The sequence below is a fragment of the Anomaloglossus baeobatrachus genome, unplaced genomic scaffold, assembly GCF_048569485.1.
Source record: "Anomaloglossus baeobatrachus isolate aAnoBae1 unplaced genomic scaffold, aAnoBae1.hap1 Scaffold_58, whole genome shotgun sequence".
NCBI lineage: Eukaryota > Metazoa > Chordata > Amphibia > Anura > Aromobatidae > Anomaloglossus > Anomaloglossus baeobatrachus.
Window position 1 is genome coordinate 786,129 of NW_027444942.1, and position 62,851 is coordinate 848,979.

Sequence of the window (62,851 nt, forward strand, 5' to 3'; positions counted from 1 at the left end):
CCTGGCGATTACCTTTCTTGCCGCATACAGCAGCCTAGCAATGACAATTTTCATAGTATTTTCCACCCCAAGCTCCTCAACATATCCCAATAGGCAGATCACTGGTTCCCTGGGGAGAACACACCCATATGTTCTTCCTATCTTGTGGATAACCTTAGTCCAAAAGGAGACCAGTCTCGGACAAGACCACATCATGTGAAAAATACCTGCGTCAGATCCCTGACACCTTGGACACTCCGAATTCCTTTTCAACCCCATTTTAAACATCAGTAAGGGAGACCTATATACCCGGTGAATCACGTATAGGTGAGACAGTCTGGCCGGTTCGCTCATGGAAAGTTTAGGGACATACGCCAGGATACTCTCCCACACCTCCTCCGTTATCGGCCCAACTTCCTCCTCCCATTTAGATTTAATTTTAATTGGGTATTCTAACAGAAAGGTATGTAGTATATCTTTATACGTGCCAGAAATGATCCCTTTAGTGCTTCCTCCGCCCTTACACACATACTCCAGTACCAGGTCAGTCTGTATGGCCACACTTTGTTTAGCCGCTTGGGCTGCAATCGCATGTTTTAATTGTCTGTAGTGGAGCCAGCCGGACGCCGGTAACTGAAACTCACTCTGTAACTGCGGGAACGATTTCACAATTCCTCCGTCCAATATCTGATGCATGTATATTACACCCTTGCGTCTCCACTCCTCAATATTCCCCATTATCTGAATCTCCGGGAGATTACTGTTATCCCAGATAGGTGTAAACTTGGTTAACCGGGTCACCCCTCTCACCCTTTTCAGCCTATCCCAGGTCTTATTTATAAGTGCCATTGTAGGAGATGTTCTACCCAGGAGCCCCACCGCACCATCCTCTAGTCCCATTACCAATGGACTTCTACCCACTATGTATTCCAGTACTTCTTTAATGCCCCCATCTTTCTCTCGATCAGACCAACCCCTGAGGTGTTGACATTGCGCCGCTATATAATACAATTCCGGATTTGGGATTGCTAGACCCCCCTCATCCTTCGGCCTTTGTAAAGTCTCTAATCGCACCCTAGGCTGCTTTTTACCCCACACCAGGTCCCTAAACAGCGAGTTTATCCCTTTAAATCTTTCCCTTGAAATACAAACAGGGGCATTGTGCAGTATGTATAGGAGTTTAGGCATTACTACCATCTTTAGTAAATTAACCCTTCCAACAACTGACAAATGTAGCTTGTTCCAGGCATCCACCTTGGTTCTCAATTTTTTAAGGAGCGGCCATAAGTTCACCTGTATGTATTTTTCTACTGGCAGAGATATCTGGATACCTAGATATTTAAATTCGTCCACATTCTTCAATTTGTTAGCCCCAGTATCCTCATTTGTCCAGGCTACTTCCCCATCCACCTTAAAGAGGCTCGATTTAGACCAATTAATGGTCAGTCCCGAAACTTCTCCAAATTTCTCTATTATCTGCATGGCATGATCCAATGAGGCTGATGGATCCCCCAAGAAAAGTAATAAGTCGTCAGCATAAAGAGCTATTTTCTCCTCTAAATGCCCATACTTAAATCCATGGATCTCCTTTGTTTTCCTAATGGCCGCCGCCAGAGGCTCTATTGCAATAGCAAATAGGAGCGGCGATAGTGGGCAGCCCTGTCTCGTTCCCCGGTGCAACTCAAACGCTGAGGAGGTCATACCGTTAACTCTAACTTTAGCAGTAGGCCTATTATACAACAGCTGCACCCACTTTACAAACCGTGGGCCAAAACCCATATGCTGCAACACTTTCCACAGATACCCCCACTCAACACTATCGAACGCTTTCTGGGCATCTAACGAAGCGATCACCCTCCGGCCAGGGTTGTCAGGCGGCAACTGTAGATTAAGGTACAATCTCCTGATATTAGCAGCTGTCGACCTATTGGCCATGAACCCTGATTGGTCCATATGGATTAGGTTAGATATAACTCCAGTCAGCCGGTTTGACAACACCTTAGCCAGAAGCTTCACGTCCGCTGTTAATAACGAGATGGGTCTATATGAGTCTGGAAGCCTCGGATTTTTATCCTCCTTAGGAATTACTACTATTATTGCTTCTCTCATAGATTCAGGCAATACACCTTCCCCCTCCGCCACCTCAAAGACTTTCAATAGTTTGGGTAATAGGATTTCTTCTAACTGTTTATAAATTTCAACTGGTAGCCCGTCTGCTCCCGGTGCCTTGTCATTGCTCATGCCATGCAGAGCGCCCTCCAGTTCATCAATAGTAATAGGTGACTCCAGTTTATCTCTATCCGCCACAGACAACACCGGAAGCTCACCTCGCTCAAGAAATGAGTCCACCTCTTCCACCCTCATCTCTCCGCTAGAAGAATATAGCGTGCGATAGAAATCTTTAAAGACCCCAAGGATCGCCTCAACCTCAGTGACCTGTGTCCCCTCCACCGTGTCCATACCATGCACAAATGAACTACTCCTTTGAGCCGCAGCTATGACCGATAATAGATGACCAACTTTTTCCCCCTCCTCATAAAAATGCAATTTTTGGAATGCCTGCTTCCTTACCGCCTTCTCCCAAGAGCATCTTATTAACCTGTTCATGCGCCTGCCTAAGATTTTGCTTCGCGTCCGTAGTAGTACTCCGGATTGCTTCCAGCTCTGCCTTATCTAAGGCCTCCAGCCTATCTTTCTCATCCTGCCTCGTCTGTGTTTTACGTTTACAGATATCCCTGAACAGGAGCCCCCTGAGGTATGCCTTCATCGCATCCCATACCACCAGCGGACCAGTGCTACCCTCGTTGTGGATAAAGAAATCCCCAAGATCCCGTTCTATATTCCCCATATTAATATGACGGATCCATGTTGGATGAAGCTTCCACTCTCCCCTCCTTCCCCCTGTCAGGGTTCCCCGTCGTATGGACACTAGAATTGGGCTATGATCTGAAATCACTCTTGTCAGATATTGCCCGTCACTTATCATTGCATCCATCAGATCACTAGCTAGAGCCATGTCAATGCGGGACAGAGTGTTATGTGAAGCCGAATAACAAGAGAAGCAGGATACCCTCCCATTCCTCACTCGCCAGGCATCCACCATTCCAAGTTCCCCAATAAGAGTGCCAAACGAAGTCATACAACTATCCTGAATACCTGGAGGTCTACTACTCCTATCCCAGTACAGGTCTATCACATTATTGAAGTCCCCCACCAGTAAAAAAGGGATTACTCCCCCCTTCTCAGAGAACTCCCTTATCTCCCTTAGTTTGGTGCACTTATATGGAGGTGGTATATATATTGCAGCTATACACATGAGTCTGCCAAATATTTTACACTTGACGGCCACACACTGTCCCTCTTTATCCACATACACTTCTATCTCTTCATATTGCACAGAGTTATGGATCAGCAGTGATACACCCCTTGCATAGTTGGAAAAGGTGGAGTGATAGGCCTTCTGCACCCATCTCCTATTTAAAACATGTGTTGTCTCCTTTGTTAGATGCGTTTCTAGTAGACATATTACTGACGGGTTCTGGTCTTGAACATATTTAATTATTGCCGCTCTCCTAGACCTATCTGATAACCCTCTAATATTCCAACTCAACACCTTAATTCTATCCCCCATTATCCCACCCAGTAAAGCCATCAAACCTTGTAGTATCTCCCCATGCTGCCTCTACCCTACCCCTTTCCCCCCTCCCCCCCTGCTCCCCTCCCCTCCTACTCCCCACCACTTCCTGTTTTCGAGTACTCCCGTGAAGCATCGGGTTTTCCAAACCTGGTCCATAATCCCTACTAAATTCCCCCCTACCTCCCTCGCCTTCCCCTCTTAGACACATTTTAAAACTCGTCCCTTTTCCAACAATTCTCCACTCCCCCCCTTTCTATGTATAATCATATTCCACTCAACCAATATAACAGTAAAATGGCGAACAGTAATTAAACTGGAATCTCAAATTGTAAATATCCCCACCACGCCAAATTAGGCAGTCCCCATGTCCTGCGAAGCTCACATCAAACCCTTCGCATTCCCCCTGCATACTACCTCAATCCCAAAGGGAAGGAGAAAAAAAAAAAAAACAACAAGAAGGGTCCCCTGTAAGCTCCTAAGGATGTTGTAGAGCCTCAGCCGGCCTTCTCCAACACACTGCAGATTCAGACAGTCAGCTCATTCCTTCAAACGGATCCGCTTTTCGTTTGCGTCCAACCACTGCATGGCTTCCTCTGGAGTTGTAAAAAAGTGCACCCGCTCCAACGCCGTCACTCTTAGCTTTGCCGGGAACATCATTGAGTATTGCACCCCCATCTCTCGCAGGCGCCTCTTTACTCCTGTAAAAGTCATACGTAGCTTTTGAACAGAAATGGAGTAGTCCGGGTATATGGAAATTCTCTGGCCGTCAATCATAAGATCCTCCATGTCTCTTGCCTTTCGCAGTATAGTGTCCCTGTCTCTGTAGTTGAGGAGCTTGGCTAGCATAGTGCGAGGGCCCCTGCCTGCTGGTTGTGGCTGCATCGGGACTCTGTGTGCATGTTCCACGGCATAGAGCTTGGATAAGACATTAGCACCCATTTTCCCCCTGAGCCAGTCTTCTACATATTCAGTGGGGTTTCTTCCTTCCGCTTTCTCAGGGATGCCGACAATTCGGATGTTATTTCTTCTAGAGCGGTTCTCTAAATCATCATTTTTTGCCGTGATTTCAGCTATCTGCTGTGCAAATGTTTTTTCAGACTTTTGTAGTTTTATAATATGATCCTCCGTTATCCCCACTCTCTCCTCTACAGCCGTTGTTCTCAGGTCTGCTTTCTTGAGGTCTTTCTTAATGTCAGCAACCTCTGCCTGTAGTCCCTTAACTTGCTTCGTCAGGGAAGTCAGAGCCTCTTTACAAAAAGACACCACTGCAAAAATGTCCTTTAAAGTGGGGTTTTCTGGAGCCTGGTCTGCACTATGTGCTTCCTCTACTTCTCCTGTCTTATCTTGCTGCTGTTCACCATCCCCCATCTCATCAGAGCTGGCATTGTCTTCACCCTCCTCACCTCTGTTATCTGTATGCTGATGTGATTTCTCTGAAGTCCGGGCAAATTTCTCCAGCCTTTCCACGACCTGCATCCTCTCCTGACAGGCTGCATTCACTTTCTCAGCTTCCTGCCTTATCATGGCACCATCCTGAGAGCTGGGGACTTTCCCGCCTCCATTATCTTTTTGCCTGTGACGGACCATGGCACCTCTCTGCATCCACCAGACTCACTCCAGATAAGTCCTCACCACCTTATCTTCCTGACAGCCGGCTGAGGCAGTGATAACAGCGGTATTCAGGGATTTATCAAGGGAGTTTGCAGGAGAGCTCCACAAACACGTCTCTTCACATTGCCGTCCAGGCCACGCCCCCCAGCATCAGCCTTTTCTGTCCCCAGCATCAGCCTCTCTCCTCCCAGCCTACCCCAGCCTCAGCCTCCCCCAGCATCAGCCTCTCTCCTCCCAGCATCAGCCTCTCTCTTCCCAGCATCAGCCTCTCTACTCCCAGCCTACCCCAGCCTCAGCCTCCCCCAGCATCAGCCTCTCTCCTCCCAGCATCAGCCTCTCTCCTCCCAGCATCAGCCTCTCTCCTCCCAGCCTACCCCAGCCTCCCCCAGCCTCTCTCCTCCCAGCATAGCCTTTTCGGTCCCCAGCATCAGCCTCTCTCCTCCCAGCCTACCCCAGCCTCAGCCTCCCCCAGCATCAGCCTCTCTTCTCTCAGCCTCCCCATCCCAACCTTCCCCAGGATCAGCCTCTCTCCTCCCAGCCTCCTCCAGCACGCCATGCTCCTCTGCCGACACTCACAGATCTGATGTCATACACTCCCACACACACACACACCCGATCGCATACACTCACGCACACACACATTGACGATATTGCACATATGCGCTCATACTCACAACATCCGGAGATACTACATGCTTCTGGCCATGTGATCCTCCGGCAGGTCCTGGAAGCTCACAGCACAGTATCGCCGCCGAGAAGCAAGCGATATCCCAGGATGTTGTGAGTATGTGGATGCGATGTGATGTGTGTGTGAGGTGTGTGTGAGAGTGAGTGTGATCTGATGTGTGTGTGTGTGTATGTGTGTGTGTGTGCTGTTATGTGTGTGCGTGTGTGTATGTTCCGCCGCTGCAGGACCTTGATGCGCTGGTAACTATGCTACCATGGTTACCAGCGTATCTCGTCCCCCGCTCGCACGGGAGCCCACACCAGCATACGCCGGCCAGCCCCAGCAATGCGAGGGTATGTGTCGGCTGGTTTGGCGGCGTACGCTGATGTGGGCTCCCAAGGGTACAGTACTCATCTGGTAGTCGTGGCTCCGTGACCATGTCGGTTCGGGGAATGCGTGGGGGGGGCGGGGCCAGAGCTAGCGTGCATTGCGTGAGGGGGGCGGGGCGTGGCCGAGTTGCCAATGCCTGCAGGGTGCCGGGGCAAGAGGCCAATCTGTGGGGGGGCGGAGCCTGGGCGAGCGGCCGGCCAATCCGTGTGGGGGTGCAGCCTGGGCGAGCGGCCAATCCGTGCGGGGGGGCGGGGTCATGGCGAGCCCAGCGGCCAATCAGCTTTGTGTCACCGTAAGGACACAATTTTGGAGCAAGACAGACAGACAGACAGACAGACAGATAGACAGACAGAATAAGGCAATTATATATATATAGATATATACAGTACGTGTATGTGTGAGCTAATATATACTGTCAAGGGGGAGGGCTTTCTGTTGCCTGGAGATTTATCAAGCTTCCAATAGCAACCAATCACAGCTTAGCTTCTATTTTGCTACAGTTAATTAATCTGAGCTCTGATTGGTTAATATAGGCAACAAAGGACATTCTCAGTATGTGTGAGGTCATAGGATGTTAAATCTGTGTGGAATATCTGTGGTGTTGAAATATATGTTGTGAAATGCTTCTATTAGCTTAGTTTTTGCCTTTTAATAATTACATTTCTATCTATTAGTTTTGTGGTTTTTGTGTGCAGAATAAATTTTTGTTAATACATTCTATTTTGTTAACTGCAGTTATTCACCCGGGCGAAGTCGGGTAGTACAGCTAGTATATATATATATATATATGTAATATATATATATTATACATATATATATATTACATACATATATATATATTACATATATATATATATATTACATATATATATATATATATATATATTACATATATATATATATTACATATATATATATATATATATTACATATATATGTATATTACATATATATATATATTACATATATATATATATTACATATATATATATTACATATATATATATTACATATATATATATATATATAAATATATATATATGTAAATATATATATATATGTAATATATATATATATATGTAATATATATATATATATGTAATATATATATATATATGTTATATATATATATATATATATATATATATATATATATATATATATATATATATATATATATATATATAATATATATACATACATACATACACATAGCTTGTCCAAGCTTATCCCTCTATGTGTCACTATATGAATTGACACATTGGGCTCAGAATGTGGGGTGTGCATATTGCAGACGAGTGGTCACATGACCATTCATTCTGACTGTTGACAACTCACTGTCTGCTGCATGTGATGTGAGGATTCACTTATCTGCACTGTGAAGCGCCATGCAATAAATAGTGCGATAATAATAAATAATAGTACTTTGCAATAAAATATAGTTACTGCTGATTTTTGTGAAAAACCTTGACCACTATTTTTTCCTTGGGCTACATGACATTTTGGTTATGCTGTCAAACATCGCAGCATGCCCATGTCACTACTAGCATGATGCAGGTCCGTGAGGTCGCTTTCATTTCTGCACTGGTAATAGCCCCATAGACATAGACAGGGTAAGAGACAGACACAAAGAGACAGACACAAAGAGACAGACTGACAGGGAAAGAGACAGACACAGGGAAACAGACAGACAGGGAAAGAAAGGGAAAGAGACAGACAGGGTTAGACCCGCAACACACATCCGTGTAATTTGTACGTGTGCGGTACGTATTTGCATGTACCGGAGACACGTACACACGGAGACCCATGTTATTCAATGGTAGATGGCACACGTACGTAAAAATCACACGGAACGTGTGTCCGTGTCATAAGTACGTGTGTGCGCTTTTCAACACGGACGACATGTCCGTTTTTGGCCGGCAACACGCAGGCACAGACCCGCTTTAGTCTATGGGTCCGTGCCTGCACGGACCGCACACGGAGTATGTCCGTGTCCGTGTTCAGCACGTATCGTCCGTGTCCGTATTTCATCACAAAATCTGAAACACTTGTTACCAATCTATCAGGTCAATTGTAGGCCATTAATTCTGGCGCCAAACATACATTTCCTGTCCATTTGCACGCCAGACAGCAGCTGGGCACCTGTCCTCTCACTGCAGGGGAACTTTGAGCACAAAGAACAACACAGGTACTGAGCATGGCGCCCAGAATCGATACAGAGAGGCTGGAGAAGTGGAGAGGCATCCAGAGCTGTGGGACACACGTGTTGATGGCTATCATGACAGGTTAATGGTGGAACGAGCATGGATGGCTGTGGCAGAGATAGTCTACCCTAGGAATGGATGGTCTCAATGTACCCCTGGAAAGAAAAATAGATATGGTGAGTACACATATTTACATTGCTTCTGTCTTTACCTACATGTGCACATTCTGTAGGCAGAGTATAATCATATTTGTATTGTTTATTGGGCCTGACTCATTTTGAGATACACTGGAGAGGAAAGACAGACAGTGGGATGGCATCACCCACGGGGATCTCCTAGGTACACTGCGTTACGTGGCAAGAACAAGAAAAAGACGTACCTAAAAAATGGGATCACCACTTATGAAGTATTATTAAGAATCATCAATGTTTTATTGTCAATAGAACACACATAAAACACATAGTGAAAGTGAAAAAATACCGATAAACGAATACACATAGACAAATACGGACATCTAAAATCAATTAAAAGCACTAATGCACTTGAGAGATACCCACATTGAAAAATGTATATTCTTGGTCCAATGCCAATAGGCTGTAGTCAATATTGAACAAACCCTGAAATACCCCTATATTTGTGCCACAAGGAGAGGACTTTCCACAAAATAGAATAGCAGCTTATGCCGAGGATCCCACAGGTACTCAAATGAAATTAACTGGCTGGCCCATGGCAAAGTGAGCAGCAGAAAATAAATGAACAAGATCAAAAATTGTACAGTTCACAAATTCACAAAGACCTGAGCAAGACACCTAGCAGGCATTTCAAACAGGTTTTAGATAATCAAGCAAGCGGGCTAAAGTAATAAAGAAAAGCCCAGAGAGCAACTAAGGAAAATCCCTCAGGATGACATACCAAAACCTCAAGGAGGGTGCAGCAAAAAATGCTAAAAAACCGTCCGGGGCAGGGCAAGGAAGGGTGGTGGACCAGATATGGGTGGCCCCACGCGTATCGCTACCTCTTGGTAGCTTTCTCAAGGGCAGACATTAACCTGCAGGGGAACTTTGAGCACAGAGAACAACACAGGTACTGAGCATGGCACCCAGAATCGATATAGAGAGGCTGATTGGAGAAGTGGAGAGGCATCCAGAGCTGTGGGACACACGTGTTGATGGCTATCATGACAGGTTAATGGTGGAACGAGCATGGATGGCTGTGGCAGAGATAGTCTACCCTAGGAATGGATGGTCTCAATGTACCCCTGGAAAGAAAAATAGATATGGTGAGTACACATATTTGCATTGCTTCTGTCTTTACCTACATGTGCACATTCTGTAGGCAGAGTATAATCATATTTGTATTGTTTATTGGGCCTGACTCATTTTGAGCTACACTGGAGACTCACAAACAGGAGAGTGTAGTTCTCTGCACTTTTGAAGTATTCATTGCAATTTACTAGTAATGTCAGCATGTGTGTATATATGGGCTGCAAAGCATTTTATGCATGTACAAATGGCATTTCATGGTGGGGAAGCCACTATTAAACATGTTTGGGGGTTTTTTTGGTTACCATTTCTGTGCATTTTCTATTGCAAATGTGCTGTGATTTGTCTATATTTTTGGATTTGTATTTCTATGTTTGGGTTATTATGCAAGTCTCCTTGGTGTCACCATGTCTGGAATGGTAACAGTAATTTGTAGTGTGTAATGGAAAATATATGTGGAACATATGGCACTTCATGGGTTTGTAGATATTTTATTTCATGGCTTTCTGTAGGTTTTTTATTGTTTGAACAATTATAAGGAGATGAATGATGAATAAGTGGTTGAAGATGTTTACTGCTGAACTTGTTTTTTCTCCCATGCTTATTGTGTTAGTATGTCACTAGATGAGTGTAATGGGTTGTTGTTGTCATACACATGGATGTGTGTTCCTATTTCATACAATTGATGCAATCCAAGACTAATGTCTAATTTTTTTACATCTACAATTGTTTGAATTAGTGACCTTAATTTACATTTTTTAATGTTTTTTAACAGTGGATCTTGTCAAACGGCGATGGCGCTCAGCCCGTGACCAGTTCCGCAGAGAGTATAACCCTGTGGCCACCACAGCTGCCGCTGCAAAAAAGAAAAAATATGTCCATTATGAAAAACTGAGCTTCCTTATGCCCATTTTGGAAGTACCAAAGTAAGTTTCAAGCATTACATCACATGGTGGTTTTATTTAAAAGGCACACAGTAATGGGTTTTTTTTTTCTCATCAAAGTACAGAGGATAACCTGGAAGATAGTGAGGAAGCCCAGTCAGCAGTATTAACAGCGACCTCTGCTTCTGAGATGGAGCCTACCTCATATCAACCACCAACAATCCCCAACACCATCCAGCCAGACGCAGAAGAAATGTCCTCTGATTTGGGTTTGGGCACAAGTCAATCCACTAATGAAATTGCAGGCCAGTCTACAGGGAAACAAAGTGGCCCTTCACCAGTTCTTGCAGACAGTAGTCCACAGCAACATGCAGGCACACTGCCAAGAATATCAACTAATACCATGCGCACAGTAGCACAATCTATCCGTGGTCGCAGACATAGGTGTTATGAAGATTTACGTTCCCTGCCAGATATCATTGATACCAGACTAATACACATGATGAATTCACTGATACCAGAGAGTGATGGAGAGAGATTTTGCCGCTCCCTTTATCCCTCTCTTGCATTGGTTCATGCTGATAGGCAGGACAGATTGAGGGCGTCCTTAATAACACTAATATCTGCTACCCAACGTGAGCCAGAACCCATTTATTGTTTTGAAGTGATAGAACAATGGAGAGCCAATCCACGTGGCCCACACACAAACACAACTCAACAAACTGTGGAAACCCAAACAGAAGAACATTTCTCTAATTTTCAACTTAATCCTGTAGTGCAACAAACACATATACAGTGTCCATCTTCTTCTATGGTAACTGATGTACAAATTAGGCCAACAGTTGTCCCACACCAAACAAGTACATTAATGACACAAAGGCCATCTCAACAGCCAACATTTGTCCCACAAGTAGCCCAACAAACACCAATGCAAACCTCTTTTAACTATCCTAGTATTGTTAGTAATGTTCATAGACTACCTCAAATGTTTCAACAACCAACAGCCTACCATGTTCCTAATAATCCACAACAACAGTACTTTCAACAACAGACTTACCCAACTAACTTCACATACACATATACTCAGCCTCTTTCAACACATCAATATGTACCACCTACACTTGGGCTCCCATCTGCTCAAACAACTGCCTCATTATTTGTTCCTAGTACAACAACTGTTACTAGTGGAAACACTGATCAGTCACTCACTACATCTAGTGTTGTGCAGCAAACATATTCTGTAGATGTCAATGCAATGGAGCTTACACAGGAAAACATCAGTAGCCTAGAGGATTTAGTTGAATCATAGTGTGATATTGTATGTATTATTTTACATTTTGGTATGTTTTCTAGGGTTTTGCTGGTCGGAAAACATATCAAAATGTAACACATTACTTACACTATATGCATGGGGTCATATTTGTGTTTTCATTTACCAAAAAAAAATAGCAATTACTCTATCACTTCAAAAACAATACCTGCCTGTTAGAATGATGCCTTGCTCTGGACATGTTGTTTGGACCATCCATTAGAATTAACTGGGTTTAGGGATAAGATGCACACACATAAACTACTACACTAACATGCAGACACCTTTATTATTAAAAATCCAGCCACTATGCAGTGTCTGCATATGGTCTGGTCCCATACTTGTATTCCAATAGTGCGTGACATTATTGCATAATAAAGTATGGTGTTTTGTATGGGCTAAAGTCCCTGACAAAATTGTATATTAAAAAAAAATACAGGGTGTTTTGCAAAAGAGAACATACACACATAGGTAAAATAATAATTCTGGACTAAGTTTTTCATAACAAATTTGTCATAATTTTATTAGTCATGTACATTCAGTAGTATTTTTTTAAGAATAACAAAAAATCCTGATGTCATAACAATATAGTTATATCACAAAAGCTTATGGGGACCACAAACACAACCAACCTACCAAAAAACCACAAATTATACCTATGTACAGTCATTTTCTCTTTTGTATTACATATGTGTTTGTGCTTATGTAATCAAGTGTTGACAAACTTTCTTCATGTCAAAATTATACATGACTATGGCTATTTAAACTAAAAAAATCTTTAAACTGATTCCTCACTTGTAGACCAGAAGTGGACACAGTGGTTCTGACACTACCATTCTCTACAAATGGTGCATTTAAAGCAGGCAACTCCTCAATATCTTCGTCATTGCTTTCATGTAATCTACAGTAATTATGGAACACTACTGTCGATTTAATGACAGCCTTGACGGTGGTTGGTTGGAGTTGTATTGTGGTTTGATAAATGCGCCATCTTGAGGCCAAAATGCCAAAGGAACGTTCTACATAGCAACATGCTGTGGCCAATTTGTTATTAAATAGGGCTTTTGATCTGTCCAGCCCCCTTCTGGGATATGGACGCATCAAATGCCTTGACAATGCAAACCCCTGATCTGCAACCATTACAAAAGGGACAATTGGGCCATTAGTACCAGGCAATGGTCTTGGTGCAGGCAAACTTAAACTATCAGACATTAATCGTCTTGCTAAACGTGAACTTCTGAAAATGCGTGCATCTGATGCACTGCCATAGGCACCAATATCCGCAAATAAAAAGCAATAGTTTGTATCTACCATGGCCAAAATAACTACAGAAAAAAACTTATGATAATTAAAATATCTTGATGCAGAGTTCGGTGGTTTCTTCACTCTAATGTGTTTTCCGTCAATGGCACCAATACAATTAGGAAAAGCTGTTTTCTCCCAAAATTCATCTGCAATGTGCATCCATCCCTGTGTTGAAGGCAGCTGCATGACATGATGCCTAAGGGTCTCCCAAAGCACAGTGCAGGTATGTGTGAGGGCCAGGGAGGACTGGTAGGCCCAGGAGGTGGATCCACTGGACCGAGCACCCCACCTGGAGGGCAGGGTACACGGTAGCTGGAGCACTAACGTGGCAGGAACGGGTGCAGGTATCAGGAAGCAAAGACAGGACCAGGTCACTAAGGTCACAGCGTACTTTAAGGCAGGAATAGGAAACAGGAACAAAGCCCTGAGCACCTAGCTCACAAGACAAGGCATAGAAACACAAGCGATGATCAGGTCCCGCCCACATGGAGAGGCCAGTCTTATATACTCAGCACAGCCTCGGGTCATTTCCTGTTGCAGCAGTGCTGGGGCTATAAGACCAGGTGAGTGGGCACGGCCCGGTCCTATACAGAACATTAGTCAGAATCAGACTCCTGAGACCAGGAACAGGACTCAGGGGAGCAAGAGCAGGTGCGGCAGCCATGACCGGTGGACACGTGGACTGGATCAGTGAGTAAGGAGTGGTGCTGGGACACGGGGAGCGTGACAGTATGCAGGATAATCTTGCCAATTGTGGACCTTCCCAATAAGAATTCGAAGTGCAGACTGCTGATGGATTGCCCAGTTGCTAGGTAACTGAAATAGAATAAAAACATGACATTACTTTGACTATTCATGTAATTTATATTTCAAAACACATATTTGTAACATCCAATGACTGGCGAGATACTGTGTATGTTTTGTTATAATTTCTTTGGTTGGGAAAAGCATATGTGATCTTTACTTTCCATATTGGAAAATTATCTAATTTTGTGTTTAATAAACAAGTTTGTTTGAATTAAGCCTCTTGTTTCTTTAATCTTGGTAAATATAGAATGGAAGAAGTGACTTCTCAGTTTTTAATTTGATTTTGCAATGTGGTTAAGTGATCAAAATAAGGTTTCCACAAATTCGATATTTTTAAATTTAAATATATCTACAAAATGATGCTTTAGCAAGTTAACATGTATTTCAAAATGACAGATAAGGCATGAGTATACATGTCAACACCTACCGTAAAGTCACCAACAGTCGTTCCTCAGGGGAGATGCTGAGGCGCATAGAAGTGTCCTGATGCTTCAAACGTTGGTACACAAGTCCAAGGATGTTGTCAAATGAATTAATGGTGAGATGGCAGTAGGCTTGGAATTTAGGTGGATATTTCCGCATTTCCCCATATAAAATATTAAAATGCCCATGTGTTTTCCTGAGTTTCACAAGGGGGTGAATCCACATCCTTCTCTCCAGTGGTGGCTCTTCTTCAATCACATGTCGCCTAACCCCAAATCTCCTAGATATCAACCAGAGCAAATACATGGTTGCTTCATTGGAGAGAGACATTTTGGAGTGTGTCTCATGTGAGAAAGAGCTTTGAAGCCATGTTTTTTAAGGTTATTTAAGCAAACTAAACAAATTGGGTAGTTAATTGACCAATTTAGCACACCAGGAGCACATTATGAAGGGCTAACAAGGTTATTTGTGTGAAAATACGTATAAAAAACGGACGGCACACGGACTGCACACGTATGTATTTCATGACAATACGGACATTCCACACGGCTCGCATACGCCATCACACGGATGCCATACGTACCGGAGAAACGCCCCACAAATACGGAACACGGACCCGAAAAACGACCGTGTCATACAGACTTTTTTTGCGGAAGTGTGTTTTAGGCCTAAGAGACAGACAAAGACAGGTAAAGAGACAGACAAAGAGACAGACACAGGGAAAGAGACAGACAGGGAAAGAGAGGGAAAGAGACAGACAGGGAAAGAGAGGGAAAGAGACAGACAGGGAAAGAGACGGACAGACAAAGAGAGAGAATGGGAGAGAAACAGAGAGACAGTTACTATCCCGGGCGTTAATACATTCTATTTTGTTAACAACAGTTATTAACCCGGGCAAGGCAGCTAGTGTGTATATATATATATATATATATATATATATATATATATATATATATATATATATATATATATATATATATATATATATATATATTGAAATAAAGGTTGTAGACCAGCTCACCTGTCTGAGCTCAAGCCCCGGCGTCCTTGTTCTCCTTATTGCACGGACCCAAAGTGGGAGACTTCCAAGATATGTAGAACAAGCTGAAGAAGGATCCAGCAAGGCAGAATGACTCCAAAGGGCAACAAAAGTTTTTCTTTTTTTCTCTGACTTTATTAACTAAGAATAAAACATTCCAGAGCTCTTGACAAGTTGTTAAGTGCAAGGTATATGCAGTATGGACTACGCGTTTCGGCGGACGCAGCCGCCTTCTTCACGGTCCCAAGACAAAGAGTTTTGTCTTGGGACCGTGAAGAAGGCGGCTGCGTCCGCCGAAACGCGTAGTCCATACTGCATATACCTTGCACTTAACCATTTGTCAAGAGCTCTGGAATGTTTTATTCTTAGTTAATAAAGTCAGAGAAAAAAAGAAAAACTTTTGTTGCCCTTTGGAGTCACTCTGCCTTGCTGGATCCTTCTTCAGCTTGTTCTACTTATATATATATATATATATATATATAGTGCAGACCAAAGGTTTGGACACACCTTCTCATTCAAAGAGGTTTTTTTTACTTTCAGGAGTCTGAAAATTGTAGATTCAGATTGAAGGCAACAAAACTATGAATTGGAACATGTGGAATGAAATACTTAAAAAGTGTGAAACAACTGAAAATATGTCTTATATTCTAGGTTCTTCAAAGTAGCCACCTTTTGCTTTGATTACTGCTTTGCGCACTCTTGGCATTCTCTTGATGAGCTTCAAAAGGTAGTCACCGGAAATGGTCTTCCAACAGTCTTGAAGAAGTTCCCAGAGATGATTGGCACTTGTTGGCTCTTTTGCCTTCACGCTGCGGTCCAGCTCACCCCAAACCATCTCGATTGGGTTCAGGCCTGGTGACTGTGGAGACCAGGTCATCTGATGTAGCATCCCATCACTCTGCTTCTTAGTCAAATAGCCCTCACACAGCCTGGAGGTGTGTTTGGGGTCATTGTCCTGTTCAAAAATAAATGATGGTCCAACTAAATGCAAACCGGATGGAACAGCTGGTATTGTCAGGCTGGGGAGACCCCTAGTTATTGGGCAGCCCCCCTGCCTAAAAATAGCAGCCTGCAGCCGCTCAGGATTGTCACATCTATTAGATGTGACAATCCCAGCACCTTACCTGGCTCTTCCTGATTGCTCTGGGGCAGTGTCAATCGGGCTAATAAGGGGTTAATCACAGCCCACAGCTGCCACTAAGCCAGATATTATTAATCGGCAGGGTCTATGAGACCCCCCATTAGTAATCTGTAAGTGACAGTAAATAAACATAAACACGAAGAAAAAACATTTATTTGTAATTAAATACATCACCCTCATAAGCCTCTTTATTAGGCTACATTCACATGACTGCCCCGTTTTTGCTGTGTTTTTTCACTGACGCATCTGAATGGCATCCTTTCCGTTCCGTATACTGTCCGTGTGTCATCCACGTGCCTTCCTTTTTTTTTGCGTACTGGAAGCAGCTAGATAGATAAATAGATGGATAGATAGATATAGATAGAGGGATAGAGAAACAGAGAGATAGCTAGAGGGATGGATGAATGATGATGAATGAATGAAGGGATAGAGGGATAGATAGATAAAGACATATAATGTCCCACTCCCCTACATTTTGTAATCTTGCACCCTTTAGTGCCTTTCATGTGGCACCAAAAGGTGTTTAGCCTTGTATTTAGCCAAAAAAAAAATAAATTTAAAAAACGATGTGGGGTCCCCCCCTATCTTTTCTTGCCCGCTCAGTTAAAGCAGACAACGGCAGTCTGCAGACCACAGCTGGCAGCTTCACCTTGGCTGGTAATCCAAAACAGAGGGCACCCCACGCTGTTATTTTAAATTAAATAATTTAAAAAAGAAAAAAACGTGGGATCTCCCCAAATGGGACCACCAGCCAAGGTAAAGCGGACAGCTATGGTCTGATATTCTCAGACTAGGGAGGTCCACCGTTATTGGACACTCCCCAGCCTAAAAATAGCAGGCTACAGCCGCCCCAGAAGTGGCGCATCCATTAGATGTGCCAATCCTGGCGTTTCGCTCTGGCTCATCCCGTTGCCCTTGTGCGGTGGCAAACGGGGTAATATATGGAGTTGATACCAGCTGTGTAATGTTACCTGGCATCAAGCCCTGGGGTTAGTGATGTCATGACGTCTATCAGATACCCCACATTACTAACCCAATCAGTAATAATTAAAAAAAACAACAAAAAAAAATGTTATTTGAAAAAAACACTCCCCAACACATTGCGCTTTCTAATAAATTGGTGAAAGAGGGAATCAAATTTGGTCCGGCGTAATTCAATAAGGGGGTCCCACGACGATCCATACTCATTGTCCCAGTCAATGAAGAACAGTACGTTCCCCATTGGCTGGGAGAGCAGTGCAGTGCATGCTCCCTCTTCCCTCCTCTCGTGCTCTCTCTCCCCCCTGCTCTTTCCCACATTCTCGTGCTCTCTCTTCACCTGTGCTCTCTGTCCCACATTCCTGTGCTCTTTCTTCCTCCCCTGTGTTGTCTCCCACACTACCGTTCAGCTCTCTTCCCCCTGTGATCTCTTTCCCCCCGTGCTCTCTTCCCCCCCCCCACGCAGGTTTTAAACTGAAATAATCGCCCGGCGGCCGTCTTTTGAGAGCCATCAGCTGATCACCTGGATTTTGAGAGCGTGCAGCTGACCGCCCTGCTTTTGAGAGCGATCAGCTGAAAAGCCGGCCGATCAGCTTATCGCTCTCCAAAGCCAGCCACCGGCTTACCAGAGCGATCAGCTGATAGAGAAAGAGAACGATCAGCTGATCGCTCTGAAAAGCCGGCCGCCAGGCGATCAGACACTGAATCGGCTGGAATATCATGTCACACGAAACCGGGCACAGGAGGCGGGGGATGGAGACTACGGAGTGTGTGGGAGGGGGCGGGTACTCATCGCACTATACCTGCCCACCAAGCAGCAGGGCTGCAACATGCTGTTCACTGATTTGCATTTCAACATGGTCCTGCCCCTGTTGACATGAAATGACCGGAAGCAGCAAAATTGCGGCAGGAGTGGTCACATGACCGCTCTGAGCTGGGGGAGAGGGGGCTGACAGCAGGGCAGATAAGTAGTCACTATCTACTTACCTGCCCTAATGTAGCCCAATAGGGAAATAATAAAAAAAAAAAGCAAAATAAGCTGGATAACACCTTTAACAAGTCAGCACAAGTGTGGCTAATAGCATGTGATTGCGGAATTAGTGGTGCATGCGCAGGTCACCGAGACCAAGCGGCGGAAGGAAAGGCAACGCCGCCGTATGCGGCACTTGCGCGGGAGATAGGACATGTCAACATGGCTCCCGGGCATGCGCACACTGCCTAGCACAGAATTTCCGTGATTCCGATTTTAGGGTGTCTCTTATGTTGGCCCCACATTGGGCGCCAATTGTTAGGGTTAATTATTACAAAGGTTCATGTGTTGCCTGCTGCATGACCTAATTAATAAGGATCAGGTGAAAAATAACATCAGACACACACAGTCGGATGTTCATCTTTCCTCGATTAGTGGTCGGCCCAAAAACAGAGAGATTTATTCCAAGTATATGCACTTATATAAACTAGGAAAAGGGGCATGGTCAGCTCTACAGTGGACATGCCTGGATATGTCCATTTGGTCAGTGGGTTGAACAATGTGTTAGTCCATGGGCTGATTCGAGGGCGTCATCGTAAGTGGGTCTATGACATCATCGGGCAGATCCATGGTGATGATGATGGGCGGGTATATGATGTCATCGAGCGGATCTATGGTGACGATCAGGGCCGGCCTTAGGCTAAATGGCGCCCTGTGCCAAATTACCCTTTGGTGCCCCCAAACCATGTCACAGGCGACGTGCAGCCAATCAGCAGCTGGTTTACTCTCGCATCCTTTAGATAAAACTGACATCCAGAGGAAGTCATGAAACAGCAGCAGCTCTCATTTCTTCTGGATTACAGTTTTGAAAGAGGGCTAGTGAAGCAGCCGCTGATTGGCTGCAGATCACAAGACCCCGGTGCCCGGTTGAATTGCTTTTCTGCTGCATTTGTTTTTTTTCATGTACTGTAAAATGACAAAAAAAACTCGCCCTAAGCATACTGCAATTTAGTTATTTAAAAAAAATAAAAATCATTTGCAAAAAACATCCTGAAAGTCTATATGTATGCGCCGTTGTTACTGGCTTCATTTCTGGTGTCTATGCAATGACGGTATTCTGTGTCCTTTAAGTATATAGATTGAGTGGCTTCTTCCAATTTTAGACACCCCACGAATGAGAAGGTTACTTCTTTTAACCGTTTCATGGCTTTTGCAGCCTACAGTAGCTAAAATAACTAACCAAAGACGGAACATGCGCACAGCAAAATCATTTTGAAATTGCTGTGCATCATGTCCCTTTGCTATGGTGTATGTGCAGCGCTTTTTTAGGCAGGTACTCCCTGTTGCTCACACACTTTACCTGTTGCGCACAGAAACATATCCGTTTTTTCCAGCATCATTGATGTCCCACAGACCACACTATGGTGTGATCCGTGAAACATGTACCAGAAAAACACGGACATTGAAAATAAAGTGATTTTTACATTCAACTTCTCCAGTTGTCTACGGCCTCTGCTGGCTGCTGCTTCCTGCCCGACTAATTACTGTCATACATATTCATTTATGCATGGCACAGCCGACCCGGAAGTACTTGCAGAGGGGAGACACAGCGGCGACCAGATGCAGCAGAGCCGGAGAGTTCAGCACCACGGACAGCAGGATGGGGGGCAGGTGAGTTTATCTCCATGTGCTATCATGTATCACAGATCACGGATTGCACATTGACAACCCACGTGTGCTGTGAATCACGGTACACAGAGGGACACATGTGCTTTTAACGTCTGTTTTTCACTGACATGCAAAACAGGCCTAACATTTTAAATCTTAGCATACAGTTAGGTCCAGAAATATTTGGACAGTGACACAAGTTTTGTTATTTTAGCTGTTTACAAAAACATGTTCAGAAATACAATTATATATATAATATGGGCTGAAAGTGCACACTCCCAGCTGCAATATGAGAGTTTTCACATCCAAATCGGAGAAAGGGTTTAGGAATCATAGCTCTGTAATGCATAGCCTCCTCTTTTTCAAGGGACCAAAAGTAATTGGACAAGGGACTCTAAGGGCTGCAATTAACTCTGAAGGCGTCTCCCTCGTTAACCTGTAATCAATGAAGTAGTTAAAAGGTCTGGGGTTGATTACAGGTGTGTGGTTTTGCATTTGGAAGCTGTTGCTGTGACCAGACAACATGCGGTCTAAGGAACTGTCAATTGAGGTGAAGCAGAACATCCTGAGGCTGAAAAAAAAAGAAAAAATCCATCAGAGAGATAGCAGACATGCTTGGAGTAGCAAAATCAACAGTCGGGTACATTCTGAGAAAAAAGGAATTGACTGGTGAGCTTGGGAACTCAAAAAGGCCTGGGCGTCCACGGATGACAACAGTGGTGGATGATCGCCGCATACTTTCTTTGGTGATGAAGAACCCTTTAACAACATCAACTGAAGTCCAGAACACTCTCAGTGAAGTAGGTGTATCTGTCTCTAAGTCACCAGTAAAGAGAAGACTCCATGAAAGTAAATACAAAGGATTCACATCTAGATGCAAACCATTCATCAATTCCAAAAATAGACAGGCCAGAGTTAAATTTGCTGAAAAACACCTCATGAAGCCAGCTCAGTTCTGGAAAAGTATTCTATGGACAGATGAGACAAAGATCAACCTGTACCAGAATGATGGGAAGAAAAAAGTTTGGAGAAGAAAGGGAACGGCACATGATCCAAGGCACACCACATCCTCTGTAAAACATGGTGGAGGCAACGTGATGGCATGGGCATGCATGGCTTTCAATGGCACTGGGTCACTTGTGTTTATTGATGACATAACAGCAGACAAGAGTAGCCGGATGAATTCTGAAGTGTACCGGGATATACTTTCAGCCCAGATTCAGCCAAATGCCGCAAAGTTGATCGGACGGCGCTTCATAGTACAGATGGACAATGACCCCAAGCATACAGCCAAAGCTACCCAGGAGTTCATGAGTGCAAAAAAGTGGAACATTCTGCAATGGCCAAGTCAATCACCAGATCTTAACCCAATTGAGCATGCATTTCACTTGCTCAAATCCAGACTTAAGACGGAAAGACCCACAAACAAGCAAGACCTAAAGGCTGCGGCTGTAAAGGCCTGGCAAAGCATTAAGAAGGAGGAAACCCAGCGTTTGGTGATGTCCATGGGTTCCAGACTTAAGGCAGTGATTGCCTCCAAAGGATTCGCAACAAAATATTGAAAATAAAAATATTTTGTTTGGGTTTGGTTTATTTGTCCAATTACTTTTGACCTCCTAAAATGTGGAGTGTTTGTAAAGAAATGTGACAATTCCTACAATTTCTATCAGATATTTTTGTTCAAACCTTCAAATTAAAGGTTACAATCTGCACTTGAATTCTGTTGAAGAGGTTTCATTTCAAATCCAATGTGGTGGCATGCAGAGCCCAACTCGCCAAAATTGTGTCACTGTCCAAAGATTTCTGGACCTAACTGTATGTCAGAACGGATGCAGTCAGTAATCTCTGGTGACGTAGCAAAAGCCTGCTGACAGATTCTCTTTGTTGGTGCTGTTACAGTGATACCAGATTTATAATGTTCAGCTTCTATCACACAGTAAATATGCTGTTTTTTCGTCGCCATATTGTGAGAACTGTAACTTTTTTCTTTTGGCAGCGAACAGGGCTGTGTGGAAGCTTATTTTTTGTGCAATAAGCTGAAGGATTTTTGGTACTATTATGGGGTACATACCAGTTCTCTATTGCTATTTGTTCAGATTTTTGAGGGAAAACCAGCGATTCGCTTATTCTTTTAAATTTTTTGCTCAGTTCACCGTGCGATAAAAGTGATGACTGATTTATTCTTCGGGTCAGAACGATTACATTATACCAGATTTATACAATTTTTTATACTTTGCGATGTTTGCACACTAAAAGCAATATTTTACAAAAATTAATTTCTTTCTGCATCGCCATATTCTTAGAGCTGTAACTTTTTTAATTTTTTCATTCAAAAGAGCTTTTAGGGCTTATTCCTTCACATAGGACTTTTGTTGGCTTTTTATTCAATTTTTGTGTTTTCAGTAAGACTAAAAAACATTTTTGGAGTGATTGTTCCCAAAGTTTTTTTTTTGTTTTTTTTTTTTAATTTACGGTGTTTGCGTAATAGCTCTATAATTTCTTTATAATAACCTACACCTTAGGTTAGACATTTACTAAAAGAACAGCCCCTTTAAAAGGGCTGTCCACTAAATTTGACAACCCCCATTCATTCCATTTGTTGAAGCATAACCACATACACCCTTTGTAATAAAATGATGCCCCACTTCAATCCATAAAAGGGATGTCAACAACCCCTTCTCATTCCCCTTGTTTGCCCCAGAAAAATAAATAAAGCTATACTCCCCTCCGGTACGGCTTCGGTTCCAGTGATGTCTAAAGCTGCGTTCCATGAGGCCCTTTGACCAAACAGCGCCCAGTGTCTCTCTCTCTCCGCCTTCAGACATTTGAGCAGGATGTGAGCGCTACACTGAATTTCTGCCGAAATGTCCAAAGGCGGGCATAAGAAAGCCGGCGCTGATTGTTATGACACACAAGCCCCAAAAGCAATGTCACAGATATCCCTGGAACGCAGTTTTAGACATCGCTGGAACCGAGGCTGCACTGGAGGGGCGTATAGCTTTCTTTATTTTTCTGTAGCAAAGAAGGGGAATGAGAAGGGGTTGTCCAAGTAGTGGACTTCCCTCTTATGGACTGGAGTGGGACATCATTTTATTACAAAGGGTGTATGTGGTGACAAGATCTTGAGCTAAGGGCTCCATCTGCACACACGCAGCCCCGGACGCCATCATTTGAACCCAGAGCATCTGGGACATCAGCCACACCGCCCTTCTCCACACAGCCACCGCTGCCCGCAAAGACAGATATCCAGCCGGCCGGCCTCCAGCACAGAGAGGCAGGCAGCCGGCCGGGCGCCCGCAGAGAGAGGCGGCTGGTCGCCCGCGCAGAGAGGCAGGCGGCCAGCCGGCCTCCCCGCCCGCACAGAGAGGCAGGCGGCCGGCCTCCCCGCCCGCACAGAGAGGCAGGCGGCCGGCCTCCCCGCCCGCACAGAGAGGCAGGCGGCCGGCCTCCCCGCCCGCACAGAGAGGCAGGCGGCCGGCCTCCCCGCCCGCACAGAGAGGCAGGCGGCCGGCCTCCCCGCCCGCACAGAGAGGCAGGCGGCCGGCCTCCCCGCCCGCACAGAGAGGCAGGCGGCCGGTCTCCCCGCCCGCACAGAGAGGCAGGCGGCCGGTCTCCCCGCCCGCACAGAGAGGCAGGCGGCCGGTCTCCCCGCCCGCACAGAGAGGCAGGCGGCCGGTCTCCCCGCCCGCACAGAGAGGCAGGCGGCCGGTCTCCCCGCCCGCACAGAGAGGCAGGCGGCCGGTCTCCCCGCCCGCACAGAGAGGCAGGCGGCCGGTCTCCCCGCCCGCACAGAGAGGCAGGCGGCCGGTCTCCCCGCCCGCACAGAGAGGCAGGCGGCCGGTCTCCCCGCCCGCACAGAGAGGCAGGCGGCCGGTCTCCCCGCCCGCACAGAGAGGCAGGCGGCCGGTCTCCCCGCCCGCACAGAGAGGCAGGCGGCCGGTCTCCCCGCCCGCACAGAGAGGCAGGCGGCCGGTCTCCCCGCCCGCACAGAGAGGCAGGCGGCCGGTCTCCCCGCCCGCACAGAGAGGCAGGCGGCCGGTCTCCCCGCCCGCACAGAGAGGCAGGCGGCCGGTCTCCCCGCCCGCACAGAGAGGCAGGCGGCCGGTCTCCCCGCCCGCACAGAGAGGCAGGCGGCCGGTCTCCCCGCCCACACAGAGAGGCAGGCGGCCGGCCTCCCCGCCCACACAGAGAGGCAGGCGGCCGGCCTCCCGCCCGCACAGAGAGGCAGGCGGCCGGCCGCCCATAAAGAGAGGCTGGCACCCTGCCGTCCGCCCGCACAGAGAGGCAGGAAATTAACTTCTTACCTCTCTGCGGCGCCCCCCCTGAAGCATGGCCGTCGGCGCCCTGTGCGGCCGCACAAGTCGCACATGCCTAAAGCCGGCCATGGTGACGATAATGGGCGGGTATAACAACAGCGATTGTCCACAGCGCCCCCATAATAATAGTGATATCCATAGTGCCCCATAATAACAGTGATATCCACAGTGCCCCATAATAACAGCGATATCCACAGCGCCTCATAATAACAGTGATATCCACAGTGCCCCATAATAACAGCGACATCCACAGTGCCTCCATAATAACAGCAATATCCACAGCGCCTCATAATAACAGTGATATCCACAGTGCCCCCATAATAGTGATATCCACAGTGCCCCATAATAACAGCGATATCCACAGTGCCCCCATAATAGTGATATCCACAGTGCCCCATAATAACAGCGATATCCACAGTGCCCCCATAATAGTGATATCCACAGTGCCCCATAATAACAGCGATATCCACAGCGCCTCCATAATAACAGCGATATCCACAGCGCCTCATAATAACAGTGATATCCACAGTGCCCCATAATAACAGCGATATCCACAGTGCCCCATAATAACAGTGATATCCACAGTGCCCCATAATAACAGCGATATCCACAGCGCCCCCATAATAATAGCGACATCCACAGTGCCCCATAATAACAGCGATATCCACAGTGCCCCATAATAACAGCGATATCCACAGTGCCCCATAATAACAGCGATATCCACAGTGCCCCATAATAACAGCGATATCCACAGTGCCCCCATAATAACAGTGATATCCACAGTGCCCCCATAATAACAGCGATATCCACAGTGCCCCCATAATAGTGATATCCACAGTGCCCCATAATAACAATGATGTCCACAGTGCCCGTAAAAATTACGCCCTTGTCAGCGCTCCTATGCCGCGGTCTGCACGGTGGGGGTCTCACTTTAGGACCACCACTATAATTTTTCATTTCCTGTCAGTTTCCCTTTTACTGCCTGTAATAAAGATGGCGGCGCTCGGGGTTCTCGCGATACCTCCGCCAGGCGTGGCCTGCAGATCACCGATCCAGTTGTTTTCTGCTGCAGCTCGTGTCTCCTGATTTTGTGTCGTTCTTCGTGTCTGATCTGTTGAGGAGGCGGGGCGCGGGTTGTGAGGGACACGCCCCCAGCAGTATGGCGTCTGTGAGGAGAGGAGCCCGCTGGTTGTGAGGTAAATACGGGAGCGGAGCGCGATACTGAGCAGTATAACGGGGCAGGAGTGACGTCACAGCTGGATGTAGCGCTGCCCTGCTGTGCGCTTCCCGGGGCGCAGAGATGTGTGGGGGGTTCACTGTGGTGCTGCTGCTAGAAAGTGCCCCCCGGATCTTTAGAAAATGGATCCCCCGGGATCACTGCTCCCCCCCGAAACCCTCCCCACACTGGCCCCGGGATCACTGTCCCCTGAAACCCTCCCCACACTGGCCCCGGGATCACTGTCCCCTGAAACCCTCCCCACACTGGCCCCGGGATCACTGTCCCCTGAAACCCTCCCCACACTGGCCCCGGGATCACTGTCCCCTGAAACCCTCCCCACACTGGCCCCCCGAATCCTGGCCTCGGATATATTGGTCCCCGGGTAAACACTGGCCCCCATATCCTCACCCCTGGACACACTGACTCCCAGATCCTGTCCCTCGGATCCTGGCCCCCAGACCACACTGGCCCCCATATCCTGTCCCCCGGACACACTGGCCCCCATATCCTCACCCCCGGACACACTGACTCCCAGATCCTGTCCCTCGGATCCTGTCCCCCAGACACACTGGCCCCCATATCCTGTCCCCCGGACACACTGGCCCCCATATCCTGTCCCCCGGACACACTGGCTCCCGGATCCTGTCCCCCGGACACACTGGCCTCCCGCATCCTTAGGAAATGGATCCCATGGGATCACTGGCCCCCGAAACCCTCCCCACAATGGCCCCCTGAATCCTGGCCCCGGATATATTGGTCCCCGGTCACACTGGCCCACATATCCTCGCCCCCGTATACACTGGCTCCCAGACACACTGGCCCTCGAATCCTTGCCCCCAGACACACTGTCCCCCGGATCCTGTCCCCCAGACACACTGGCCTCCATATCCTCGCCCCCGGTAACAGAGAGTAGTAGATAGGGATGTTAAACCGCGCCACTGACTCAGCCGATCCAAGAGATTATGGATTAATGTTGCTTTTATTCATTACACAGATCAAGTCAACGCGTTTCGGGAGTCACAGCTCCCTTCATCAGGACATTAAGGAATAACGTTTGGAACTCCATTCTATGTCTGAACTGGGTGCAAAAAACCTAAAAAACATCACTATGGGGAGATAAGGTATGCACACCAGTGACTATGGAAGGGGAATACATGGAATAGCAGAAACTGCTGTGTGAATACTGACATGAAAAATTCAATAGCTATGTGTAAGAATGAAATGTGAAAAATGGAACCTGCATTACTGCCATGCATATATGAATAAAGAGAAATTTAGCTACTGAATTGATCAATGCAGAAGAGCCCCAACACTACGCCAAAGTATTTCTCTACGTTGGGGTCCCTAGCTTGTGTGTGTCCTCTCATGCAGTTAAAAACATGTTTTTTAGGTTTTTTGCACCCAGTTCAGACATAGAATGGTGTTCCAAACGTTATTCCTTAATGTTAGTAGTTTTTCGTTTGTGAACCCTCCCCACACACACCTATTGCCAATCCACATCGTATATATAGCCTGGGTCTCAGCGTCCCATACACGGTAAGTTTTTTAACTGCATGAGAGGACACACACAAGCTAGGGACCCCAACGTAGAGAAATACTTTGGCGTAGTGTTGGGGCTCTTTTGCATTGATCAATTCAGTAGCTAAATTTCTCTTTATTCATATATTCATGGCAGTAATGCAGGTTCCATTTTTCACATTTCATTCTTACAAATAGCTATTGAATTTTTCATGTCAGTATTCACACAGCAGTTTCTGCTATTCCATGTATTCCCCTTCCATAGTCACTGGTGTGCATACCTTATCTCCCCTTCATCAGGACAGACTGGCAAGCAAAACAAATCTTTTTTTGAATTTGTTTTGCTTGCCAGTCTGTCCTGATGAAGGGAGCTTTGACTCCCGAAACGCGTTGACTTGATCTGTGTAATGAATAAAAGCAACATTAATCCATAATCTCTTGGATCGGCTGAGTCAGTGGCGCGGTTTAACATCCCTATCTACTACTCTCTGTTATCTGCCAATTTTGGGTCCGCTGCCGTGGCTTGGATTTCTTAAACTGCTGGTATAGGCGTTGTGACTTTCACAACCCCTATAGGTGAGTAAGACCACCCTCCTTGACTCCCCCCCATTTTTCTGGGGTAAGACCCTATTGCGCTTCTTTTCCACAGTGTTTTCCTCTATCCTCGCCCCCGGACACACTGACTCCTGGATCCTGGCCCCCAGACACACTGGCCCCCGCATCCTTATGAAACTGATCCCCCAAAACCCTCCCCACACTGACCCCTAAATCCTGGGCCCGGACACAGTGCCATCCTCCCACCCCCGAATCCTGGCCCGGTCACAGTGAGTCCCTCCCCCCAAATCCTTGCCCCGGACACAGTGCCCCCCCCCCCCCCAAAACCTGGCCCCGGACACAATGCCCCCCCACCCGAATCCTTGCCCAGACACATTGGGTCCCCTCACCCCCCTGAATCCTGGCCCTGGACACAGTGCCCCTCCTGAACCCTGGGAATCCTGGCACCGGACACAGTGTCGTGTAACCCCCCCCCCCCCCCAAATTGTGGCTCCCGGATGCTCGTCCCTTGCCTGAATCCTGGGACGTTTCCTGGTGTGCAGTGCCCCCTGGAGTGGGGACTTGTTCCCAGACACTGGGACATTTCCTGGTGTGCAGTGCCCCCTGGGGTGGGAACTTGTTCCCAGACGCTGGGACGTTTCCTGGTGTGCAGTGCCCCCTTGGAGAGGAGACTTATGCCCAGACGCTGGGATGTTTCCTGCTGTGCAGTGCCCCCTGGGGTGGAGACTTGTCCCATGACAGTGGGACGTTTCCTGGTGTGCAATGCCTCCTGGGGTGGAGACTTGTGCCCAGACACTGGGATGTTTCCTGCTGTGCAGTGCCCCCTGGAGTGGGGATTTGTGCCCAGACGCTGGGACGTTTCCTGGTGTGCAGTGCCCCCCAGGTGTACATAGACGCTGGTAACCGCACTATCGGGGCCTCTCTTCTGATATCTGATCTGCTTTCTCCTCTTTAGCCTGGAGCTGCTGTCACCTTATGGAGAAGAAGGACTTTGAGTCATGGCTTGAGAACCTTTCGGCGTCGTTCTTCGCACTCACTGACCTGCAGAAGAATGAGACATTGGATCACCTAATCGGGCAGAGCGGAGCCGTGCAACTGCGTCACCTGTCCAATAACCTGGAGACCCTGCTGAAGCGAGACTTCCTCCGGCTTCTTCCGCTGGAGCTCAGCTTCTACCTGCTGAAATGGCTGGACCCGCAGACATTACTCACCTGCTGCCTGGTGTCCAAGCAATGGAACAAGGTGATCAGCGCTTGCACTGAGGTGTGGCAGGTGGCGTGCCACAGCCTGGGCTGGCAGATAGACGAGGCCGTGCAGGACACTCTGCACTGGAAGAAAGTCTACCTGAAGGCCGTGCTACGAATGAAGCAGCTGGCTGACCACCAAGCCTTCCAGACTGCGTCCCTCATCGGCCACAGCGCCAGGGTGTATGCACTTTATTATAAGGACGGCCTCCTATGTACAGGTGGGTACAGACAGCATATGGGGGGAAAATGGCACTAATAGCGCAGGGTCCAGACTAATCCACAACATGGACAGAAATCATAGTCTATGGCAGGGGTGCACAACATTTTTTTGGTCCATAGGCCACATTGCCATACTGAATCGATCCCAATGACCGGGAAAAAAAAATGTAAATGAGTATTTGCATGAATACATTATCAGAACCACCGTCAGTACATTAATACATGACCAGAACCAAAGTTTAAGTATTTGAAAAAATTTTAAAAATTTTTTAGAGATTCTGCTCCAAAAAATTCAGTGTGAACACAGCCTCCTCATAAAAATATTCCAAACGTAGAGATGTGAGATTAAGTTTTAACATAGCCATGAAGCACTGTATGGATTGCTACATGTGTAGAAAATCAGAACCACTGTCAGTACATGAGTATGACACCAGAACCACCGTCCGTTCACGAATGTAGCATCAGAACCACCGTCAGTTCACGAATGTAGCATCAGAACCACCGTCAGTTCACGAATGTAGCATCGGAACCACCGTCCGTTCACGAATGTAGCATCGGAACTACCGTCCGTTCACGAATGTAGCATCAGAACCACCGTCCGTTCACGAATGTAGCATCGGAACCACCGTCCGTTCACGAATGTAGCATCGGAACCACCGTCCGTTCACGAATGTAGCATCGGAACTACCGTCCGTTCACGAATGTAGCATCGGAACCACCATCCGTTCACGAATGCAGCATCGGAACCACCGTCCGTTCAGGAATGTAGCATCAGAACCACCGTCCGTTCAGGAATGTAGCATCAGAACCACCATCCGTTCAGGAATGTAGCATCAGAACCACCGTCCGTTCAGGAATGTAGCATCAGAACCACCGTCCGTTCACGAATGTAGCATCAGAACCACCGTCCGTTCACGAATGTAGCATCAGAACCACCGTCCGTTCACGAATGTAGCATCAGAACCACCGTCCGTTCACGAATGTAGCATCAGAACCACCGTCCGTTCACGAATACAGCATCTAAACCACCTTCAGTACATGAATGCGGCATTAGAACCAACATCAGTACACGAATACAGCATCAGAACCACTGTCAATACACGAATGCAGCTCCGGAACCACCATCGTCACACAAATAAGTCACCAAATATAGTCCAGCGATGAAATGTCATGTCAGCCCCATGCATGTACTGCTTGAACCTACATCTGCCAGTATGTCATTAAAGGGAATCTGTCAGCAGGTTTTTGCTACCTCATCTGAGAGCCGCATGATGTAAGCAAAGACATCCTGAATATAATGATGTGTCACTTAGATGACTGCAGCCATCTGATATGAGAGATTTTATTTTTGTGTACCCCCGCACACTGCCCCTCTCCATGATATGTCGCCACCCTCCACACACTGCCCTTCTCCATAATATGTCACCACCCTCCGCACACTGCCCCTCCCCATAATATGTCACCACCCTCCACACACTGCCCCTCTCCATATTATGTCGCCACCCTCCACACACTGCCCCTCCCCATAATATGTCACCACCCTCCACACACTGCCCCTCTCCAATATGTCGCCACCCTCCACACACTGCCCCTCTCCATAATATGTCGCCACCCTCCACACACTGCCCCTCTCCAATATGTCACCACCCTCCACACACTGCCCCTCTCCAATATGTCGCCACCCTCCACACACTGCCCCTCTCCATAATATGTCGCCACCCTCCACACACTGCCCCTCTCCATAATATGTCGCCACCCTCCACACACTGCCCCTCTCCATAATATGTCGCCACCCTCCACACACTGCCCCTCTCCATAATATGTCGCCACCCTCAACACACTGCCCCTCTCCATAATATGTCACCACCCCCTGTAAGCAATTACCTTCATAAGTCACATGCTTAGTGAAAGGAAGCCCACTTGTGTGCAAACTAAGTGTCTGTTATAAACGCACCTTTCTTCAGCGCTCTATTGGGAGACCCAGACGATTGGGGTATAGCTACTGCCCTCCGGAGGCCACACAAAGCACTACACTAAAAAGTGCAAGGCCCCTCCCCTTCTGGCTATACCCCCCCGTGACATCACGGGTTCTCCAGTTTTAGCTTTGTGTGCGAAGGAGGTCAGACATCCATGCATAGCTCCACAGATTTTAGTCAGCAGTAGCTGCTGACTATGTCGGATGGAAGAAAAGAGGGCCCATATAGGGCCCCCAGCATGCTCCCTTCTCACCCGTGGATGGTGTTGTAAGGTTGAGGTACTTATTGCTAGTACAGAGGCCGGAGCCCACATGCTGTTTTCCTTCCCCATCCCCATGAGGGGCTCTGGGTGAAGTGGGATCTTACCGGTCTCCAGGCACAGAGACCGAGCTCCATCCACAGACCCAAAAGAACCTGCTGGATATGGAGCTGAGTATCGTCAGGGACAGGGCCCTGCTACATCAAGGTACTCTGTGTCCCCGGGCAAGCGCGCACACACACACCAGCATTGCTGGGAGTGTTAGTGCGCCGGGGACAACAGCGCGGAGCGCTGGTGCTATTATTCACTGCAGCTTTGCTGAGTGAATTTATGTATTGAAAACGGCCGCGCCGGCCGCTGCTGATTGTTTTTTACATTGTGGCGCGGCTGGGACTTGTGGTGCGCCGGGGGACTTCGCCGTCGGCCGTGCACATAGGACGGCCGCGCTTATTACTCGAGTCCCCGGCTTTGCGGCCTAGCTTTCGTTTCGTTCCCGCCCCAGCCCTGCCAGTCAGAGGAGGGGCGGGACGCTGTACAGAAGCTCAGCGCAGGGAGCTGGAGTCTGCTTTGCATTCTCCAGCCCCCTCTCACTGAACACAGTGAGACGCCGGGTTCCCGCTCTTGGCTGGGGCTCGCCCACGGCCCGCCCCTCTGCACAGGACGGGGAAGAGAAGCCGGCAGCCATTATGGTTTCCACTCTGGGAGAACGGAACCAGTCACAGGTTTTTGGGCGACCTCACACCCGCTCTTGTGCGGGCGGTAAGCAGTACTGACACCACTAATGCTGAAGTGGGTTTTTGGACTGTGTGCTGATATGCTATGCACTGTACTGTACTGTCGCTATTCTGGGCAACAGCAGCAAATAAGCAATGCTGCTGAGGCACAAGCTTTCAATGCTTCGTCGTTTGCATGTGCTGCAGTGTTTACTGTCAGATTGGGCAACAGCAGCAGTAGAGCAATTTGTGCTAAGGCACAAGCTTTCAATGCTGCTTCGCTTGCATGTGCTGCACGGTTTATTGTTATGCTATACATTCACTGTATGTCGCTATTCTTGGCTAATGCGCCCAGATAAACAGACAAAAGCAGCAGTAGAGCAATGGTGCTACGGCACAAGTTTTCAATGCTGCTTGACTTGCATGGGCTGCAGTGTTTACTGTCATGCTTGTATGCTATACATTCACTGTATGTCGCTATCCTTGGCTAATGTTCCTGGATAAATAGACAACAGCAGCAGAAAGGCTAGGGTGCTAACGCGCAAGCTTTCAATGCTGCTTGGATTGCATGGGCTGCAGTGTTTACTGTCAGGCTTGTATGCTATACATTCACTGTATGTCGCTATCCTTGTCTCATGCTCCTAGATAAATAGACAACAGCAGCAGAAGAGCAAATGTGCCAAGCCACAATTTTTCAATGCTGCGTGTACTACATGTACTGAAGTGTTTATTTGTACTTCATGCTTGTATGACTATTCACTGTACGGTCGCTATCCTCGGCTAGGCTCTTAGATAGCTAGACAACAACAGCAGAAAAAGACAAGTTGCCAATGCACGGGCTTTCTATGCTGCTTGTACTGCATGTCATACGGTTCCAGGACCCGCAGTGCGTGCAATTGCTCAACCGGGGTCTCTGCTATATGTGGCCAAAAGAACCACCTGTGATCTCTGTCCAGAGACAGGGACGAAGTTGCAGTTTTTCCGCTGATATATTGTCTGTGACTATGACTGACATCTTACAGACTTTGCACCCCAAGCAGACCGTGGGCAATATGGTTGCAATGACCCTGGCCGCCCTGATTTGGAGCATCTCAAGGCGCCAGAGTGATTCCAGGCATCCCAGAGAGCAGGCATCCGACACGGTCGACAGTCCCAGATGGCCTAAGCGGGCTCGCTGGGATTAGCCCTCGACTCCATCACTGGTCAAGGTCCCAGCTGGAGGACTCTCTGTACGTTGAGGCAGACGTAGCTGTTCAGGACTCTGATCCTGAGACCGCTCTCAATCCGGATACACCGGATGGTGACGCTATAGTGAATAATCTTATTGCGTCCATCAACGAAAGGTTGGGTATTTCTCCCTCAACTCCTCCAGTGGAGGGGTCAGCTTCACAGCAAGAGAAATCTCTATTTCAGTATCTCAAGCGTATATTGAGTACTTGTTTAGCACTCTGACTCCAGAGAAGCAGTCCAGAAACGACACGCTTATCACGATAAGCGTTTCTCCGACCGTATTAATGAGACACGTGTCGCTCCCCCCTGACGTGGTCAAGCGCTAGACCCAGTATCCAAATGTGGATCCCCCAATCTCCATGGTTGCAGCTAGATCTATAGTTGTAGTGGTGGATAGGACTTCACTTCAAAATGCCATTGACAGGCAGATTGGCCTCTGGTTGCAATCTGTCTATGAAGCTATCGGCAGGTCGGTTGCTCCGGCAGTCGCAGCCGTGAAGGCACTCCAAGCTATTTCAGCTAGTATTGCGCAGGGGGTCGCTGTCACAGGTACTCTCGGTCCCAGCAGCGTCTTTAACTCGCAATGTCGGCATGGCGAATCATGCTGTTATTGCTGTCCGAGACTCTACGAGCCGGACGTCAGTGGCATCCGCCAACTCCGTGTTTTTACGCAGAGGCTAGTAGTTGAGAGATTGGAACAGAGGCTGCTTCCAACGAAGTGCTTAACCAGGTTGCCTTTATCTAGTGATAGTCTGTTGGTAAGGGTTGAATGAAATCATTCAACTATCCAAGACAACTCAAAAAGCCCAGAAGGGCATAGATTCCTAGCGGGCTCAATCACGCCCGGGGAAGGCAGCCGGAGGACCCGCTACCAAAGTGTTTTTCCTCATAATTTTCATCCCTCTCACTCCGCAACCGCGGGGGGGGCAGACTCCCCCGCTTTAGCGGCATTTACCTACCGCAGGTCAAGGGCCTGTGAGTGAGAGTCAGTTTGTTTTCAAACTACCGCACCGACCGAGCCGAGGCTCTTCTGCAGGCGGAAAGAGCGGTAATTCCTGTTCCTCTTCAGGAACCAGATACGCATTTTGCTCCGACCTGGTCGTGGTGCCAAAATAGGACGGCTCCTTCCGTCCCGTTCTGGCATTTATACTGCTTAACAAGCACGTGAAAACCAGGCGGTTCCGGATGGCATCACTCCGCTCCGTCATTGCCTCTCTGTCTCAAGGAGTTTTTCCTAACATCAATAGACATCAGGATGCTTATCTACACGTGCCGATTGCTCCGAGGCACCGGCGTTGGCTACGATTCGTTATTAAAGACGAGAATATTTCGTTTCGTAGCCATACCCTTTGGCTGGCGACAGCCCCACGGGTGTTCACCAAGTTCGTGGCAGCAGAGGGAGCAGTTCCGCGCTCTCACGGTCACTCTGTGATCCTTTACTTGGGCAATATACTGGTCAAGGCACTCTCCTTTAGAAGCATGCCAACACAACCTGAACATGGCGCTGGACCCTTCCCAGAGTTTCGGGTGGGTCTTCAACTTTTCAAGGTTGAACCCAATCGCTGGCATCTCCTGGAGAGTTTTCACACTCTCTCAGCGATAGTGAAGCTTCCGCTGGACAAACAGCGTTCACTACAGACGAGGGGGCAGTCTCTCCTTCAAGGAGGCGCCTCATCCAGAGGCGAGCTTTTTTCACGCAGTTTCATCTGCGTCCGCCTCAATAGCACATTCTTCGCTTATGGGAGGGAAGTCGATGTCCCTACACAGGAACGTGTCACTTTTCCAGACGGTCAAAGACCGTCTTCAGAGGAGTCCACTCTTCAACTCAGTGGTCTGGAGCTCTGGGCAGTGTATCTTGCACTGCAAGCCTTCCTGCAGTGGCTGGAATGCAAATAGATCCGAATTCAGTCGGACTATCCACAGCGGTGGCATACACCAACCACCAAGGCGGACTACGCAGTCGACAAGCCTCCCAAGAGGTCCGGCGGATTCTGCTATGGGTAGAAGACAGAGCATACACCATATCAGCTGTTCATATCCCGGGCGTACAACACTAGGAAGCAGACTTCCTCAGTCGCCAGGGCGTGGACGCAGGGGAATGGGCTCTGCACCCGTTTGTTTTCAAGAAATCTGTAGCCGCAGGATGAAGACGGACGTCGACGTCATGGCTTCTCGGCAACAACAAGGTCCCGATTTTCATGACGCGGTCTTACGATCAAAGAGCTCTGGCGACAGGCGCCTTGGCTCAGGATTGGTCACAGTTCCAGCTACCGATTGCTGCCACACCATCCTCGTCGCCCCAAACTGGCCGGGGAGGTCGTGGTACCGAGATCTGTGGCACCTCACCGTCGGTCGACCGTGAGCACGACGTCATTGCCACCATGAGACGGGCTAGCCAGCCGCGGTCTGCCAAGACCTACCACAACTCGTGGAAGATATTCTTATCTTAGTGTTCTGCTCAGGGAGTGTCTCCCTGGCCATCGGCATTGCCTACTTTGCCTTCCCTCCTGCAATCTGGTTGGGAAAGAGGTTGGTCGCTCGGCTCCCTTTAAGGGCAAGTCTCGGCACTATCCGTGTTCTTTTCAGAAGCGTCTAGCACGTCTTCCTAAGGTGCGCACGTTACTACAGGGGGTTTGTCATATTGTGCCCCCGTACAAGCGGCCGTTAGATCCATGGGATCTGAACAGGGTACTAGTTGCTCTCCAGAAGCCGCCTTTCGAGCCTCTGAGGGAAGTTTCCCTTTCGCGCCTGTCACAGACAGTGGCCTTTCTGGTTGCGATCACGTCGCTTCGGCGAGTGTCTGAGCTGGCGGCTCTGTCATTCAAGGCTCCCTTCCTAGTATTCCACCAGGACAAGGTGGTGCTGCGCCCTATTCAGGAGTTTCTCCCTAAGGTTGTATCCGCGTTTCTTCTTAATCAGGATATATCCTTACCTTCCTTTTGTTCTCATCCGGTTCTCCGGTATGAAAAGGATTTACAGTTGTTAGTTCTGGGGAGAGCACTCAGAATCTACATTTCCCGCACGGCGCCCATGCGCCGCTCTGATGCATTTTTTGTCCTTGTCGCTGGTACGCGCAAGGGGTTGCAGGTTTCTAAAGCCACCATGGCTCGATGGATCAAAGAACCAATTCTTGAAGACTACCGTTCTGCGGGGCTTCCGGTTCCTTCAGGGCTGAAGGCCCATTCTACCAGAGCCGTGGGTGCGTCCTGGGCATTACGACACCAGGCTACGGCTCAACAGGTGTGCCAGGCAGCTACCTGGTCGAGCCTGCACATTTTTTCACCAAACATTATCAGGTGCATACCTATGCTTCGGCGGACGCCAGCCTAGGTAGAAGAGCCCTGCAGGCGGCAGTGGCTTCCCCATAGGGGAGGGCTGTCTTGCAGCTCTAACATGAGGTATTTCTTTACCCACCCAGGGACAGCTTTTGGACGTCCCAATCGTCTGGGTCTCCCAATAGAGCGCTGAAGAAGAAGGGAATTTTGTTACTTACCGTAAATTCCTTTTCTTCTAGCTCTTATTGGGAGACCCAGCACCCGCCCTGTTGTCCTTCGGGATTTTTTTGTTGTTTGCGGGTACACATGTTGTTCATGTTGAACGGTTTTTCAGTTCTCCGATGTTACTCGGAGTTAATTTGTTTAAACCAGTTATTGGCTTTCCCCCTTCTTGCTTTGGCACTAAAACTGGAGAACCCGTGATGTCACGGGGGGGTATAGCCAGAAGGGGAGGGGCCTTGCACTTTTTAGTGTAGTGCTTTGTGTGGCCTCCGGAGGGCAGTAGCTATACCCCAATCGTCTGGGTCTCCCAATAAGAGCTAGAAGAAAAGGAATTTACGGTAAGTAACAAAATTCCCTTCTTTCTGAAAGGCCACAGAGGCTGCTACATCATTAAGCAAGAGGCCCCACTAACAATACCATGAACACTAAGGAGATCTCCACACCACACCCTGAGGGCCGAGGAGATCTCCACACCACACCCTGAGGGCCGAGGAGATCTCCACACCACACCCTGAGGGCCGAGGAGATCTCCACACCACACCCTGAGGGCCGAGGAGATCGCCACACCACACCCTGAGGGCCGAGGAGATCGCCACACCACACCCTGAGGGCCGAGGAGATCGCCACACCACACCCTGAGGGCCGAGGAGATCGCCACACCACACCCTGAGGGCCGAGGAGATCGCCACACCACACCCTGAGGGCCGAGGAGATCGCCACACCACACCCTGAGGGCCGAGGAGATCGCCACACCACACCCTGAGGGCCGAGGAGATCGCCACACCACACCCTGAGGGCCGAGGAGATCGCCACACCACACCCTGAGGGCCGAGGAGACCGCCAAACCAGTCAGGGACAAAGTGGTGAGAAGTACAAGTCAGGGTTGGGTTCTAAAAAATAATCCTGATCTGTGATGACCCCCAGAGCACCATTAAATCAATTATCATCAAATGGAAAGAACATGGTACTACAACTAACCTGCCAATAGAGGGGCACCCATCAAAACTCTCAGCCCAAGCAAGGAGGGCATTAGTCAGAGAGGCAATACAGAGACCAACGGTAACCCTGAAGGAGCTACAGAGTCTCCAAACAAAGACTGGAGGATCTGTCCATACGACCACAATAAGCCGTACACTCCATGCAGCTGGCCTTTATGCAATAGTGGCCGGAAAAAAACCTTTACTTACAGACAAAAATTGGAAGGCTCGTTTTGATTTTGCCAAAACACATGTATGGAGGAAGGTGCTGTGGTCAGATGAGATCAAAATTGAACTTTTTGGCCACCAAGGTAAATGCTATATCTGGTAACAATCCAACACATCTCATCAACCCAGAAGCACCATCCCCACAGTGAATCATGGTGGTGGCAGCATCATGTTAGGGGAAGGTTTTTGGCAGCAGGAACAGAGAAGATGGTCCAAGTCAAGGGGAAGATGGATGTTGTGAAATACAGGGATACTCTTGAGCAAAACCTGTGAGTCTTTCAGTGATTTGATGCTGGAATGGAGGTTCACCTTCCAACAAGACAATGACCCAAAGGTACTGCTAAAGCAACACGCTAGTGGTGTAAGGAGAAACGTAACTATATTGGAGCAGCTGAGTCACAGTCCAGACCTTCATGCAATGGAGAATCTGGGTCACACGTGAAGATCGCTGGTCACCAGTGGAAACATCTAACTTGAAGGAGCTGGAGCAGCTTTACCTGGAGAATTGTTGCACACCCTTTTACACTTTGTAATAAGTAACTTCCATCAATCGCTCCCTATAACAAAGGAACATCAGTATCTGGAGATTGTTGATATTTTTCAACAATTTTGGTTCTCCAGTCCTCACAGTTCTCTTCTCCCTGTTCTCTGTGCTTAGTGTGGCACACACAGACATAGTGCAACGATTATGTGAACTTCTCCCCTTTTTATCTGGTTTCATGGGTGGTTTTCATATTGCCAACACCTTTTCACTTTGTGATTGCAACTAAGGGTGGAAAGGGTTAAATTGGTGCGCTGCTGTGCATTAAAGATCAACGTGTTTCGGAGCAACCACCTTCATCAGGATCATCACATTTACATAGGGTACTGGACAGGGGTATATATACAGCAGGAAAAAAAGGCGCCATACAGTCAACCGTTAGTCAGCTAATCCATGCCATGCACATTTAATGCCGCACGGATCAGCTGACTAACGGTTGACCGTATGGCGCCTTTTTTCCTGCTGTGTATATATACCCCTGTCCAGTACCATATGTAAATGTGATGATCCTGATGAAGGAGGTTGCTCCGAAACGCGTTGAATAAAGTCACATATCGAAGATCCAGCATTCTTCTTTAATGCACAGCAGCGCAGCAATTTAACCCTTTCCACTCCTAGTTGCAATCGCAAAGTATCCTCGATATACTGGGGGCTGTCAGTTGTCTTTCCGAGATTTTTCCTAGTGGTTGTATATGACATAACTAAACCTCCCAAGTGAGTAAAGCCTTAATCACAGGCTCACCATATCTCACAGATAAGACCCTATTTTTGCGCTTTTAGTTTTCATATATCCAATACCTTTCACTTGGCGCAGGTGAGTCTGAACGAGCATCACATGCTTGCCACTATAATAGAAAGAGGCCAACAACCTTTTTCAGGACCATTTTAGGGATTTTGTGTTAAATTATGTCCAATTTTCCTTTAACAGTACCCGCATAAATACACATCCGTGTAGTAAGTACAACAGTACCCACACACAAACGCCCACCAGCCAGGTCAATATGAGATTCCGCAGCAAAAGTTCTTAAAAAGTACAAACTCTCTGCTTACCTGAAGAATTGGTCAGTCATTCTGGGTGAGACTTACAAGAGAGAAGAAGCAAGATTGACCCTCTGAGGGAAAAGCTGAGGCTGCGGCCAGCACCCCAGAGAGACTGTGAAGAACCCTGATTTCCATGGAGAAGATCTGCTGGAGGAGTCCCCGGGACATTTATGCCATTACTGGACTATTTTTACCCTCTGTGTAGTGGATTATATTATGAACCTTCTGTTTTGCTTGGGATAAATGTTTATTGGATTCTTCAGCCATATCTCGCTCTGTTGATTGTGTGATATGGGAGAAGGACCCCGTCACAACTGGTGGCAGCGGTGGGATCAACAGAGCACAGAATAATGGAGAATCGCCCACAGAGTGAGTACAGAAACTGGACCACATCCAGTCTACAGGAGAGAGCCAAAAATCTGGGCCTAAGCTACCAGGGACTGAGTAATGAGGCCTTAATTGATCTACTGGTGGGTGCCAGCCAGTCCACCTCCCAGATGTCTGACATACAAGCGCTGAAGACGGGGATCCCTGCGCCAAAAAGCCAGTGGGTGGTATGGTTTGAAGAAGGGATGGCGGTTCTGGGCCCAGGTGTATCTCAGCAGTATAAGGAGGAGGCTGCTCACCGAGCACAGAGGAGACAAGAAGCAATGGAGTCCGGCAGAGGGAGATATGAGTTTGAGTGTAAACCCAGCGATCCGCGAGCCTGTACAGATCACCCGGGCGGACTTCAAGCCATTTGAAGAGGCTTCTGGAGATGTGGAGGGGTTCTTCAAGGACTTTGAGCAGCAGTGTGCGGTGATGGAGGTGCTCCACTCTGGCTGGATGTATTTGTTAGTGGGACTCCTGAACGGAAGCCTGGCAGAGGCTTATCGCACCATTGACTCACAGCAGAACCGGGATTACAACATTGTAAAGCGGACTATCCTGGATTACCATGCCATCACCCCAGACTCACATAGGGCACAGTTCCGAGAACTCCCAGGCACCAAAGGGGGATCATTTAGGATGTATGCCCATAAGATGTCCCAGGCATGTCGGAGATGGCTGGAAGCGGAAAACTCCTTCACTGTGGAAGACGTTATACAGGTATTTCTTATAGAACAATTCCTTTTTAAGTGTCCCTCAGAAATACGGGAATGGCTCAGAGAGCGCACGCTGTGCACCTTGGATAGAGCTGCAGCCCTGGCAGATGAGGCCCTTACTATCCGACCGCATTGGAGGAGGCTTATGGACAATAAGCCACAGTCTGACCCTCTTGCGCCTCGGCCCTCTCCACTTATATCTGCCCCTCCACAGGCCGATGACAACCACGGCTCACAATCCTGAGCTCCAACCGTTCCGACCACGCCCTGGGTGAATCACAGAGAAGACATGTTATGGGTGCGGACAACCTGGGCACCTGCAATCCAGTTGTCCCGCAAGGACTCGGAGGGACCCCCAGGCATCTCCACCTCGTCCGGTGCATTTTGTGCATTCCATACTGCTTGAGGAAGAGGTACAACCACCTCTACTGTCGTATACCACTGACCCCTTCACCATAGATGCCCCTGTTGGAGTGTATGGCCTCTGGCCTTTGTCACCAGGTTCTCCTACTGCCTTCTCCAGAAATGCACATTGGAAGGAGTCCAACGCAGAGGAGATGTTATCGATGTGGGCAGCCTGGGCATTTGCAAAACACTTGCCATGCTGGTTGATTGAGGAATGACCTTGCACCAAATCGACCTGTTAATTCTCTACAGCCAAATACAATGGGGGAAGAGTTCTCACTCCTACAAGTTGACTTGCCTAATGACTCAGACACTCCTGGTCGGCCACTAGGGGTTTATAGGGTGCGAGCCACAGCCCTGAGTTCCTCTTACCATCAAATTAAGTTCTTACAGGAGCTTGTGCTGGATGGATATGGCAAGGAATCATTAGGCCACACACCCCTGACGAAGGCTACACGCCGAAACACGTGTAGGGCTCTGGTGTTGGCACAGCAGTGGTGGATCATTGCCTCAGGTATCCACACCTTGATTTTTTACTTATTATGGTGCGCTGCCTAATTTGACTCCTTGCCATCTCCACTTCGTGAGCAGCCTATTTGTTTCAGGGTAAATATATATATTTTATAGTTACAAGACCTATACATTGACCTGGGAGTGTCTGATTTACATATTTTATATATATTCTGAGATATAATGGTCATGTTTTTTGTATGCACTTTATGGATTACGTGTATACCTCATTTGGGACGCTATCCATAGCCATTGTCCTCTGTATACTTTTTTGTATACTTTGTTGTACAATTGATTATTATTTGGCTCCTATTTATTCATTCACTCTTTTCTGCAAATATCTTGTAATTGCACTTCGCAATTTGTTTTCCCCGAACAAACAATTTTTTATATCATTGTATTGCTTAAAGGGAACCTGTCACCTAGAATATGCATTATAACCTATCAGCAGACGCATGTGTGCCCTAATTACACCTCCCTACCCATCCTTGTGTTGTAAAATTGTATAATACGAAAGTAATAAAAAACGTTTTATTACCTTCATATTTCCTATGTAAATTAGAGAGCTGCTGGCCACATGGGCTGCGTCTTGCCCTATGGACGTCTGCATACTTTCCGTGGTATCACGCCCCTGTGGGTGTGATACCATGGAGTCACATGAGCATCGTCCCCGTCGCTCATTCTATCCTGCGCGCATTGTGGCAGGCTTCTTTTCCGGGTGTTAACTCGCCGGCTTCAGACGCGCATGCGCAGTACGCGTCTGAAACTGACAAGGATAACCATTCTACCCTGCGCACGTTTATACTTACCATTGTGGCAGGCTTCTTTTCCGGGTTATCCTTGTCAGTTTCAGACGCGTACTGCGCATGCGCGTCTGAAGCCGGCGAGTTAACACCCGGAAAAGAAGCCTGCCACAATGCGCGCAGGATAGAATGAGCGACGGGGACGATGCTCATGTGACTCCATGGTATCACACCCACAGGGGCGTGATACCACGGAAAGTATGCAGACGTCCATAGGGCAAGGCACCGCCCATGTGGCCAGCAGCTCTCTAATTTACATAGGAAATATGAAGGTAATAAAATGTTTATTACTTTCATATTATACAATTTTACAACACAAGGATGGGTAGGGAGGTGTAATTAGGGCACACATGCTTCTGCTGATAGGTCAGATCGCATATTCTAGGTGACAGGTTCCCTTTAATATATAGTGGCTGTATTTTGTATGTACTTTTTTACATCTAATGAATTACATTGATAATCACAGACAGATATTTACATATGGATTCCATATCTTGTTTCCTGCTCCTTTTTCTGCTGTCGTTTTGTTTTTTTTGTTTGTTTTTTTTTGTTTTGTTTTTTTTTTTTTTCATTATTGGCTTCCTTGCTTTTATAATTCTATACTAATAAATTTTGGATTTTATTTTTGGTAATAGCTATTCTTTTAATAAGGCTTGTTACACTCAAATACATGCGGCGCACATGGGGCTACACACACTGGGCTAAGCGTACCGGGCCGCACGCTGATGTGATCCAAATACTCAATCATTCTGTACACAGTGTATAGTCTAATGCGCAGAGCCCTGGACCCTCATCACACAGCGAGGAAAGGGTGTACATAATTTTTTACAATATACATTATTGCCCAGCCGGGGCCTGAACCTTGTGCCACTCTTAAGCCAAATTTCCTTGTTGCACAGGCTCTGACGACTTGTCTGCGAAACTGTGGGATGTGAGCACCGGTCAGTGCATCTACGGCATCCAGACTCACACCTGCGCTGCTGTCACCTTCGATGAACTGAAGCTGGTAACCGGCTCATTTGATAACACTGTAGCCTGCTGGGACTGGAGCTCAGGGGCCCGAACGCAGCACTTCCGGGGCCACACTGGAGCAGGTAAATCACAGAGAAGACATGTAATGTAGCATGCCAGCCTTACTTCTTTGTCTTTCCATTCTGTTGTGCAGCCTCTGTGCCGACCCTTCATCCTGCAGACTGTGCCATTCTCATGCACCGTACACAGGAGCAAGCTTCATGATTGTGGACAAATTTCTGTAAATCCACGCTTGGCCCACATTTTTTTAATGTACACTGAAGAAGCGTGGACTACTGAAAAGGGGGCGTGGCCCAATTAGCGATCCTGCACCAAAATATCTTGTAACGTTGGGGATCAAATGGTGTAAGCCTAGAGTAGACCATGTAAAAAGTGAAACATGGAGACGACCCATTGTAGGTAAGAAATCAGAGCAAGCCACCCATAGAGAAGGATGATGGAGGACATTCTCCTGTCAGCACACTTCTGCTGCCTCATATCGTCCGTGTCGCACCCCCTCATGCCGCCTGTTTGCCGCCCTCCTCCTGCTGCCGTGCTATCGGTGGGCTGCCTTCCTCCTCATGCCATCATTATGCTGCCATCCCCCTGCTGCTGGTATGCCGCCCTCCTCTTGCCACCGGTACGCTGCCCTCCCCTTGCCACCGGTACGCTGCAGTTTTCCTACCGCCGTGCTTGCTGTCAGCTCTTCTCCTTTTCAGTCTTTAGTGTGGACTATAGTGATGATCTGGATCTACTGGTCAGCGGCTCGGCAGACAACACTGTGAAAATCTGGGCCTTGTCCACAGGAACGTGCTTGAATACGCTCACCGGTCACACTGAGTGGGTCACAAAGGTAGGTGGTAAAACACGCTGAAGTTTGTAGATTGGTGTCTGGCATCAGATATATACACGTTACCTCATGTCCTCACAGGTTGTCCTACAGAAATGTGCGGTGAAGTCGCTCCTGCACAGCCCTGGAGATTACATTCTGCTAAGCGCTGACAAGTATGAGATCAAGGTAATGGACTCTGGAGACCCCTGTCTGATTGTGAGGGTCACCAACCTGCATTTATTCCCCCTGTTCTAAACTTGGGAAAAACCTACAGTCTCCCCGGTGAGCCCCTGCCCCAACCCCCGCTACTGAGGCCTCGCTGGTGAGCCAGCGCCCCCCAATCCCCCCCCCCCACCGCTACTGCGGCTTTCCTGGTGAGCTCTCCACTACTGCGGCCTCTCTGGTGAGCCCCCCCTGCTACTTTGCTTCCCAGGTGAGCCCCCCCCCCCCCCACCCCCCCCCGCTACTGCGGCCTCCCTGGTGAGCTCCCCGCTACTGCGGCCTCCCTGGTGAGCTCCCCGCTACTGCGGCTTTCCTGGTGAGCTCCCCGCAACTGCGGCTTTTTTTGGTGAGCTCCCCGCAACTGCGGCTTTCCTGGTGAGCTCCCCGCAACTGCGGCTTTCCTGGTGAGCTCCCTGCTACTGCGGCCTCTCTGGTAAGCCCCCCTGCTACTGTGCCTCCCTGGTGAGGCCCCCCCCCCCGCTATTGTGACCTTGCTGGTGAGCTCCCCGCTACTGCGGCCTCGCTGGTGGGCCCCCCCCCCCACTATTGTGCCACCCAGGTGGGCCACCCCGCTACTGCGGCCTCCCTGGTAGCTCCCCGCTACTGCGGCCTCCCTGGTGAGCAAAACACCCCCCCCCGGCAACTACGGCTCTCCTGGTGAGCTCCCCACTACTGCGGCCTCTCTGGTGAGCCCCCCTGCTACTGTGCCTCCCAGATGAGCCCCCCTCTGCTGCTGCGGCCTCCCTGGTGAGCTTCCCGCTACTGCGACCTCGCTGGGGAACCCCCAAGCGCCTGAGGCCAGCCCTATTTTTGATGCCAGTCAGGGGCAGTGCAGTCATCCACATTGGTGTCCACGGTTGTACTAGGCAGGATATACATCTGAATATGGAGCGCCCCTGACACACTTCGGGATGGCAGGCATGAATTTTTTGATTGCAGTGATTTCTGAGAGTAAATTATTGTTTAGCATAAGAATGGTGCGGAGCTGGACGCTGGTGTCACTTCATGTACTGGCGTCCATAGGGACTAGTCAGACGACACAACCTCTGATGGCAGCACTCCGTCCGCCGCTGCCGGGACGCATCCAGTCTGCTGTTGCTTACTACTTTTCTTTCCCATCTTGCAGATATGGCCGATCGGCAGAGAGATAAACTGCAAGTGTCTGAAGACTCTGTACGTGTCGGATGACCGAAGCATAACTCTTCAGCCGCGTCTCCACTTTGATGGCAGATTCATCGTCTGTAGCTCAGCCCTGGGTCTGTATCAGTGGGACTTCGCCAGTTATGACATCCAGCGGTAAGTACACCAGACTGGATAATGCCATGGAGCTGCTTGCTCTGTGTTATCTTTGTAACATAAGTCAAATGGTTCAGTTATGGGTGGAAGTCACATGGCAGTATACCAGCACAGCTGTAATAGTGAGGAGAGGACACAAGGGACAGGTATGCTATATGGGATATTCAGTGCAGTAATAGTGAGGAGAGGACACAAGGGACAGGTATGCTATATGGGATATTCAGTGCAGTAATAGTGAGGAGAGGATACAAGGGATAGGTATGCTATATGGGATATTCAGAGCAAGCAGGAATAAAGGCATGGCAGCAATAGTGAGGAGAGGACACAAGGGACAGGTATGCTATATGGGATATTCAGAGCAAGCAGGAGTACAAGCATTGCAGTAATAGTGGGGAGAGGACACAAGGACAGGTATGCTATTTGGGATATTCAGATCAAGCAGGAATACAAGTACAGCTGTAATGGTGGGGAGAGGAAACAAGGGACAGGTATGCTATATGGGATATTCAGTGCAGTAATAGTGAGGAGAGGAAACAAGGGATAGGTATGCTATATGGGATATTCAGAGCAAGCAGGAATACAAGCACGGCAGTAATAGTGAGGAGAGGACACAAGGGACAGGTATGTTTTATGGTATATTCCAAGCAAGCAGGAATGTAAGCACGGCTGTAATAGTGGGGAAAGGACACAAGGGACAGGTATGCTATATGGGATATTCAGAGCAAGCAGGAGTACAAGCATGGTAGTAATAGTGAGGAGAGGACACAAGGGACAGGTATGCTACAGTCATATGAAAAAGTTTGGTCACCCCTATTAATGTTAACCTTTTTTCTTTATAACAATTTGGGTTTTTGCTATTTCAGTTTCATATTTCTAATAACTGATGGACTGAGTAATATTTCTGGATTGAAATGAGGTTTATTGTACTAACAGAAAATGTGCAATCCGCTTTTAAACAAAATTTGACCGGTGCAAAAGTATGGGCACCTCCAACATAAAAGTGACATTAATATTTTGTACATCCTCCTTTTGCAAAATCACAGCTTCTAATCGCTTCCTGTAGTTTTTAATGAGTTCCTGGATCCTGGATGAAGGTATAATTGACCATTCCTGTTCTCACCATTCTTCTTCTCTGCCTTTCTGATATTTTTTTTGGCCTGCCACTTCTGGGCTTAACAAGAACTGTACCTGTGTTCTTCCATTTCCTTACTATGTTCCTCACAGTGGAAACTGACAGTTTAAATCTCTGAGACAATTTTTTTGTACCTTCCCCTGAACAACTATGCTGAATAATCTTTGTTTTCAGATCATTTGAGAGTTGTTTTGAGGAGCCCATGATGCCCCTCTTCATAGGAGATTCAAATAGGAGAACAACTTGCAAGTGGCCACCTTAAATACCTTTTCTCATGATTGGATACACCTGCCTATGAAGTTCAAAGCTCAATGAGGTTACAAAACCAATTTAGTGCAATAGTAAGTCAGAAAAAGTAGTTAGGAGTGATCAAATCAAGAAATTGATAAGGGTGCCCATACTTTTGAACCGGTCAAATTTAGTTTAAATGCGGATTGCACATTTTCTGTTAGTACAATAAACCTCATTTCAATCCAGAAATATTACTCAGTCCATCAGTTATTAGATATATGAAACTGAAATAGAAAAACCCAAATTGTTATAAAGAAAAAAGGTTAACATTAATAGGGGTGCTCAAACGTTTTCATATAACTGTATATGGGATTTCTTTATGGTTCCTATGGGAGACCCAGACCATGGGTGTATAGCTACTGCCCCCGGAGGACACACAAAGTTACTACACTCAAAACGTGTAGCTCCTCCCTCCTAGCATATACACCCCCTGCTAGCCAGTCCTAGCCAGTTTCATTCTTTGTGTCAGGAGGATCACACACACACATGCATCCTTTTTTGATTTTTCATTTTTTCTAAAGATTTGGAAGAAAAGCGGGTCCACTGGACTCCCGGCATGTCCCTTCTCACCCCCCTGGCGGCGGTGCTGTTAAGGTTGACTTCAGGGCAGGAGCCCTTCATGCCGCGCTCCTTCACCATCCCTTAGGGGCTCTGGCTTGAAGTTAGAGCCAACACGGTTCTCACTGCCTTGCAGGAGACCGGCCTCCATCCGCAGCCCTTTTGCAGGTCCCTGCTGGACGGAGCACTGAACCCCCACCCCACCCAGGGACTGGGCCCTGCGTCTCAAAGCTAAGTATAGAGACGTTATTCAGAGGGTCCTTCTGCAATGTGGGGCACTTTTATTGGGGGGGACAGTGATTTACTTTGATAATGCTGCTTTTTACTGTGTTTCCGGCCGGTTCCACGGTTTTTACTGAGAACCGCGCCGATGATGCCTGATTGTCGGCCGCATGCATAACTCTAGGCCCCGGCTTCAGCCGCGGCCTAGTTTCGTTTCGTTCCCCTGCATGTCAGTCATGCAGGGGGACACTGCAGCGCCGCCCGCCGGCCGCTCTGCACAGGGGAGGACACTCCTTTTTGAGGAGATGATTCCCTCCCCTGTACATCTCCTTAGCCCTCCGATTCCCGCTCCTGGGTTAACCCCCGCCCCCCCCCCTCACTCTGGCGCCATTTTCTCAGCGTTCTTAGTACACTGGTCGGCGCTGGCTGCTCTGCAGTGCAGAGGGAGTGAATATCTGGCTGGGGGTCCAGGCTTGGAATCCGGAGGGCACTCATAATAGCGGCCTGATAAGTCACAACTAGTGATGAGCGAGTACTAAAATGCTCGGGAGCTCGAGGCTCGGGCCGAGCATCTCAAAATACTCGTGTACTCGGCCCGAGCACCGAGCCCAATGTTATCCTATGGGAGACCCGAGTATTATTCTGAAATGACCCCCGGCAGCATGTAGAAACCATAAAACTGTAAATTTAAAAAAAAAACGTGCGTGTGTGTGTAAGCGTGCATATATATATACACGCGGAGTGGAGTGCGGGAGGGGCCGTAGCCGAGCGGGGAAGTGTCGGGCTAAAGGCACGGTCACGCTGTGCGGGCTGGCCAATCACTGCAATTCCACAACAGGGCTGTGGCATTGCAGTGGTCTGCCAGCCAATCCCTGCATAAGGGATGGCTGTAAAAAGAGCGCCAACATGAAGACCCCGAGTACAGCACGAGTATCGCGAGATTACTCGGTCCCCGCCGAGTAGCCCGAGTACATTGATACTCGTGCGAGTACCGAGTAGTAACAAGCATACTCGCTCATCACTAGTCACAACCTCTGGTTGTGCACTTTTATACACTCTCAGGGCATTCTGAAGGAGTTAATTCTTTATTATAGAACCTCCTCCTCAGCAGCATGTCTCACACTAGGAGCAAAGCTCCAAGGCTGTACACTACATGTTCTGCATGTAAGCTCATATTGCCTGAACCGGCACAGACCCACACTGTAATGGTTCTTATGTGGTGGTGCCTCAGCCTGGAGTCTCCCCAGGCTGAACCCCTGTCTTGGGTATTCTAGACATTCTAGACAGAGCCCCCACCTCTGCAGCATGTCTCACAGAGCGAGGCTGCAGGCTGTTTTTATTATCCACTGCAGGTAGTCTCGTACGGCTGTACCGAGCTCATAACCACTGTGGCCCCTCAGCTTGGAGGCTCATTAATGGTCCCTCCAGCTGCTCCGGTTTCGGTGGCTGACCCCTGGGGGAATCCTATTTCCAGGGGTCGGCTGTCCCGGCATCTGCTGAGCATGCAGCCCCCTTCTCAGGGCGTTTTCTGCTTCAGCTCGCTCAGCAAAGCTCACAAGGGACTCTCCTTCTGGGCTCAGACCCCGTCCTCCTGAAAGGGTGACGCAGGGTCCCCTGTCCTCCCCGTCCCGCAGCTCTGATTACGAGCTGACTCACTGGACGAGGAGGATGTCTCTACCAGGGGCTCGGACGCTACTTTATGTACATTGATCCGTCCGTAGGTGACGCAGATGCGAATGATTGGATTGCGTCCATTATACTTGTACTGGACCTCCATCCGCCTGTATCAGGGGAGTATTCCCCGTTGGCAGAAAGGCATCAGTATACCTTTAACAGGACGAGGAGTGTGTTCCTTAACCACTCCAGTTTTCAGCCCGCTGCGTCCAAGCCCACAGCCTGTCCTGCAGACCCCACAGCGGGGTTCTGCTGCCGGTCTCCCCCTCCCATCAGAGGGGTCAAGGAGTGTACTCATTCGCCAAGGGTGGCCACTCCGGTGTCTAGACTTTCAGCCCGGATAGTTGTATCAGTGGCTGACGGCACCTCTATAAGGATCCCACGGTACATTAATTTTGTACTGGACCTCAATCCGCCGGAGTTACCTTATCTAGGTGAACACAACGTGTGTTCCTTAACCACTCCAGTTTTCAGGCCCCTGTGACCAGCCCAGGTTCCGCTCTGACAGTCGCTTCCCATGAAGCGTGATTCTGAGGACTGTGTTTCCCCTGTCCACCAATGGTGGTCAAGAAGTGGGCTCATTCACCTCAGGTGGCTCAGCCCGGACCGTTATGTCAGTGGCTGATGGCTCCTCACTTAAGGTTTTGCGGTCCGCCCGGTTGTCCTTTTGGCCAAGTCGGTATGGGGGCGGCAGGAGCTTCGTTCTCCTCAGCTTTACAGCAGTGCGGTTTTTTTGTACCTTCTCTGCTTCTCTGGAGGAGATGCATTCCCTCACAGGGACTCTATGCCCAAAACGGTTGCCTGAACTTCCAGACTTCAGTCTTTTCATCCTCTGCCAGGTCTGCCATGCTGGACACCGCACGGCGGTGGTCTTGGCTACTTTCCTCGCTATCCGCAGGCTCCTGTGGCTTCGGAGGGACCAGTTTCCTCGGAACCAACTGGATGAAATTAAGGAAGCTCTTGGCGGGGAGTGTTCTTCCTTGCCACAAACCTAAACCAGGGAACCTGTCCAGGGCAGGAATCAGTTGAGGTTTCGGTGGTTTCCGTTCCTCCATCTGATCGTCCTCTAGCTCGGCCTAGGTTCATAGAACCAAATGGCTCGAAGCTGCGTCTTCAGAAGACCGCAGGAGATGCTGCCACTGAGTCAGCTTCCTCCGAGCTATCTAGCCACGCCAACAACCTCCTTGGTCGGTGGCAGGCTCTCTCCACTTGGCGACGTAGGGTTCTAACACGTCTCCGTTCAGTGGGGGCGGGATTATATCTCCCATGGCTACAGGATGGAATTCTGTCCACCCGCCAAACAGATTTTTTCTGTCAACTCCTCCCGGCTCCAAGGCCGCCGCCTTCTCACAGGCCGTGGCATTTCTTGCAGGCCAATGGAGTAATTGTACCGGTTCCCGACTGGGAACGGTTCTGAGATTTTTGCTTAAATCTATTCCTAGTCCCCGAAGAGGGCGGTGCCTTCCGACCTGGATCTTTAGCTTTTCAAGCATAGTCAGGTGTGGCGTTTTCACATGGAGTCTCGGTTTTGTTCCGTGTGTTTTTCACCGGATCAATCAAGAACCCAAGGAGATTCCCTAGCAGCCATCGGCATCAGAGATGCCTATCTGCAGGAGTCAATCGCAGTTTCACACCAGCGTTGACTACGTTTTGACAATCGGAGTGGTCCAATTCGTGGCTCTTCCCTTGGGGTTAGCCACGGCCCCTCGAGTATTCTCATTGGGGGCAGCTGTGATTAGGGTCCTGCACCCCTAGGGATTGGCAGTGATCTTTTGCCCTGGACGGCCTTCTTGTCGGGGCTTCATCCAGTGCTGACTCTTAGTAGAGTGCTTCGCTCACTCTCGCCACTCTAACCTATTCGGGTGGCTTGTCTTTCTGTCCAAGTCCACTCTGACTTCGAACCAGAGGTTCTCAGGGACGCAATTCGAGACTCTGTCGGCACTTGTGAAGCTGCTCTTAGTCGATCAGTAGTCCCTCCGCTGGCGACAGGTGCTGGTCAGACGGTGGCGTCAATGGAAGCCTATCCGCCTTGGGAGCAGTATATCTCCACCGTGGAGCGCAGGGCGCTTGGACTCTGTCCGAATCAGCCCTCTGGATCAATGTGCTGGAAATCAGAGCTGTATTTCTAGCTCTCTAAGCTTTCACCATCTGTTGGCGGCTAGGCACATTCGAGTCCAGTCGGACAACGTGACAGCGTTTTCCTACATCAGCTTCCGGGGCGGGACACTCAGCCGCCTGGCAATCTTGGCGGCTCAACATTCTTCAGTGGACAAGGGACTCCTAGTCCACCGTATCCGCAGCCCACATCCTAGATGTGAAAACTGCGAGGCAGACTATTTCAGCTGTCCAACCGTGGTTCACAATCCTCAGGTTTTGCGGTAGACACACTGGTTCATGTTTGATCCCAGCTTCGTCTCTTTACGTATTTCACCCCCTACCTCTTGTCCAGAGTCCTGCGCAAGATCAGTAAAGGGGGCCGTCGGGTCATTCTCATACTCCAGACTGACCCAGGCAGGCTTGGTACTCTGACCTGCTCCTTCTGTCCGTTGGGTTGCCATGGCATCTTCCGGACCGTTCAGACCTTTTCTCAAAAGGTCCGTTTTTTCCGTCAGAATTCTAGATTCTCAAATTGACGGCGTAGCTCTTGAGTCCTGGATCTTGGCGACTTCTGATATCCTTCCTGAAGTCATCTCCGCTATGACTCGAGCTCCAAAGTGTCCTTTGACCTTTTTGGCCTTGCCGACCCTCCTGTCCCTTCCACAGTCCGGTCTACAGCTAGGACTATCCCTCATTAAGGGACAGGTCTCGGCTCTGTCAGTATGTCCCAGCGGCGTATCGTCCGGCTGGCTCCGGTGCGCTCCTTTAAGGGCGCATCTCACATCATTCCGCCTTTCCGGCGGCCTATGGAGCCCTGGGACCTTAATCCGGTCCTCCCGGTTCCCGGAAACCCCCCTTTGCGCCTCTTGGGGAGGTTTCTTTGTTTCATCTTTCACAGAAAGTAGTCTTTCTAGTGGCTATAATTTCCCGCCAGAGAGTTCTGGCTGCACTCTCTCGGAGTCACCCCCTTTTTTGGTCTTTTGCATCAAGACAAGGTGGTCTTCATCCGACTCCGGACTTTTTTCCCTAAGGCGGTTACTGCTTCCACCTTATCCGGGGCAATTTTCCTGCCTTCCTTTTGTCCGGCTCCTGTTCATCGCTTGAGGAAGCGTTGCATATCCTGGATCTGGTGCGGGCGCTCCGGATCTATGTGTCTCGCACCGCCGTTATTAGGCGGTGCACCTCTCTCTGGTGCTGACTGCTAGTCAGCGTAGCGGTCTCTCGGCATCTAAGCCGACCCTGGTTCGTTGGCTTAGGTCGGCCATTTCCGAGACCTACAAGTGTACTCAAGTGCCTTCCCCGCCGGGGATCAGAGCACATTTGATCAGACCTGTCGGCGCCTTTTTGGGCTTTCAGGCACCAGGTTACGGCTCAGTAGGTCTGTCAGACTGCAGATCGAATTAGTCTGCATACTTTTTCGAAGCAGTACCCAAGGCATGCTCATGCTTTGGCAGACGCGGGCTTGGGCAGACGCATTTGTCCGGCGTCTGTCGCCCATTTGTGAAGTTAGGTTTGCCTGCTTCTCAGTTGTCTGTTTATTCCCACCCATGGACTGCTTTTGAACGTCCCATGGTCTGGGTCTCCCATAGGAACGATAAAGAAAAGGAGAATTTTGTTACTTACCGTAAATTCTTTTTCTTATAGTTCCGTCATGGGAGACCCAGCACCCTCCCTATTGCCTGTTGGCAGGTTTCTTGTTCCGTGTGTCTTCACCGGCTGTTATTGTTGTAGACAGAGGTTCCGGTTCTTCCGGATTTTACTCTGTCTCTTCTTGTGGGTGGATGTCCTCCTTCAGCTTTTGCACTAAACTGGCTGGGACTGGCTAGCAGGGGGTGTATATGCTAGGAGGGAGGAGCTACACGGTTTGAGTGTAGTAACTTTGTGTGTCCTCCGGGGGCAGTAGCTATACACCCATGGTCTGGGTCTCCCATGACGGAACTATAAGAAAAAGAATTTACGGTAAGTAACAAAATTCTCTTTATTCAGAGCAAGCAGGAACAAAGGCACAGCAGTAATAGTGAGGAGAGGACACAAGGGACAGGTATGCTATATGGGATATTCAGTGCAGTAATAGTGAGGAGAGGACACAAGGGACAGGTATGCTATATGGGATATTCAGTGCAAGCAGGAACAAAGGTACAGCAGTAATAGTGAGGAGAGGACACAAGGGACAGGTATGCTATATGGGATATTCAGGGCAAGCAGGAACAAAGGTACAGCAGTAATAGTGAGGAGAGGACACAAGGGACAGGTATGCTATATGGGATATTCAGGGCAAGCAGGAAAACAAGCAGGAGTCTGTGCTTACGTTGCAGTACGATGCTGGATCTGGTGTGGGATCTGACCGTGGTCTTGCTGTGGTCGTGCGATGCTTCTGACATCTTATCCTTTCACGCTCATTCACATTATCACTTCTTTTCTCTTTCTTTTCAGAATCATTAAGACTCCCGATTCCACGCACCTTTCTCTGCTCGGTTTTGGGGACATTTTTGCTCTCCTTTTTGACAACCATCACCTGTACATCATGGACTTACGAACTGAGAAGGTGATCAGTCGCTGGCCGCTCCCCGAGTACAGGAAGTCTAAGAGGGGCTCCAGTTTTTTGGCTGGAGAGATGGCGTGGCTGGACGGCCTGGACGGTAGCAATGACGGGGGGCTGGTGTTCGCCACCAGCATGCCTGACCACAGTATCCATCTGGTGATGTGGAAGGAGAACGGCTGAGGACCGTGGATTCGGCTCTGATGGTTATAACAGGATATTGGGACTGACGTATCAGCCACCACTGTCACAGCGTTACGTGCATGAACCAAAGTTTCCCATCATGCAGTGCACAATCGTCTTTGGTTTCTTTCTTCTTTCGTCCCTTTGTGAGCAGGCCAGTCCTCTGGATGCCGTCTGCAAAGTGGACGCCATTAGGTATTTCTTCATTGTCACTGGTCACATTCCCAGGGAAGGAGTGGCCATTTGGCTCATATGCATTTCAGAGCTGGATCGTCTTTATACATCTATTTTACTACAGAATTAGTCACAATTTAACTGATAGTCTGGGTAAGGGTGTGGAGCGAGAACTGGATGAATGATGAGCGACCGTCGCCCGCACACAGCAGAATGCACACTCATCTCTGCTGCTCCCCGCGCAATAAAAGCTACATGTACCCTGATATGCCTCTGCTGTCACCTTCTTCACCATTCCCCCTGGCTTTACCTAAGGCCTCTTTCACACGTCCGTGAAAATCACGCACATGTCAAAGGTGCGTATTGCCCTTCGCGAGCCGTGTTTATGGCACACGTGTGTTCTCCGTGTGTTATCCGTGAACGAGAACTTTCTACTCGCCTGTCCCTGGCGTCGCTGTCTATGGTGCTGATCTTCGGTCTCTGGTGCTGCCGACTACCCGCTGCTGCTTCTGGCCGCAGTGAAGTGAATATGCAATGAGCATAATGAGCGGCGGTCGGGAGCAAGCGACAGCAGAGACAGCAGCGCTGGAGAAGGTGAGTAAAGTTTTTTTCTTCAGCGCTCTATTGGGAGACCCAGACGATTGGGGTATAGCTACTGCCCTCCGGAGGCCACACAAAGCACTACACTAAAAAGTGCAAGGCCCCTCCCCTTCTGGCTATACCCCCCCGTGGTATCACGGGTTCTCCAGTTTTTCAAGCTTTGTGCGAAGGAGGTCAGACATCCACGCATGGCTCCACAGATTTTAGTCAGCAGTAGCTGCTGACTATTTCGGATGGAAGAAAAGAGGGCCCATATAGGGCCCCCAGCATGCTCCCTTCTCACCCGTGGATGGTGTTGTAAGGTTGAGGTACCTATTGCTGGTACAGGGGCTGGAGCCCCACATGCTGTTTTCCTTCCACATCCCCTTGTAGGGCTCTGTGGAAGTGGGATCCTGCCGGCCTCTAAGCTCTGACGCCGGGCTCCATCCACAGACCCATAGCACCTGATGGATACGGAGCAGGAGTACAATCAGGGACAAGGCCCTGCATCATACAGGTACTCTGTGTCCCCGGCAGGCACAGACACACTCCGGGCTGGCTGGGTGTTGTAGTGCGCCGGGGACCGTAACGATTGAGTTGGTGTTCCTGCAGTTTACTGGGGGACTTTTGTGTTGTGGGAACGCAGCGCCGACCCCCACTGGACCGGCGGCGCTGCTGTGACTTGTAGTGCGCCGGGGACACGCCGACCGCGCTTTTACGGCGGCGGCGTTTATAAATCCAGTCCCCGGCTTTTGCGGCCTAGCTCCGCTTCGTTCCCGCCCCCACTCTGTCAATCAGGGTAGGGGAGAGACGCTGTTTCGCAGCAGCGACGAGGGCTGGAGCCTGATTTACATGCTCCAGCCCTCTCACTAGGCACAGAGGGAAGCAGGCTTCCCGCTCTTAGTCAGGAACGCCCAGGGCCCGCCCCCCCTCCTCTCCCAGGACGCCGGCAGCCATTACATGCAGTCTGGCTAGAGGAAGGACGCAAGGCTCTGGGAGACCTGGACTAGGGGGCTTTTGGAGACCACACACCCGCTCTTAAGCGGGCGGTAAGCGGCATTTCAGCTGGCTCCTCTAGTGCCTCAGTGTGCATTGGTGTACTGTGTCACCAGATATATATATTTATTTATTTCTTGCACTGTGAGGTCGCTTCCTGGCTGGATACCCCAGATCGCTCTGAGGAGGCAGCAACATGTCATCCACAAAACGCAAGGCTGCCAAGGCTAGGGCTGTGTACACTGCGTGTGCTGCATGTGGGGCTGCTCTACCAGCAGGTTCCAAAGACCCCCATTGTGTGCAATGCTCAGATCCGGTGCTGCTTCGCCAGCCGGAGTCCGGAGGGGTAGTGACCCAGGCTGAGACGCTTGTAAGTCCTGCCCCGGTGTCAGGGACAGACTTTGCAGTTTTTGCTGATGGAATGTCTGTGACTATGGCAAAAATCCTTGAAACTTTGCAATCCATGACTGGGGCTCAGTCTATGGACACGGCGAGGTCTCTGTCCTCTAATCCCCCTCAGTTGGAATTAATCCAGACTGCAAGGGGGTCCCCGGCTTCCCAGGCTGAGTATTATGACTCAGATGATAGCCCCAGCCACCCTAAGCGAGCTCGCTGGGAAAGACCCTCAACGTCATCACACTGCTCAGGGTCTCAGCGCAATCAGTCGCCCTGTGATGCGTCTGAAGAGAGTGATCAGGAGTCTTATCCTGGAACCCCTCTCAATCTGGATACCCCGGATGGGGACGCCATGGTAAACGAGCTTATCTCAGCCATCAATAGACTGTTGGATATTTCTCCCCCAGCTCCTTCTGCAGAGGAGGCAGCTGCAGAGCAGGAGAAGTTTCGTTTCCTCTATCCCAAGCGTAAATTGAGTGCTTTCTTGGATCACTCTGACTTCAGAGAGTCAATCCAGAAACACGACGCTCATCCAGAAAGGCGTTTCTCTAAACGTTCTAAGGATACACGTTTTCCTTTCCCCCCTGATGTGGTCAAGCGCTGGACCCAGTGTCCAAAAGTAGACCCCCCGATTTCCAAACTTGCAGCTAGATCCATAGTTGCAGTGGAGGATGACGCTTCACTTAAGGATGCCAATGACAGACAGATGGACCTTTGGTTAAAATCTGTCTATGAAGCTATCGGCGCGTCGTTTGCTCCAGCATTCGCAGCCGTATGGGCACTCCAAGCTATTTCAGCTGGTTTAGCAAAAGTGGATGCTATCATACATCCAGCGGTGCCGCAAGTGGCGTCCCTTACCTCGCAGATGTCTGCGTTTGCGTCTTACGCTATCAATGCGGTCCTAGAATCTACCAGCCGCACCTCAATGGCGTCCGCCAATTCGGTAGTTTTGCGCAGAGCCTTGTGGTTAAAGGACTGGAAAGCAGATGCTGGTTCCAAAAAATGTTTAACCAGCTTGCCTTTATCTAGAGATAGACTGTTTGGCGAGCCATTGGCTGACATCATTAAACAGTCCAAGGGTAAAGACTCTTCCTTACCCCAGCCCAGATCAAGCAAACCTCAGCAGAAAAAATGGCAGCAGAGGTTTCAGTCCTTTCGAGGTTCGGGCAAGACACAATTCTCCTCGTCCAAAGGGACTCAGAGGACGCAAAGAGTCTCAGATTCCTGGCGGGCTCACGCACGCCCCAAGAAAGCAAATGGAGGAACCGCTTCCAAAGCGGCTACCTCATGACTTCCAGCCCCCCCCCTCCGCATCTCCGGTCGGGGGCAGGCTCTCCCGCTTTTCCGACATTTGGATGTCACAGGTCAAAGACCGGTGGGTGACAAACATTTTGTCTCGCGGGTACAGAATCGAGTTCAGTTCTCGTCCTCCAGCTCGGTTCTTCAGAACCTCCCCACATCCAGACCGAGCAGATGCCCTGCTGCAGGCGGTGGACTCCCTAAGAGCGGAAGGAGTAGTGGTTCCTGTACCGCCTCAGGAACAAGGGCGAGGGTTTTACTCCAATCTCTTTGTGGTTCCAAAAAAGGACGGCTCGTTCCGTCCTGTTCTGGATCTAAAGCTGCTCAACAAACATGTGCACGCCAGACGGTTCCGGATGGAAACCCTCCGCTCTGTCGTTGCCTCAATGTCTCAAGGAGACTTCCTTGCCTCAATAGACATCAAAGATGCTTATCTCCACGTGCCAATTGCTACAGAACATCAACGTTTTCTACGTTTTGTGATAGGAAACGACCATCTTCAGTTCGTAGCTCTGCCATTCGGTCTGGCGACAGCCCCCCGGGTCTTCACCAAGGTCATGGCGGCGGTGGTAGCAGTCTTGCACTCTCAGGGACACTCGGTGATCCCTTACCTAGACGATCTACTTGTCAAGGCACCCTCTCAAGAGGCATGCCAACTCAGTCTACATGCTACGCTGGAGACTCTACAGACGTTCGGATGGATCATCAACTTTCCAAAGTCGAATCTGTCACCGTCACAGTCGCTAACGTATCTTGGCATGGAGTTTCATACTCGAGCAGCGAGAGTGAAGCTTCCGCTGAACAAGCAGCGGTCCCTACAGACAGGGGTGCAATCCCTCCTTCAAGGCCAGTCGCACCCCTTACGGCGCCTCATGCACTTCCTCGGGAAGATGGTGGCAGCCATGGAAGCAGTTCCCTTTGCGCAGTTTCATCTGCGCCCACTTCAATGGGACATTCTCCGCCAATGGGACGGGAAGTCAACGTCCCTGGACAGGAAAGTCTCTCTTTCCCAGACGGCCAAGGACTCTCTACAATGGTGGCTCCTTCCCACCTCATTGTCTCAGGGAAGATCCTTCCTGCCCCCATCCTGGGCAGTGGTCACGACAGATGCGAGTCTGTCAGGGTGGGGAGCAGTGTTTCTCCACCACAGGGCCCAGGGGACGTGGACTCCGCAGGAGTCCACCCTTCAGATCAATGTTCTGGAAATCAGGGCAGTGTATCTTGCCCTACTGGCCTTCCAACAGTGGCTGGAAGGAAAGCAGATCCGAATCCAGTCGGACAACTCCACAGCGGTGGCATACATCAACCACCAAGGAGGGACGCGCAGTCGGCAAGCATTCCAAGAAGTCCGGCGCATTCTAATGTGGGTGGAGGACACAGCATCCACCATATCCGCGGTTCACGTCCCAGGCGTAGAAAATTGGGAAGCAGACTTCCTCAGTCGCCAGGGCATGGACGCAGGGGAGTGGTCCCTTCACCCGGACGTGTTTCAGGAAATCTGTCGCCAATGGGGAGTGCCGGACGTCGACCTAATGGCGTCCCGGCACAACAACAAGGTCCCGGCATTCATGGCGAGGTCGCGCGATCAAAGAGCTCTGGCGGCAGACGCATTAGTTCAAGATTGGTCGCAGTTCCGGCTCCCATACGTCTTCCCACCTCTGGCACTCTTGCCCAGAGTGTTACGCAAGATCAGATCCGATTGCAGCCGCGTCATACTCGTCGCCCCAGACTGGCCGAGGAGATCGTGGTATCCGGATCTGTGGCATCTCACGGTCGGTCGACCGTGGTCACTGCCAGACCGACCAGACTTACTGTCCCAAGGGCCGTTTTTCCATCAGAATTCTGCGGCCCTGAACCTGACTGTGTGGCCATTGAGTCCTGGATCCTAGCGTCTGCAGGATTATCCCAAGGAGTTGTAGCCACAATGAGACAGGCTAGAAAGTCGACTTCTGCTAAGATCTACCACAGAACGTGGAAGATTTTCTTATCCTGGTGTTCCGCTCAGGGAGTGTCTCCCTGGCCATTTGCATTGCCCACTTTTCTTTCTTTCCTGCAATCGGGGTTAGAAAAGGGCTTGTCACTCAGCTCCCTTAAAGGGCAAGTATCGGCACTATCTGTGTTTTTTCAGAAGCGTCTAGCACGTCTTCCTAAGGTGCGCACGTTCCTGCAGGGGGTCTGTCATATTGTGCCCCCGTACAAGCGGCCGTTAGATCCATGGGATCTGAACAGGGTACTAGTTGCTCTCCAGAAGCCGCCTTTCGAGCCTCTGAAGGAAGTTTCCTTTTCTCGCCTGTCACAGAAAGTGGCGTTTCTTGTTGCGATCACATCGCTTCGGCGAGTGTCGGAGCTGGCAGCTCTGTCATCCAAGGCTCCCTTCCTGGTGTTCCACCAGGACAAGGTAGTGCTGCGCCCCATTCCGGAGTTTCTCCCTAAGGTCGTCTCCTCGTTTCATCTTAATCAGGATATATCCTTGCCTTCCTTTTGTCCTCATCCGGTTCACCGGTATGAAAAGGACTTACGTTTGCTGGATCTGGTGAGAGCACTCAGAATCTACATTTCCCGCACGGCGCCCATGCGCCGTTCCAATGCACTTTTTGTCCTTGTCGCTGGTCCGCGCAAGGGGTTGCAGGCTTCTAAAGCCACCCTGGCTCGATGGATCAAAGAACCAATTCTAGAGGCCTACCGTTCTGCGGGGCTTCCGGTTCCTTCAGGGCTAAAAGCCCACTCAACCAGAGCCGTGGGTGCGTCCTGGGCATTACGACACCAGGCTTCGGCTCAACAGGTGTGCCAGGCAGCTACCTGGTCGAGTCTGCACACTTTCACCAAACATTATCAGGTGCATACCTATGCTTCGGCGGATGCCAGCTTAGGTAGAAGAGTCCTGCAGGCGGCAGTGACATCCCCGTAGGGGAGGGCTGTTTTGCAGCTCTAACATGAGGTATCTCTTTACCCACCCAGGGACAGCTTTTGGACGTCCCAATCGTCTGGGTCTCCCAATAGAGCGCTGAAGAAGAAGGGAATTTTGTTACTTACCGTAAATTCCTTTTCTTCTAGCTCTTATTGGGAGACCCAGCACCCGCCCTGTTGTCCTTCGGGATTTTTTTGTTGTTTGCGGGTACACATGTTGTTCATGTTGAACGGTTTTTCAGTTCTCCGACGTTATTCGGAGTTAATTTGTTTAAACCAGTTATTGGCTTCCTCCTTCTTGCTTTGGCACTAAAACTGGAGAACCCGTGATACCACGGGGGGGTATAGCCAGAAGGGGAGGGGCCTTGCACTTTTTAGTGTAGTGCTTTGTGTGGCCTCCGGAGGGCAGTAGCTATACCCCAATCGTCTGGGTCTCCCAATAAGAGCTAGAAGAAAAGGAATTTACGGTAAGTAACAAAATTCCCTTCTTTTTTTTTCTCTCTCGCAGACACATGTTTTCTCCGGTGCGTGTCACACGAAACACATCCGTATGTTCCGTTTGCGTTCCGTGTGACACCCGTGATGCCGGAAAAAAATGGACATGTCTACGTGTGGAGCACGTGAGCACAGACCCATTGATTTTAATGGGTCTACGTGTGCCCGTGTCTCCGTTACATGAGGAAACTGACCAAACACGTACCGGAGACACGGACGTGTGAAAGAGGCCTAAATCAGAGCATGTAAGTGCCGGATTATCAGATTCCGGACTATCCAGCACTATTCAGGAAACTATACAAGATGCTAATCACCCGATCCCACATTATATAACAGGTCTGTGACAGAATTATCAGATTTCCTGTCTTATCAGAGGTCTGCAGAAATAATATGAGGGACATCCATGACTGCTTCATATGACCGATGGTGTGGGATTTCTCATGACCATGTTATTTTCTACGTCCTCGGTCTCATTGGGCCCCACTGGCCTACAAGGCCTGGCTGAAGAAGGATAAATCGAGCAGTTTCCACGCGTGCCATAGATTTTTCTTTGGCTCGACTACCTATGTACCAGTTTCCTCCTTATTATGGTCTGGCGATTGGGGAATCCAAGTTTAGCGTTCTAAAATATGAATGGAGTTCCTGACAGTCGGAGCCCCCCTTCAAGTTTTACAGTAGATAAGAGGCTAGAACACCTCTATAAAATTTATTGGCTATGATCTGACATTTTGAGTACAGTTGAAACCAGAAGTTTCCCTCTACTCTATAAAGACACCTCTGCAGGTTTTTCCCTCCGCTCTCTATAAAGACACCTCTGCAGGGTTTTTCCTCCGCTCTTTATAAAGACACCTCTGCAGGTTTTTCCCTCCGCTCTCTATAAAGACACCTCTGCAGGTTTTTCCCTCCACTCTATAAAGACACATCTGTAGGTTTTTCCCTCCACTCTATAAAGACACCTCTGCAGGTTTTTCCCTCCGCTCTCTATAAAGACACCTCTGCAGGTTTTTCCCTCCGCTCTTTATAAAGACACCTCTGCAGGTTTTTCCCTCTCTCTATAAAGACACCTCTGCAGGTTTTTCCCTCCGCTCTTTATAAAGACACATCTGCAGGTTTTTCCCTCCGCTCTCTATAAAGACACCTCTGCAGGTTTTTCCCTCCGCTCTTTATAAAGACACATCTGCAGGTTTTTCCCTCCACTCTCTATAAAGACACCTCTGCAGGTTTTTCCCTCTCTCTATAAAGACACCTCTGCAGGTTTTTCCCTCCGCTCTCTATAAAGACACCTCTGCAGGTTTTTCCCTCCGCTCTCTATAAAGACACCTCTGCAGGTTTTTC

General features: G+C 49.0%; 1 protein-coding gene across 1 annotated transcript; it reads left to right on the forward strand.

The window, feature by feature from the left end:
• The first annotated feature begins 25,678 nt into the window (after positions 1-25,678).
• Positions 25,679-55,105, forward strand: LOC142284809 (F-box/WD repeat-containing protein 2). Its single transcript, XM_075333229.1, has 7 exons — positions 25,679-25,786; positions 28,838-29,347; positions 43,513-43,707; positions 44,344-44,477; positions 44,556-44,642; positions 45,805-45,974; positions 54,382-55,105. Exons 2-7 carry the CDS (start codon positions 28,858-28,860, stop codon positions 54,668-54,670), a joined length of 1,365 nt encoding a protein of 454 aa, XP_075189344.1. The 5' UTR covers positions 25,679-25,786; positions 28,838-28,857; the 3' UTR covers positions 54,671-55,105.
• Positions 55,106-62,851: the final 7,746 nt, after the last annotated feature.

What these genes read in the sequence shown, in the direction of transcription:
- LOC142284809 (XM_075333229.1), top strand. Translation starts at nt 28,858, where the DNA reads ATGGAGAAGAAGGACTTTGAGTCATGGCTTGAGAACCTTTCGGCGTCG. An exon ending in GGACGGCCTCCTATGTACAG is followed by an intron (nt 29,348 to 43,512) that starts GTGGGTACAGAC and finishes CTTGTTGCACAG; the next exon opens with GCTCTGACGACTTGTCTGCG. An exon ending in CCGGGGCCACACTGGAGCAG is followed by an intron (nt 43,708 to 44,343) that starts GTAAATCACAGA and finishes TCTCCTTTTCAG; the next exon opens with TCTTTAGTGTGGACTATAGT.